The sequence below is a fragment of the Pinus tabuliformis genome, chromosome 8 (genome assembly GCF_031772625.1).
Source record: "Pinus tabuliformis cultivar Carrire ecotype Pingquan chromosome 8, CPIR1, whole genome shotgun sequence".
Classification (NCBI taxonomy): Eukaryota; Viridiplantae; Streptophyta; class Pinopsida; order Pinales; family Pinaceae; genus Pinus; species Pinus tabuliformis.
This window is the reverse complement of record NC_142294.1, coordinates 465,636,617-465,708,705: the sequence shown is the minus strand read 5'-3', so window position 1 is coordinate 465,708,705 and position 72,089 is coordinate 465,636,617.

Genomic DNA, 72,089 nt, shown 5'->3' with positions numbered 1-72,089 from the left:
GCCTAGAATGTAGGGAAGGTGAAACTTGCCTACAAAATCATCTATTGCTTGTTTATTTTTAGGATTCTCCTCCTTTTTGAAAGCTTTGATTCCTTGTTGTCTACTATATCCATTATTTTCAAAAACATCCAAGAGGTGGTTCTTTTCTTGATCAAAATGATCATGATCTGAAATACGTACTACCCTAGTAGCTAGAGTGTTGAGCACCCTGAGTTTCTGAGCAAGATGATGGTGAGAGTTGGCATGCACATAGTGTTTTGTGTGGGTTTTCTTGCGATAGACCTGGTAAGATATTGAGCCATCTTGGTTTCTCTTGATTAGGATGTCAAGAAAGGGAAGACTATCATTCTCTTACAATGGAAGTGGAAGAGAATGAAAGTCTTCCCTTTCTTGTCATCCTAATCAAGAGAAACTGAGATGGCTCAATATCTTACTAGGTCTATCGCAAGAAAACCCACAAAGAACACTACGTGCATGCCAACTCTCACCATCATCTTGCTCAGAAACTTGGGGTGCTTAGCACTCTAGCTACCAAGGTGGTACGTATTTCAGATCATGATCATTTTGATCAAGAAAAGAACCACCTCTTGGATGTTTTTGAAAAGAATGGATATAGTAGACAATAAGGAATCAAAGCTTTCAAAAAAGTGGAGAATCCTAAAAATAAACAACCAATGGATGATTGTGTAGGCAAGGTTCACCTTCCCTACATTCTAGGCACCACGGATAAGATTTCACACATTTTAAAAAATAATAATATAAAAACCTCTTTCAAACCCTTGAATACAATCAACAAATACTTGAAATTGGTAAAAGATTCTATTGATCCTAAACACCACAAAGGGGTTTATTTGGTTCTGTGTTCATGTGGCAAAGCCTAAATTGGTGAAACTGGGGATTCTATATTGACCAGGATTCAAGAAAATGCCACCGAAATCAAGCATAACTGTTCCAAAACCTCAGCTTTGGCCAGGCACCCTAGTAAAACCAATCATCACGTTTGCATAGAAAACTCCTGTGTTGTGGCCAAGATTGACCATTATCACCATAGAAAATTTAGAGAAGTTATAGAAATAGGAAACACCCCAATAACCTCAACTGCGGTGACGGTTGGAAAATAAGTGATAATTGGATTCCTACACTAAATGGGGTTTCTACCGTCTCCTAGGTGCTCCCGTCCCCATTATCTCTTAGTCCTCCTTTGGAGGTTTTAACCCTGTACAGAAATTACCTGCATACAAATTCTAAAACACAGAAAATAAACAATGCAAGAGCATAACACATAAAGCACATATACACAGAGATTTTCCCCTAGATCCCAAAATCAGGACTACCAGCTTGATTTTTCATCATTTTCCTTTCAATGTTACAATACATATTTATACATGCCGAAGCATCTAATACCATGGACTGAAAACCATAGGTAGGTTCACCCAACCTAATATAGGGTCCAAAAAAAAATTCCCAGGGTGCTACCCCAGACCCCGTGGAGGGGGGCTACCCACCCCCTTTAAACCTCCCGGGCAGGGGGGGCTTCCACCCCCCTCTAACCCCCCAGTTCACTACGTAGGTTAGTCGTGGAAAGAATATAACACAACCCAACATTCTCCCACTTGTTGTTTTCTTTCCACAATGGGCCACGGGAGAGCTTAGTCATTTTTCTAGCCCTGAAATGCCCGTTGTTTCTCTATACCAGGAGAACTTCTCAGAGCTCACAGATTTTGTCTATGCATCTGCAATATTCTTCAAAGTGTCCACTTTTACTAGCAACACCTTTTTTTCTTCTATCATATCCCTCACAAATTGATACTGAACATCAATGTGCTTTGTCTTTGAATGATAAGCAGGGTTCTTTGCTAAGAAAATTGCACTTTGGCTATCACAGTCTATCCTTATAGCTCCCTGTACTAACCCCATACTTGAACACAATCTCTGCAACCAAACTTCTTCCTTGCTTGCATGAGTGGCTACCATGTATTTTGCCTCTGTAGTTGATAATGCCACTACAGATTGTTTCTTAATCATCCAACTGACTGCACCTCCAAATAGGTTAAACACATGCCCACTTGTAGATCTTCTCTGATCCAGATCTCTAGCCCAGTCTGCATCAACAAAGCCAAAAATATCCAACACTCTGTCCAATCCTGGTCTTGCTTTGTAGCACAAACCATAATCACTAGTGCCACACAAATACTTTAAAACCTGCTTCGCTGTTGTCCAGTGCTCCTTCCCTGGTTTTGACATAAACTTGCTCAATACTCCCACTGCATGTGCAATGTCTGGTCTAGTACATACCATTGCATACATCAGGCTACCGACTGCACTTGCATATGGAACACGAGACATATCCTCTTCCTCTTCTTGTGTCTTGGGACACTGTTCAACAGATAACTTTACACCTACAAGAATAGGAACCTTCACCAGTTTACTATCCTGCATATTAAACCTCTACAATATTGTTTCGACATACTTCCTCTGGTTTAACCAGAGCTTCCTCTTTGCCCGATCTCTTTTAATTTCCATGCCCAAAATATAGTTTGCAGCGCCAAGATCTTTCATGTCGAATTTGGAGGACAATTGGATATTCAAATCCCAGATAATTTCTTTGTCATTTCCAACCAGCAACATATCATCCACATACAATACCAGATAAATAACACCATCACCAATTAATTTAAAATACACACAGTGATATGCTTTGCTTTTGGTGAAGCCAAGTCCCCGTATAAATGTATCAAATTTCTGATACCACATCCTTGGTGACTATTTTAATCCATATAGAGACTTCTTTAACTTGCATACTAGTTCTTTCTTACCCTTCACCTCAAAGCCTTCATGTTGCTTCATGTAGATCTCCTCTTCCAAATCCCTATGAAGAAATGTTGTCTTCACATCCATTTGTTCTACCTCAAAATCAAAAGCAACAACAACAGATAAAAGTAATCTAATAGAAGTTACCTTGGCAACAAGAGAAAAAATATCACCAAAATCAATTCCCGGCACCTGGGAATAACCTTTTGCTACCAACCGAGCTTTGTATTTCTCCACCTTTCCTTCTGCATTTGTCTTCTTCTTGAACACCCATTTGCTGCCAATGGGTTTCGTTCCAACCGGCAACTCCACCAGATCACAAGCCTCATTTTTGTGCAAAGATGCCATTTCATCAACCATGGCCTCTTTCCATAGTTTTCCATCCTTTGAATCTAGTGCTTCCTTCATAGTTTTGGGATCATCATCAGTAATAGATAAAGAAAAATTTGAACAGAAAGCAGATGGACTATACCTTTATGGCTGCCTTCTTTCTCAAACTGATCTTCTTACACCTGGAGTTTGTGGCTCTTCATCTTCTGATTCCTCATCTGTTGTAGAGTCTGATTCTTCCTCCTTTAGCTCAAACTCTATCTTCTCAGGTTCCCTTGGTTGGACTTCATGTTTAATAACATCTTTCACCTCTCTGAACACCACATCTCGGCTGTACACAACCTTCCTTATTGCTGGGTTCCAAAGCTTATAACCCTTTAAACCATCCTTATACCCAATAAAGATGCACTTTTCAGATTTACTATCCAGCTTGGTTCGTTTCTCCTTTGGAACATGTACATATGCATCACATCCAAATACCCTCAGATGTGAAAGAGAGGGTTTCTTACCAGTCCATACCTCTTGTGGAGTCTTATCCTGCAACGCTGATGAAGGTGATCTATTGACCAAGTAACATGTTGCCTCCACCGCCTCTGCCCAAAATTCCTGTCCTAACCCAACACCACTGAGCATGCTTCTTGCCCTTTCCATCAACGTCTTGTTCATTCTTTGTGCAACTCCATTTTGCTGAGGTGTATATGGAGTAGTATTTTTCCATGCTATACCACACTTCTTACAGAATTCCTCAAATTTCTTACTGCAAAACTCTCCACCATTATTTGTCCTCAACACCTTTATCTTCTTCTCTGTCTGGTTTTCCACCACAGCCTTAAATTCTTTAAAACTGTCAAAGACTTCAGATTTCTTCTTAAGGAAATATATACATGTATTCCTTGAGAAGTCATCTATAAATGATACATAGTACACGAACTTACCCTGTGATGGAACCTTCACAGGTCCAAACACATCACTATGCACAAGCTCTAATATCTGTTTCGCCCTCTTACCACTAGAGGGGAAACTCACCCGATTCTGCTTCCCATATACACAATTTTCACAGAAATCAAAATCCAGAGAGCTATTACTCATATCTTCTACCATACCTTTACCATGAAGTATTCGAAGGCCCTTCTCTCCAATACGTCCAAGCCTTTGATGCCACAACATGGTCTTCTCTCCAGAGACCACTAGATTTTCTGCTCCACTTTCAAGAACCACAGAACTGTTGCACCCATCAACAACAATGCTACCTTGCAGCTTGTACAGAGTTCCAGTCCGAACTCCCCGTATCAATACTAGTGCTCCTCGAACCATCTTGCAGGTATCCTTCTCGAACACTGTTTTTACACCTGCATCATCTAACTTGCTTACAGAAATCAGATTTCTGGCTAATGCAGGAATATGCAGAACACCCAGAAGTGTTCTAACCCTTCCACCTTGCAACTTCAACTTTACTTTTCTGCGACCAACGATTCTAGCCTTCCTATCATCCCCTAAGAAGACATCACCACCATTGTATTTATCATACTCACAAAACCACTCTCTATGGGGAGTGAAGTGAAAGGATGCACTTGAGTTAATCAACCATGCCTCATGATATGCATGTGTACTTGAAGAAGCCAAGTACACATCCCCACCTTCATCTGAGGTGGTTTTCGCCTCTACAGAAGGAGCATCATCAGATCCCTTTCCTTTATCAAGAGGTTTAGATTTATAGTCCCTTTTGTAGTGCCCTTCCTTTCCGCATTTCCAACACACCACCTTTACACGTTTTCCTAGAGACTTAGATCTCCTTCTAGATTTAGATCTCCCACTCGATGACTTATTTTTGTTTCTGTTCTGGGACCGTCCTTGTACAAACAAGGCATCACCATTTTGGCTCTCCATATTTTTTCGTCTCATCTCCTCCGTCAACAAGGCTGAGACTATTTCATCAAAATGCAAAGCAGTTGCATTGCTACCTATTGCAATAACCAGACTATCCCAAGAATCTGGTAGAGAACAAAACAAACTAATGCACTTATCTTCATTTGAAATTTTGATATAAACAGATGATAACTGACTTACCACAGTGTTAAATGCATTCAGATGCTCTGTCACTGAGTCTCCATTTTTCATCCTCAGGTTATACAGCTTTTTTCGTAGGAACAGTTTATTCACCAGAGACTTAGATTGGTACAAAGTCCCTAACTTGTCCCACAAAGCCTTTGTCATAGCTTCCCCTGATACATTTAGCAATACTAAATCTGAGACACAATCGTATTGTGCTCTTTGCCTTCCGATCCAACTTCTTCCATTCTTCATCGGACACTCCTGTTGGTTTAGTACCTGGATCTACCGTGATCCACTGATCTTTATCCACCAACAAATCCTCCATCTTGAGTTTCCACAACTCAAAACTCTGACCATTAAATTTCTCGATCTCTATCTTTCCACTGCTCGCCATCTTCTTTCACCACCAGAATCGATCTCGCAAATCTCCCAGTGAACAAGGTCTACCACAAGCCCGAGTGAAACCCCTTAGCAACAAAGGTGTCCCCTTGAAGCCAAAACAGATTTGATACCAAATGTAGGTTTTAACCTCGTACAAAAATTACCTGCATACGAATTCTAAAACACAGAAAATAAACAATGCGAAAGCATAACACATAAAGCACATATACACAGAGATTTTCCCCTGGATCCCAAAATCAGGACTACCAGCTTGATTTTTCATTATTTTCCTTTCAATGTTACAATACATATTTATATATACTGAAGCATCCAATACCATGAATCGAAAACCATTGCGTCCAATACCATGGACTGAAAACCATAGGTAGGTTCGCCCAACCTAATATAGGGTCCAAAAAAAAAAATTCCCAGGACGCTGCACTGGAACCTGTAGAGGGGGGCTACCCACCCCCCTCAAACCCCTTGTGACCCCCCCACTATGCAATCGGCGCAACGAAAGGGGGGCTCTACCCCCCTCTAACCCCCCGGTTCACTACGTAGGTTAGTCGTGGAAAGAATATAACACAACCCAACATCCTTAAGGTTTACCTATCCCGAGTTTCATTTTTATTAATATTTGAATAAATAACATTAATCAAGAACCCCACCTTACACTCTTACAATCCCTAAAAGAACTTTATTAAGATTAAATTCAAATAATTGTATTTAAAGCTCAGCTAGCATAAAAATCTAGGACAATCCCTAGCAATATATCTCAAAATTATTAATTAATAAATATTCAATTAGTAAAATTTAAAATTTAAAAGACCTAAGTAGTTTTATCATTATATTACATGATTCTAATTATTTAGCAATATTTAAAACATTAATAGTAATACATAGTAAATTTAACAGTAATAATCCTAAAGTCAATTAGATTAATTAATACAAAAACTTTTAACCATACTAGAATAATAACATTAGGTATTAATTAATGTTATAAAAAATAACGAATACTAAAACTTTTATTCAATAACATTATAATATTGCAATGTTACATTAAGACCTAATTAGTCATTATATTACATGTTTTTAATTATTTTGCAATATTTAAAACATTAATAGTAATACATAGTAAATTTAACATTAATAATCCTAAAGTCAACAAAATTAATTAATACAAAAACTTTTATATCATACTAGAATAAATAACATTAGGTATTAATTAATGTTATAAAAAATAATGAATACTAAAACTTTTATTCAACAACATTATAATATTGCAATGTTACATTATAATTTGAATAATTATAATAAAAAATAGAGATTTAATTTAATTAATTAAACTTAATTTATTTCTTAACATTATCAAACCTGTCGACTCCTCACATTACCATCCCAACCTTTCCTCTATTTATTTCCCTATCATTATTTGACTTTTTCACACATCTGATCCTGATGATGAACCACGAAGGTTGGTTCAAAACATCGATACAATAAAACATGAGTGCGATGACTCAAGAAGACATCACTACACTTTGGATTCTTGGAGGTTATGTGGAGGCTCTGTGGACTCTATATTACCATGTGAATGTTAGGATTTGAAACATGCTTGGGGGTGGTTGGCTGCAAGAAAGAACATCAATATAACCAACCTAAGGTTGGGTGGAGATTTGAAGTCCCAATCTTAGTTATCAGTCATCTATTCAAAGATAAGTTGTCTGCTTGTGTCATTGTGTAATCTAATGTAATATAAATTTTTGTTGTTACTATTAAAAGGAATCTGTTGTTGATGAGGAATGTGTGTTCCTATGTTTATTGTTGGAATGATTCTGGTTCATCACTATGATGAGAGGGATATGTGGAATCTTTGTTTAACTAGTTAATTTATTGTAATAAAATGTGGAATGTATGTTCCTTTGTTTATTGATGGAATAATTTTTTCGTCACTATGATGGGAGAGATATGTGGAATCTCTATTTAACTGGTTAATTTCTTGTAATAAAATTTCTTGTATAGAAAGGCCCAGGTTGTTGAGTTATTTAAAGAATCATGCCTCTATGTATATCTGTAATAATCATGAACGTGTTCATTGCCATCTTATTCCTAAGAAATTGTTACACTAATGTGCTAAGGCCCTAGATCAGGAGGCTACAGAGTCATAATCTCTGTGTATGAGAACCTCAATCTTCCCCATTGAAATTGCAGCTAAGAAGGAATAGGCCAATAAGCCTAAGTAAGGGCATCCCCTGTTGATAATATGAGCTCTAAAGAGATGGTTACAAACCCCTTTTAATTTTTGAGATGAGGCATTGACGGAAGAGAAATTCCTTCATATAGCATGGGGGAGCAGATCTTCATTCTCATTTCAGAGGCTAAGTGTGCTTTCCATGATAATGCAATCCTGAGAGATAGGATTCAAGAGATGGGGATTTTCTATTAGGATATGTGGGAGAAATTTGTCATGCCACAATCCTTTGTGGAGTTGACCTCTTGTACATATTGTGGCATGGAGCAAGACGGGGTGGGAGATAGATGGAGTTAATGGAAATCCTTTCCTGCCCTAAGACAAGAATAACTATGTGTTGGTCACGACCTTACTAGAGTATTACATAGCATTGTAGTGAGAAGGGCTAGGGCAAGATTCCCTGGAGACTGGAGGCCAGGAACCATCACTATAAAATTCTAAAAATTAACCAATAATGGGAGATCTCAAATTTCCATAAGATCAAAGGCACATGGGACTGAGACTTTGGGAGCTCGAGATTCGAACTAGTTTAGGGGTTTGGGAGTTCAGGGCAATTTACTTTAAAAATTTGTTGACGATGTTGGACCCGCCAACATTCAGGGATCTCCCTAGTATGAAGTCCTAACTAGTCCTCACATAGTTTGGTGTAGGAGTCCCATCCGATACGATGACCAGGTTGCCATTATCTTACAGATTTTCCTTAGCACTTGTTGTTCAACACATGAGAGTGTTATGCTTGTAACTTCAATAAAGCGAGGTAAGTATGCGCGGTGAGTGCGTAATGTAACCTTGTGTCTAAGTTCTCTTACTGTCAAAGGGGAAAGTGAAGTGAGCCTCTTGATGAGAGGGAATAGTGCCAAGCTAGGATGAAACACATGCAAACAACAACAAGGGTTTGTCCAGCATCCAACGGAATAGTCCACAACGGATGCGGCAGTCGTGAAAACCAAATTTCAAGGGAAAACGCGTACACCATCTAGTGGAGTAGTCAACACAGGGTTGATGGTTGTTAAAACCAAGAAAACACAAGAATGGTTTGTCTAATGTCCAGTGGAGTAGTCCATTCGGATGGGACAACAATCATAAACAATACAACACATCTTCAACAATGCAAGTACTAAAATAACCAAAGTAGTTCAACTATCTTAGTACAGGTTAAGAAAACATGCATTACAAATAGATACAAAACATGTGTGAAAACGTGATGGCCTGAGACAAGTTTCTGAATTAAGAAAATTTTCCAAGATACATTTGTACACCATACGTCACTAGCCTTAGTAGTGGGACATTGGAGCCACTCCTCGCTCCTCAAAGAATAGAATAAAGACTCTCAAGGCTATGTAGGAGGAGCCAAAAAAGTGCTTTGCTCATAAAATGAGGGGATATATATAGCCAAGGGGGATAACTGACCCTTGAGACTCTTCAACTTCCCTCATGACTGTTTGAATTCCTATGACTTTTCAATTGACGTGATTCTTCAAATTCATATGTGTGTCTCTTGGACTTTCACATTACATTACATTTCATTACAACAAGTATGGCCCATAGTAGCGATGTGGCCGAGACAACTCATGACACTTTTGACATGTATTGGATGATTTTGGTGTTTGTGTCGAGTTGTTGTGTTGTTGAGTGATGGGTGTTCTCTCGCTGTAACATGTCTTCACCTACACACGGCAAGGTGCTTGGGGTCTTCGTGGTCTTGGTCTTTTCTTGATGGTGCATGTGTATGTTCCCTTCCACTCACTTCTCGATGTGCTTCATGTGTTCATTCAACTACGAGCAAGTCTTCTAGAATGCACTCCTTCTTCATCTTGTTCATCATCGTGCCATGTTTCATCAATGTACCTATTCCTGCAATTACTCATGGCGAGAAGACATCAAATCCAGAAATATCCTAGTCTAAAATGATGCATTGTTTTTCGTTTCAGTGTAGGTGACCGAGAGAGGGACAAGGCACTGAAACTGCGCAAAGCACAACTAAGGTCGGGATGCAAGGCTCCAGAGTGTTGTCGGAAAAAACTACGCAGATGTCACTGGGAGGAAGATTTGTGAAATCTGGGACAATAGTGACAACGGAGAGGTAGAACACAGTTGGGAGGCAGAGTTGCACAATTTCCAGGAGGAAGACTATGCAGGGTGTCGGGGAACTACTGGGCAATTCTGCACATTTTTGAAGGTGAGGACTGGGCAATTCATCAGGGGGTCCAACTGGGGATCTGCGCAGTTTCTTTGAGGAAGACAGAGAAGACAACAGGAGGCACTAGCAAAAATTTCTACGTAGTTTTCAAGAGCAAGGTTGGATCAGGCTATGGGGAGCTACTGGTCAGGACTACGCATTTCTGAGAGACAGTTTCGGGCAGTGAGTTCTGCGCAATTTCTAGGATGAGTGCATAGTGGGGCAACAGAGAGGTTATCAATAAAAAATGTGCAATTTTTATAGGGAGAGTAGAGCAAGCCAGCCAGTGTCCTACTATTCAGATTTGCACAATTCTCAGGAACAATACAGTGACAATCAGTAGAGCCCTGACTCGCAAGCTCTACGCAATTTCGGCATATAATGTAGTGTAGGTAGCTGGGCAACTTCTCCGCAGTTTTGGGGAGTAGTGTAGCCCCGAGTGATAGTACAGTTCTGGTTTTCTGGATGAACAGAGGGAGGCTTGATGAGTGATGTTGTGGGAAGCGCGGAGTGGATCAGACTTGGGGACAACTTCTACACAGTTCTGGGAGACAGTCCGCAGTTTTGGAACATATCTCTCACGGATGCACACAAATTTAAATCCTATTATTTTGATCATCAAAATAAATTTCATTACTAGTTAAAATATCTCCCCTTGTCAAATCCTTCTATGGATGATCAACTTCTAATCTTTCTAGTGTGTGATATGAAGTCAATTATTTTCCCAGCATAATCTATCCTCTTGAGGGTTAGTGAGTGCTTGAATATTTTGGTATATGTAATTCCTCAAGATAATATCAATGTTGGATATGATTTAACACATGCTTCTAATCTTTTGACAACTTGGTTTCACTATTCTTTGTATCCTAATCAATTTTTGAACCTTGTTGTACCAAAAATCAGTGTTAAGCCTTTCAACTTTATGTTGCTGGTCCAATTTAAATTCAGATACAAAATAATCTCCTGTATATTAAAGAGGGGCCAATAATTTCCAAGCATTATCATATGAGGAGGAAGATTCTATAATTCTAAGTTCTTGTAGAATCTCTCAAATTAACACACCCTTATCTTTCAATGATGGAAAATCTTATGCATTAACTATTAGATTAAATCAATACACCAACCTTAACAAATATCATCCCCTTAATTATTTTCCCATTAACTTATCAGATGATAGTTGTTGGCTTATATTCGATTCACCTTGTTATTGCTCAGATACTAGTCAAGGAATTGGGGCACTTCAGCATTCGCTAATGGTTACGTCAAGTCCCCAGAGCCTTGGTAAAATTTCTAAGCAAGATCGTTTTGTGTTTTCTTCACCTGATATTTCTTATAATATGGATCTCATAGTTGAAGACTTATCTTTGCACAAATTTCAATCTTTTGAAGCTAGTTGTTTTAATGATCCGATTGTTGATTGGTTAGAGGAATCATACCTGATGAGTTCGGTTGTTAATAAAAATTTACAACGCTATATTGAGCTTAACAATTATGGATGTATGTTTGATAAATGCCTTCAAGATATTCATGTTTGTCATCCTTTATATTGTGGTAAGTTTGTAGGTTGGATAGGAAAGCTTTCAAAGCACACCCTTATGCTTGTAGTTGTGACCTTCATCCTCACATTTTGTACATTGTTCTATTTGGATATTAATCATTCATATCTTTTAGATTACTGGTCAAGAAAAACTTCAGTGGTTGATTTGGAAATTTCACTTCACTTAGTCCCAACCTTTATTCAGTTAGGTTGGGTTTAGGCTTAGGTGTATTTTTAGTTTCCCTTTTGGAATTGCATCACCCCTGAATTTTTATTTTCACTTTAGCCTTTACATTTACATGGTTGTCTTGTTTTATGTCTTGCTTGTTATGTCCTGTCCCTTTTCTTTTGTTTTGTTCAATAATATTGTGCATGAAAAATGCTTTGTTTGGCTCAACCAGAACCATGTGGAAAATCTTGGAAAGGAAAATAGTAATGACGAAAAACACTTGGCTATCCCGTGATCCGCTTATTTGCTTGGGTTTGCATATCTTTTAAGTCAATTATGACTTGACGGAAAATACAATTCATTCCAAACGTAAAGCCTTTAGTAGAATTACGAATCTCGTATCTATTTTAGAATCTTCATTCTTGGCTCGGCCTTGTAATTGAATGGTGTTTCAACCTGTCAACTCAATCAAGTAGAGAAGGGAAAGGAGAAAAGAAAAAGTGAGCACATCAATTTCTAAGGTATATAATAGTCTTTGCAAAAGAAATAACCTCTCTTACTTACAAATAAGTTGGGATCCCTCTTCCACCCCGGTGATAAAACACTTATAAAATGCCAATGAGCATATTGAAAATGAAATAAGGAGTGAGAGAAGAGAAAGACTTCTTGCGCATAGAGGTGAATCAAGAAACTTCACCGGGGTATTGAACAGGCTCGCGAGAAGTGAAACAATGCTTGTGTTTCCTAAAAGTGACTCTACCAGGGCACTAAATAGGCCTATTGGTAGTGGAGAAACACCAGAGATGGAACTAAAACTTCAATCATCAAAAATTTTCAAGTATATACTATCCTTCTATTGACGCTACAATCAACACCCTCCAATTTTTTTCCTACAATTGAATTTTGGAGCCTACTGAGGATGTTATGATATATAATCTATGACCACTTCATTATTGATTGATGTTGCACTAAATGTTCAAGTCTTCTTCCTAGTTTCTAACTACCAAAGTCACTTGCCCACACATGCTCAGACCTTGATGAATACATAAGCACACTTATTTTATTCAAGATTGAATAAGCATACACAATCCATCAAGATAGTTCATGTGCAATGATCAACCTATGTCGACAATTAGTGCACATTTTCCATTGTCAGTCTCCCTCACTTTGGTCGCATTTGTACTTCTATTGTGGTGAGTTTTTTGAATTGTCACTTTTGGCACACCTTCACTTTCACAAGTGTTGCTTTCATTTTTATGACTGTGACTTTTTCTTGTTTTCACTTTAATAAGTATAATTTTCATGTTATCTTTTCTCTGGAATGCTTCTCTTTCAATGTCATTCACATTTGCAAGTGTCATTTCCATGTTTTCTTACTGTCGCAGGTATCGATTTTTGTTCTCACTCTTGCATGTTTCGCACCTTTGTGTGTCACTAGAGTTAGAAATGGTGCATCCTTCTACATTACATGGTCCTACATATCATAAGAATATGTTCTAGACACATTCCTACAACTTAGTGTACCTTTTGGTCACATTCGACATTCTTGTCGCAACTTGTGTTTTAAGTGTCATAATGTGGCGTTTCAACTGTCGAACTTAGAAATAAGTGTCCCTTTGTTGTCATTTCAAGGTGTGATTGATGCTCATGAGTCTTGTGTATTCTCCTAGTTTGTATTTATGGAATTCATATGTGTGATCCATGTTTGATTCATGTTCGGATGTATTTCCCTCTCTTACTCTATTGGTCCCGCACTTAGCCATTTTGGAGCTCTTCTTGGTCCTCCTACCCAGTGCAAGTTGAGAAGGAATTCACCCTCTTACCAGGTGATGAGCATAGCCTGTTCATGGGCCTCATTGATGTAACCTTCCCCTATAATGCATGTGTACTATTCACTATCAAGGCCATCCCCAATATCTTCATTTTGAGAGCCTTCCAAGTATGGTCACTCTACGGTTCTTGCTTTTATTGAATCTTTACACTAATTTTTTATCACCTTTTCCTTGCAAGGAACATAGAGCATTTATAACTAACAAAAAGGACCTCTTTCATCCCCTTTCAAAAAGAAATATGCACAAGGTAAATTCCCTCCTCCCTCCATTTTTAGAAACCTTTGATCACTATTGTGGGGGGGGAGGGTGAAACAATAGTGTGTCTTCTTAGAAATTTTACCAATTAATATTTCTCTACTAAATCATGCATATATTAACGAACAACTAATAACAAAATATAACATGTGCACCATATGAGCATAAACCTAAAACCATAAGCAACAACATAAACAATAAACAATGCACAACATCAACCACACATGAGAACACAAGATATATGGTGTCAACCCTTTCAGGAGAAAAACCACCCTTGTTGTTGCTGCACTACTCTAATCTCTATTATGTCAAGAAATATTCCTTTACATAGATTTGTTGAATCCCATCAGTTAGGAGACTCAAACTCATATACAATCAACTGACTCCCATCATCCAAGGGACTTGATTCTATTGATCATATCAAAAGACTTTGTTCTCACACAGATCTATGGACAACCATCCATTGAAAGCCACCACGATCAACGATTTTATCCCAAATCCAATTAGACTATCCAACTCCCATTGGATGGATAAATGTTCCTTTCACCAATGCTATGGAATCACTGCTCCACTCTCATGACATCACAACTCCTCTACACTATGGAGACCTCGTTTCATATTTCAAACTAGATCCAATACATTCTACTCAACTCTGATTCAGATCTACAATACAATCTTCAGCAACAAGACTCTCTGCCAAATATCATAAAAAATCACCACAAACATATGCTTTCCACACTAGAAAAATAGTGGTCACAATGCATGCATCAAATCTGAATAACATAATCACTAACAACAAAAATAAATCTCATGCTTAGCCATAATATCAAACCCTCACTCCAAAATATAAATTTTGCATAACACAATCAACATCATCTAACATAATGGTTATCTGCAAAATGCACCAGCAACACCTGCAAAGCAAATGTGAGATTCACAAACTTGGATCTATACCAAGCTATCCATCTCTACCAAAAAAATCTGCTACAAATATCTACATTTTTGGTCTGCAATTTGAAGTTCTGCATTAATACTCTGCTTCAACGATTCAATTTACTCATTCTATAGTCATTTTCACTCACACATTGAAGAAATACTTCTCAAAACTTTATTTGAAACTCTCCTCTTCTATGCAACCTTCTCTCACTCACTAGGATCACGAGAACCTAACATAGCCATCAATAAGAATTGAAGTGCCTTGACTCCTGACAAGTCCCTAAACTTTCATACGACAGATCATCAAATTTAGATGGCTTAGAAAGATATATCAGTAAACATGTACCACTATCATTAGATGTGTCATTCAAAACAATGCTAATGCCACTGAATTGATCAGATTTAAGATTTAGCATATGGAACTCTTCATGGGTAAAGAATCTAGATGAATCTGTCATAGGTTTTCCTTGAAGATCTATAAAATCTTCCTCCTGACCTATGAAATATTTATAAATGAACAAATCATGAATAGAAGAATCAATATTTTCATCTTCTAATTATGAAACCACACCATCTTGTACCTTATTGAAGTCAAAACCAGCAGGATAAGGATCTAAAGGATCGAGAGAAATTTATAGTGTAGAAAACCCATCGAGTATATCAATATATAGCGGAAAGTGTATTAAATATTAAGGAAGATGAAAAGACCCATATAGAGAGACATCACATGCACCCGAATCAAACTTAGAATTCAAATATTGCATACTCATATCAAATTACACCAACAATGGATCATCATGCATGTTAATCTCTATAAGATTATTTGAACATCCTTTGTCATCCAAGAAAAGGCCTTGATCATGATAGGGAGGAGAATGTAAGGGCATATCATGAAGAGGTTTCATATTAATTGAATGAAGAAGACTTTCATAATATTCAAAGAATGATATACCGATGTGATTTTGGTATTGGCATTGCTCTCCTTGATAATATGATTCTTCTGGTTTAGTATCTGATGATGTATGGATCATAAGAATTTCAAGAGGATCCTAAATAGAAAGATAATCCCAATCCAAAACTGGAGTTTGCAAACTACGAGAAGGATACTCAACAATTAGATCAAAGCCTTATAGATCCAGGTCTTCTTGAGGAGGTAAAATATTATCCAGTGTATTTTGACACCCATGACTTCCTATATCAACAGAGACATGAATGTCAAGGTGATGATTGTCTAAGGTTTCAACTCAAGTAAGGATGTTTAGATCATTTGACTGGTTATTACGATGGCAATATGATTGATCATCAGTTTGACATGGAAGGATCTGAAGGAGGGAATAAATATGAAAAGTGCATTCACTCTTTTTCTCCTCTACCTATGAGATATAGCCTCCTTGTACCTTATCACCATGTGAACCAGTAAATTGAAAGCCAAAAGTATGTAGAGAAATCACTAGTGGATCAGATTGATTAAGTGAATCAAGGTACAAAGGTTCATGAGGTGTAAATGATAGAGGATGACATGTATCCCTTGAAGAAACACTACTTTCAATTGAATCAAATTCAAGATTAATTTTATGCATGTTAATGTTATCTTGAAGAATCAAGGGATTAAATTCAATGGAATCATGGCAACCATATTTTTTTTTTGAATGAAAACTAGTTCATGGGAAGGAGATGAATATGGGAGAAATAGATCAACAATTTGGTTTTCAGATTTCACAACTCCAACCTCGGCATGAGGAAACCCCTTGTTTGGTAATGAGAAAGGAGGGTAGGGGATAAAAAGAGTAATAAATTCCTCCTATGATAATGGAGGTGCCTCATGATCGAGAAAAGTTGGAAGAGAAAAATCATCAGGAGAATCTAATTCAAATTATTTCAAGGAGACTAGAACTAAACGCTGAAATTTTTCACTCATGAAATCCCAATTGACATATTCTTCAAAAAATTCATAGCAAAGGTGAAGAAATTGATCAAGAAAATCCTCTAATGATTCATTGGGTTTCATTCTAAGTTGATTTATCCTTTTATATGCATATTTATAATCATACTAGTCAAAAGATTCACATATTTCATTAACAATTTCTCAAATGAATTAAAGAAGTAGTTGGTCATGTATGTCAACACCAATTCTTAACATGACCTTCAAGTGCGAGGGTAAATAGTTTAGCCTGAGAATCATTACAATGTATTCCATTAGAAAGGAAAAATTGAATGAATAAAAGCATATGCCCAAGCACGATTGTTGGACCCTTTCCATAAAACTTGAGATGTGACAAGTTATGGATGATTTTCGCGGGGATTGTAAGATTCAATCTGTTTGAAAAACGTCCGGGGATTATGATTTTGGAATAATCTATTTGAAGATAAATATTCAAAATAGAATGAATGGGCTCAACTTGTCATCTAGCCCTCCTTCTAGCGTCAATTGTTGACGGTGTTATAATTCTACCAACACAGGGGCTCTCCCTGGTATGAAGTCCCAACTATACTTCACATCGTTTGGAGTAGGATCCCCATTTGGATAATAGGCCCAACCACCATTATTCTTAGAGATTTTCCTTAGCTACAATTATCAACATAAGAGATTATGCAAATAACCTTTGAAACAAGAAAGTATGTTGATACTAAAACGTATACAATTGCAATGTATCTAAGGTTCTTCCACGAACATAGTGGAAGGAGTGAGCCTTTAAGAGAAAAGTAATAGTACTATTCTAGTAATTACACACAGGAGCATAGAAATAATTGTAAGTTACCTGTGGAATAGTTCACGTAGTAACAATGATCATAAAAGAAAGTAACAATGCACTTTCAATGAGATATATACTAAATCCAATGAAATAGTTCATTTTCTCTAGTATGTATGAACACACACATATATCGTGAACGTTAAATGAATAGTCTTACAAAATCCACGATACATGCATGAAATTGTGCTAACTTTGAGTGCTTCAAATATTAAGTTAAAGTCCCAAGATACATAGTTACAATGATGCGACACTAGTCCCAATAGTGGAACATTAATCCACTGCTTCCTCCTCCAAAGAATGATCTGCTCTCCTATGCCAAGCTATAGAATCCAAGGTGAAAAATCCATTTGCTTGAGCTATGAGGGCATATTTATAACAAATGAGGTGACTCTTCACCTCCCTCATGACTCGAGAGCTTCTATGTGACTTTTGAGCTTCTATGTAACCTTTGAGCTCTTTCATGACTCTTAGACATCCAAGTGAATCTTCATGTTCCATGTGTGCCTCTTGGGCTTCCACACATTTTACATTTTCGCATTTTTTTGGAAATACAAAATTACATTCCACAAATTGTGGCAAAATACATGGACAACATATGACTTTTGTAGTGACACTTTAAGAAGCCATGATTTGGCGACTATAACATAAGACTTCATTGTATCAATGCCAATATCTTCTCTTCGTTGCTATGACTTCAACTTGTTCATGATAGGTCTTGCTTGTACTTCATCGTTCTAAGTAAACATGAGTTGACATCTCTTTGTCTTTCTCCGAGATTCCTTTACTCCTTCATGATAGCACTTTTGTGTCTCATATCCACAACTGCCCTTCTCACAAACTCTACTTAATGACCTCCTTGAGTACCATCCTTCCATGATAGAATAATAGCACCTGCAAATAAAGTTCACTCAAGACAAGACAATATCAGTCTTGAAATCACATGTTCTATCATGTTCATGCAAGGCGTTGACTACGATGGAATATTTTGCAAGGACTGAGAGGATGGGGTTGGGAATTGTGCAGATTTCCACTGTAGGGAACTAAAGGATGACCTTCTTGTCTACTGGGATTGTGTAATGTGCAATAAAGGGAAGTTTCATCAAGACATTACGCAGTGGGAAAATGCAGAGGATAATATTGATAGGCTTTCTCACTGAGAGTGCATAGTGCATCATGCTCAGGGAAGGGAAGCCAGATATTCTGCAATTTAGAAATGTATGGACTGAGGGATGACCCCACTATACACTATAAATGTGGAGTGTGTAGTGGAGGCAAGATTAGATCAAGGAATTACGCAGTTGAGCACTATAGGAGATAGGAGTGAAAATCCTATGCATTGTGACTACACAATGCACAATGATTGAGAAGGAGACTCTAGGATTGCATAGTTGAGCATTGTAGAGGCCAAGATATGGACCTACTACTTACAAGAACTGTGCAATGCACAATTAGAGGCATATATGATCAATCATTTCGCAGAAGGCAGAGGTAAGAAACAAGAGTTAAGTCACTGTGCTTTGAGGTTTCTCAATGATCACTTGAAGGAGGTTGTCCTAGAGATGAGTACAATGTGAAAGTATGGAAGGTAAGGGTATGGTCACTAAGGTTTCAAAGTATCCATATTTCATCACTTGGCGGACACTTAGTGTGTTTACAACTTGTGCAAGGCAGGTGGACAAAGAAGAGCTCCAAAATGGTTAAGTGTGGCATCAATAGAACAAGAGAGGGAAAGACATCCAAACAAGGATCACACACATGTATACCATTAAATAAAAATGCACAATACTCAAAATCAACATGCATACCTTGAAACAACAACAAAGTGACACTTGTTTCTAAGTGCGAAGTTAAAATGTAAGATTGTGGCACTTAAAATACAAGTGGAGATGCAAGTGTCGATTGCAATAAAAAGACATGTTATGCGAGGGGAAAGTGTCCAAAACATATTCTAATGATAAATAACATTAAATAGTGCAAGATAATATGTTGGAGCTACCTCTAGAAGGTACACCATAGTGTTCTTAAGATATGTGAGGACAAATGAAAGAAATACATGCAAGGGTGAAATCGACATATGCAAGAATGAAATTAAGAAAAAGCGACACTTAGGAAAGATAAAGAAAGAAAAAATGACACACGTAAGGGCAATAGAAAGCAAAAGCAACAGTTGATAAACTCACCGAGAAGATAGAGCATTCACAACCATGAGTGAGAGAATTCTCCTTATACCCCAACAATGCATAGAGTTAAAAAGCGAAAGATGAATATAAAGATGAGCTATGGACTGGACTCTTTATATAGGGAGAGAAAACACGTAATTAGTGTTAAAACTGGTGAGTGTGTTTAGTGCATGTCAACAAACTAGGAGCCAAGAGTGAATTGACTGACTTGAAGAAATACATTCTTACTGTCAAAAAAGAGTGTGCAATCACTATCTGCAGGAGATTCCCTTACATTGATGATATCTAAAGGATTTCACAGTGTTTGTTCCTGGGAACTATGCAAGCACTGACATCAAGGATTGGGCAAGCATTATCTCTAGAGACTACACATTCACTGTGATTAGGCATTGCCAGTCACTGTGAGCAGGCACTACATAATCACTATCCACAAGGATACATATTGATTGTTGGGCTTGCTTAAAATACGTGTGCTTGTGAAGAAATCATGAGCTGGGCATGTGAAAGCAAGTAGTTTGATACTTATAATTCTTAAAGGAAGACTTGAACACTTGATCAACTTGATTGCACACAACCCTAATGCCTTGAAATGAAAGATGGCATGGCCATAAGGAGGCTCCAAAGTTTGGATGTAGGAAAAATTTTGGAGGGTGTTTGTTGCAATGACAACAAATTGTATGATGTGCTTGTTAGAATGAGAGGGAATAGACACAAAAAAATTTCATAAGCCTATTTTTTTTTATAATGGTAGGCCTGATTGGTAGAGATATTATGTTAAGACGATAACTGACAAAGAACCAAACAAGTATAATTAGAGAAATGCTTAAACTTGGCTCTGATACCATGTTAAGCCAAGAAGATAACTCTAGAAATTGAATTGATATTGTATTAATGAGAATAAATTTATGAACCTTGGATTTCAAGATTGGTCTTGTGCTAATTGTATATATTTACAAGTTATTCACCCAACCCATGAAGATGAAGTGTCTAACATTTTTTCTTCTTTAAAATTTTATTACACCTATATGTGGGTATATCAAACTAGGGTGTAGAGTATTTCAGCCAGAGGCAACAAAGAGCCACCTATTATTTCAGCCATTATACAGTCATCCCAACACATAGGATGTGGTCAAGCCTAGCAAGTGGAGATAGTCCATGCTGAGAGACAAAGCATGATGAGTCCATGTAGAGGGAGTTCATCATCCATTATATAGAGCAAATTCAACTTCTATTACATTCACCTTTCTTGAATTAGATAGTTGTGTTAATAATAATAATAATAATCTGATTTTATAGTCATAGTAAATTGACGTATAAAATTTTCTTATTTATGAAATAAAAGACTCATATCTTTATGATCATTTGACTGTTAAAATTTAAAAAAATATACATACTCTACTCTTTGAATTAAAACTTATAACTTCTCTATATATATTATTAATTATTAAACCTACCCATTAATATACAAAATATTTCATTCAAATAAAAAAACATTAATAACATGAAAAATGATTTGAAATGAGAATGAAGAATTAGAATTAATAACTGTGAGAAGTAAAGGAAATTGACCTAAATTAACCAACACGCATTAATTGATCTCGAATGTGAATGTAAGTGAAGTTGACATCGATTGACCAGCACCTATCGATTGTTATGAAATGTGAACGAAGCATTAATTACTATGACACACAATTGAAATCGACAGTGTATTTGATACTTTGATTACTTTATATCTATGAAAAGCAAGTGAAATTGATACTCTGTTTGATAATTTGATAGTGTATATTTTGACTACTTTATAAATTTAGTGGGCGATGTAACTATTTTGTAATTTGAACGGATAAAGTTTTTGAAAAGTTCACTATTTTAAAATTTTTAGCGATAATTTTGTATTTTAATTTTTTTAAAAATAAATTATAAAAATTATAAACATATTTTTTATTTTATATTAAATATATATTAATTTTGAATTTTTGTATATGTATACTAATTATATGTATTTGTTTTATGTGTCCAAGAAGAAAAAAAAATATTTTTATATATTGAAAAATATATCATTAATTAAAGAAGTTTTTATGTTTAGAGTTATTTTTATTTTGGACTGGGGTTTTGGTATTTTAATTTAATTATCAATAATTTCTAGATGAATGGTAAAGATCGAAAGTTGAGATTTATGTTATAAGTAGTTTTACTTTTCTGTTATTTTTAATTAAATTGTTTAATTAAAAAAAAAACTCATGTGAATGAGTGTCATATAAAATGAGTTATGGTTTTTTGGACATGTGGTATTGATAAGTCCTATTCACATATGCTATTATAACAAAGTCTATTTACAAGTTAAGAATCTTTATTGTAAAGTGGGATAAATATCCATGGTTAAGAATCTATTACATGTTTTTTTTAAATGTATATATGTTTAACTTATATATTAATTATAAATATAATTAATAATAATAATTTAAAATAAATTTATAATTTAGTTGTCCTAGGGGAAACTCAATTGGTTAATTTGAAGTTCGTGAAATCGTTGATACAAGGCAAACCCAGGTTCAAATCCTCCTTGGAGTGAGACTGGTTTATGTGGAGGACAACTCGTAAACCCCTCGAGGTTTACTAGTAGTTATGTGTCAGGTGGGTTGTTGGGTTCTTTTGGGTTACACAAACAAACAAGGTTATAATTTAATAATTTTTTGTGATTTTTTTAAATCCTGGTAATGTGAGATGTATAATGAAGTTACTATTTTGATGTTTATCATGAATTGATGCCTATCACATCTACCCACCATGATTTATATAAATATCCTAGTTTACTTTCAATAGTTTTTTATATAAAGAAAATTAATATTGGTATATATTATTTCAATTGTACATTAAATTTTATATTTAAATATTATATGTAAACTTTATGTTAAATATTAAAAGAATTTCATATCTCCCTCATGTTGCATAATATTTTTTTTTTTTTAATCACATTTTATTTAATTAATTAAATTAATACACACACACACACACACACACATATTGTAGAGCAAACATATCACAGAGATTACACACATAATAATATTTGTATATTATATTTCAAAACTAAAATACATCCTACATATATAGTGCTTATGAGATCCAATAGATTCCAAACTAAGAGATTATTGTTGAGAGAATATATCAACAATCCAATCCAACCAACAAACTCAATCTACCAATATACTATTGTAAGTGTTAATTCTACGTATCACCCTTAAAGCTACCAATATACTATTATAAGTGTTATTTCTAAGTCCCTTCCTTAATGATTACATTACATATTACAAAGATCATACAATAATCACAGATTACAACACACATTTGTTTGATAGTCTCGTATGGTCTTCATCAACACTTACACTCACTCTAGAATGTTGTAGACACCACTCTTTCTTCACCACCACAACTTTGAGCTAGCACTTGACTCCATTTAAACTATAACTAACTTTAACCATCATTAACGTACTTGTATGATCAACATTATTGACATACTTGGCTCGTCAGGGCTTACGCAAGAAACATTGTCAAGTAACTAAACCGCTTTATGGACCTACGACCATCTATCAAATATTTCACTTTCTGCTCTCTGTTAGTTTCTAGGAAGGTAGTTTGGATACTGAGTGTATTCAGAATTTGATTATAACACAAGGATCTCTTACTATAACCAATAGCCATTGTTCCGGGGTTTCCGAGCACCAAGAATAACAAATCGTAAAAATATGTAAACATAATCAACTAATGATGTGTTCGAGGGTTTTCAAGTGCCAATAACCACTGATTTGAATTATGCCACATTGTTCAATAATGGTTCCACACTTTTTACAAATAGAATTAAAAGAAAATGGATACCTGCAAAGAAACTGACAAATATCACAACAACAAAACCAATAATCATGAAACTCTTCATTGTCATCCAAGCTGAAACAAGCCTCCCCGTCCCTCCCTAGCGCAAGTGAATGGTTTTCCATATATAGGTGTCTCACTGTTTCATCGTGGTTCAATATTTATCTTGGAGTTTCTCTTCTTCAGAAAGAAATTGGTAGAGTGGTCAATTCTAACAAACTCACACTCACATATTGAGTTGACCAGACTCAATATGTCTAAAATACGAACTCCAAATAATTCACAAAATCGAAAGCATAACTCATCAAATACCAATATAACTAAAAAAAATTTCCCCCTCGTTTCAGTTCCTCAGTTGGTGAAAAATTTGCGATTACACCACAATAATTTCTCCCATTTATTGCCATTTTCCTACGTTCTTTTCGATGATAGGCTTAAGAAAGAAATTCTATGGTGAGATCTTTCCACCAGTTTTCCTTTGTTATGGACACGTAGGATGGAAATGGATCCTCCCACATGCACACATATGCATTGACCTTCTTGTAAGATGAAACAAAGGGTGCATTGGACTAGTCTGTCTTATCCAACCCTCCCCTTGTCGCTCAATTGTCTACATTCTAGATGTTGGAAAATACATCCATTGGTCGGTTCTTGGGATACACATCATTTGTTACATTAGTGTGCTTGTACACTCTCATAGGAACCAAATCCACAAAAAAATCTAAGTTGATGGTCATTCTAGAGAAAGGAGTATGTGAAAGTCTTATGTGGGATCAAACTAGAGCTCATTCTATTTTGTCTCCCTCCAATTCCATTCATGTATTGCAAATGATGGATTTGGGCACACAGAGCATAAACAATCTGATAAAAAATCATATAAGAATTTAACTATAGACATACGCTTGATTCATTCGAGCAACTCTGCAGCTACCAAGGACCAACGCTGCATTCAATGGGGAGTGTGCCATTAAAACATTGGGTGTCGAGGCAGCCTAAACATAGTCTAATTTCTAGGCCTCTGTAAACATCTGGGTCACTTGCTGATCTCGGGCATAGTCACTCATTTTCTGAGCATCAATATTGAAGCCTTGACATCTCTGTGAGAGAGTTGATAGCAAGCTTCTAGATCCAAATGGGCACGTGAGACTTGAAACTACAATGTAGATCATGTTGGTTCCACGCTTGATCCTCACATAATGGCCAATCTTGCCACACTTTGGCTGCTCCTTCCAATCATGCCCAATGAGAACAATATCAAATTCTAACACTACAACAATAAAACAAAAAACACTCTCACACACTAACTAATCTATATACAAAATAGGGATTTAATCCTCAAATTTCTTCCATCTTCATGAACACTTCCTTGAGGGAGTTAGGCCCATATCGGTTCCAATACTAAATTAGAAATTTGAGAGACAAACATAACACAAAAATTACACACACAATAATATTTATATATTACATTTCAAAAACAAAATACATCCACATATATAATACTTAACATATTCCAAACTAAAAAATTATTGTTAACAAAATATCTCAACAATCCAATCCAAGAAACAAACTCAATCTACTATTGTAAACATTAATTCTAAATTATATATATATAATATTTTAAATCATTTTTTTTTTAATTTTAATATTTTTTTCCTTTTAAAACAATACCAACTATAATAATAAAAAATTATCAATTAAAAAAACCATAATTTTTAACATTTGAAAAAATTTCAAATTGATTTTTAAGTTATTCTAAGTACATATTTCCACCGCCTTTCTAAATTCAACCTATCTCCCATATAACCAAATCAATTATTTTGACAATAGAAACATGACACCCCTTGACTATCATGGCAAATCACATTGGTAAATCAACTTGTCAACCAGATAACTACAATATCAAAAGGCTGAAACACGAATCTGCCAGAGAGAAAGATGTGGCAACCTTAGTAGCAAGTCAACGTGATCACACAATGTCAAAGGGTTGAAAGGAAAGCCCTTTATTAACTACTTAAATAATCTCTCGAAAGGAATAAGAGGTTGAAGTTGTTGTCACCAACCATATTTAGGTGGCATGGAATAAGTTCAATTATTTTAACTATTTGGTAGATCAATCAATTATTTTATCAACTCTTGGCGATAGTACAGGTCATGAACTCAAACCATAAACACATAATGTAACCTGCATGAAGGTAATCCTACTCGCGGTGGATTTTGACCCGTTGTCATAATATGAGCTCTTGGTTCAAATGGGGTATTCATTGCACACAAATTGGCTTAGAATTCATAGGGTTTAATTCATTTGGGAATGTTGAATGTATGATTGTTTCCTTTGCAACTGTGGTTGCTTTGTTAACCTTCGTTGTTTTTGTTATCCATGAGTGTACAATGTTAACCCTTCTATCTCCATAGTGCATAGTAATAGGTTTTGTAAGTTCTAATACTTATCTTATTCATAAGCCCTTGGCACATTGTTCAATCTAGGTGCTTGAATTTTTCGTAGGGGTTAGGGATGATGGTTCCATAACATACATGAGTGCACAAGGCTAGTAGCAGTCATAGGGAGACAAGTGGTGCTTAGGCTCAAACTAGGGCAACTACGTTTGCATACCTTTTCTAAGAGTTATATTCATTTGATGTTTAGGAGGGAATTAGAGAATATGAAGTCAATATAGCAATAGAAAGAGATTGTCTCATGGATTTTGAAGTTTTCATGGATATCATCGAATGGGTGCATGATCTTGGTCATATGAGAGGCATGAAAAATCAATATTCACTGACAGTTCATCTCTATTGGAGGATGAAGATGTTGTTGGGAAGAGTTATCATGGAGAGGAATGATGCTAGAGAAGAGATCATGTTGATGTTAGACAAGGTGGTGCAATATCAACAAGATATGGGCGCTTGTATCAAGCACATAGAAGCTCAATGGGCTCTAATTCTAGGTCATGGAGACTATAGTCAAAGGTGACACCAATCCAATTGAGATGGATGTCCTCACATCTCTTTAATTTTTGATAAATCTAGTCATAAAGATTCTCTTGTTAGATGGTCCTGCTAAGCTAAGTTTAGCTAGTAATTTTAGTTTGGTTTACATACACAATAAAGCTTTGTTTTGACACTTTTCATGATGCTCGATGAAACATTTAGAACTCTATTAAATCTTGGTTTGTTAAATTTACCTTAATATTTATTTTTAGACTAAAAACTTATTAATAATTTGATTTCCTTTGTGACAAACAACTTACAAACAAATCTAAATAATTCAATAATAATTAACATACTATTTATCTATAAAATTTTAACTTAAAAAAAAATAACTGCTTTTAAATATTAATAAATAAAATACTACCCTATCATAATTAATTTACCATTTCATATATATCAAATAAATATATACTTTTATAATTAGTATTAAATAATTTACCTTATTACTTTATTTTATAAAAACAAGTAAAATCTTACAGAATTTTTAAAAGATTTATATTATAATTCATCTTTTATGTGTAAAAATTAATATTAAGTATATATGCAAAATCTTTCATATTTATTTAATCATATATTTTTTACGAAAAAATAATAGAAATAAAAACTTAATATATTATTTTATATGTATTGAAATTTAAAAATAAACAAAACCAATAATGGGGTTTCCATATCAAAATCTTTATTATTTCATTAATAAAAATTATGCTCATCTTTTATTTTAATTATAACATTTTTCTCTTGTGGTTAATCTATACTTTTAATATATATAAACATATCTAAGGTTTACTAAGACTTTGTCTTGGCTAAGTAATTTAGTTTCGTCTTTTTCACTTTCTATAATTTAAACTATAATAAGTTAAAGGTGTTTTTTTAATTTTTTTCAGATTATTATTTGGATTATGAGTTGGTTTTTTAGTTAATAATATATTTAGTTAAACGACAGAAGAGGTGGTAGAGATGTGTTAATATTAGATTTTGGTAAGGGACAACTTTGGTATCAGCTATTTATATTAATTACAATGATATTTTAATGGTTTTGTTAGCATTTATTTTCATCATCTAATTTTCAATATTTTTATAATATGATGTTTTTGTTACTTAGAAAGAATTGGGTTTTGTTAATATTCATTATTTATTATCTTTATTCGAGCATAAGTAGTATTTATTAATGAGTTCAAATTAGTAGGAACTATTACAAAAATAATGCAGAGAAAAGTGTTGAGCTAATATTGAATACAACCAAGTTTGATTAGAGAGCGGAAGAGAATAGTTTTGAGGAAGTCTTCATTTCGAGAATGGTTTCTTATCAATTTATGTGGTCCGTTACTTTCTTCTTCCTTTCTTTCGTCCATATATATTGTAACCTTAATGAGATTTTAGAAAAAATATTATTTCATGTTTGATAAAATGTAAAAAATAATCATAATATAAGCTAAAACTAGTAATGAGTTTTTATACATCAAAATCATTTGATTATTTCTTTCATAATAATTCATGTTTATCCTTTTTACGCAATAAAATAACTTGAGTCTCATACTACCATGAGGGCATATATCCTTTTCCTTTGGAAATTAATCTATAGGTAGGAGAGCTTGTTTTTTTGTGGTCCCTCTAGTTTGGTATCGGGAAAGGTAATCTTGATTTTGTTATTTTTCAATGAATTAAATTTTCCAACCACTGATTGATCATGCGGGCAATCATGGCAGTGTTGATTTGACAAAGATGTGGGGTGGTGGGGGTGCATTGATGTTTGGATCTAGTTGGTATTAGGCTTCGAATTTGTGACTTGCATTGATTGTAGTCACATCTTAATGTTGGAAACTTTAGTTTCCCTAACCTTCATCTTGATTCTTTAAGCTTTATTATCCCCATTTTGGCATTAGCATTGGTTGTGAAGAACTAAGTTGTGTCGGCCTCCTTAATATATTATTCTAGCCTGAGTTTTGACAATTCCTTGGAAAAGCTCAATTTGGATTCAATGAATATAGGATGGTGTCTAATATTGTTGTGTTACCTGAATAGGTTTAATTTTATCTTTTAGGTTTCTACAATCTTCATAATTGTGTAGATCATCTTCCGGATTCATTGCATTAGGTTACTTGTTTGGATCGACGTTTCAAACCAACAACAGTGGTTCATCTTCACGATGTGAAAGATAAGGTTTAATTTTCCAAGGGTTATGAAAGGAGGGTGGTGGACAATACTTTTTCGGAAATGTTTTCATATACAAGGTTTCTTGCTAGCCTATGTAGTTGTTCCTTGTTCTCTACCTCATTTTTTTCACTCAGGGAATTGAAGAGCTATCCTTCATGTTGCATGTTTTGTTCATATGAGAATGCTCATTGCATTGGTTAATCTATCATTGAACCTCCTTGGTCATTTAGATGTTGTTGTTATTGACCTAGGGTTCACATTAGCATTCATAGTATGAATATGATTTGCTAAATTTGGAATCATGGTGGTGTTTTATTGAAGTGTGTTTTCCCACTGTGAGCTACATTGACTATAATCACATTCCAAGATTGGAAAGAATGGTTGCTCTATTTGATGTCCATTATCCCAATTTTGGCATTGGTGGTGTATGCTTGTCTCTGAAAACTTTGTGGGGAGAGAGAACCATGGATGCTTTTGGATATATGTGACTTCTTACTAGATTGAGTTTACATTCTACAAAGGTTTCCTAAGTGGGCTTGTTGTTAACATGCAAGCTTGTGTCTAGCTCTTTACAACTATGGAATTGAAGTTATTCATGTAATGAATGCTATTTTCTGGGCTTCATGTCAAATTTTTATGTTGTTACAAGAACATATAGCTTTCTCCCTTAGTGATTAATTATCCATACAAGACCTTGATTTTTATAAATTCCTATAATTTAAGCTAGCTTTCTACTAGATGTCTTTGAAAACTTCATGGATACAAAGTAAGTGGGTTTCCCAAAAATTAAACACTGTATTGTTTATTATATGGGAATGTAGGCATGGTGGTTTTTCTTACGTGGATTTGGGCTCAATTTCTCTGAAAACCATATGAGAATAAGGTAAGTGGATTCCTAATAAATTAAATATGTTTCGTTCCTTTTGGGATGATTTTATAGGTCTATAGCTAATTTTTAACATACACTTACAGTTTGTAGGTGTAATTCCCTAGTTTTTATCCCTAGTTCAATGATGTGTATGCATGTTGTGAATGGATATAATCTAGAAAATGTAATTGTTAATTTAACATTGAGTGATTATAAAAGAAATACATCATCAATTACATAAGAGAAGAAAAAAGGAAGGGGGGCTATGACTCTACAATAGGGCAAATACCAAGGAGCTTGATATGTAAGAAGGGACCTTAGCATGGGAGTTAGCCAAAAGTATTTTAAAAAGCGATTATGTCCCTTGATTATTAGCTAATTATGATTCAATAAATACATGGGGGTTTAGTGCATGAAGGCGATACATCACCTCTTCGTTCCATGCAATTACATTTTTACTTTTACCATGCAAGTGAACGATTGTTACTGGGATTCTACAATTTTGTAGATTTGAGAGGGGAATTCAAAGGTAGATTGATTCAAGTATCAAAGAGATGAACTTATTAAAAAAATTGGGGATTATCCCTATGAACTTCCCTTTGCTTAGGAAATTAGGGAAATTTACATAGAGTGAATTGTTGTTTGCTTTGAATTTGAACCATGAAAGCTACACCATTGAATTAATAAACAATTTCAATTGTATATAACGATATTGGTTGTAAGTAATGAAATTTCACTACAAATGAATACTAGTAGTGAGATTCCATGGCTAGATTGTGTTAGATCTTTGGAGAGAAATGGGATAGCATAAAGGATTTTTGAGTGGAGAACATGATCCCATTCCTAGGGTTACATAGCATGATGGGGAAGAGTGTTATGGATCTAGAATTAGTGTCGATATATTTAAATAACCATAAACCTAGAAATTGGGTTGTGAGAAGAGAAATTAGAGCTATCCACATGAACAATATTCCCCTTATGGATTCATAGGCTTGGCTCATAGGTGGCAATAATTGTAGAGAGAGTTGTTTTAATTAGGAGCCTATGTTTGGGTGGAACACCCTTCTTCTATAGCTAGTTGGTGGACAATTTCTAGATATTTCGCTTTGGTTCATTTGTTAATGAGATCAAAGACATTCAGTTGCATCCTTCTGATATTTTACTTATATTTGATGTCGTTTCTCTTTTCATGATGATTCCCATTAGTGATGCCTATGATATCATTAGTCACATTACAGACTCCAACATGGCTAAGTTATGCTCGAATTCCACCTTCTTTAGTTTTAAAAGGTGAATTCTATGAGAAGACCTGTGGTGTTTCCATTGGCTTCACTCTTTCCCCTGTCATGGAAACCCTTTTCACGAAATACTTTGAGACTAAGGCCTTTGCCTCTGAATCGTTCTATATGAAGCTATGAAAATGGTTTGTTGATGATACTTTTATTATCTAGCCCCATTAGCGTGATAAGTTATAATTATTCAAGTGTCATCTAAATAATCAATATGACTATGGAGGTCAAGGATAAAGGGATTTTTCCTTTTCTATATTTTCTCATCTCAAAGAATGTTGATGGTTCCATTTCTCACTATTTTTTCTATAAAAAGCCTCACCCAAAGTGATATCTTCACATTGAGTCCCATCATCATCTGGCCCAAAAATTTGGTGTATTAAACTAATCTAGGAGGCTCTAGAAAACCTCAAAAATAAAAATTCTCAAAATTTGATGGAAATAACATCAAGTCATAGAGCTCAGTGAGTCGATCCTAATAGTATAAATGAAACCTCAATCCAAGTCTGTATAAGAAACGTATTCTCATTTGAAGTTTGTGGCGAACAATAAAAATTATTAAATCATGTGGACCTATAGGGTGCCATGTGGCATTCCCATAGGCTACCACGTGGCAGCCCAATCAACATATATAATCAACTGATGGAAATCCATTGTTGATGTGGCACCCACCTGACATGCCACATGACATGAAGTGGTGGCATTTGTGGCAATGATTCGGAGGTGACATGGCATGACATTGATCAATGACAGCATGCCACTTGGCCTAATCACATGGTGCCACATGGCACCTCAAATTACGCCATGTTCCTTGGAAGTGCATGCAACCTCCTCCCTGTTCTATGCACATGGGTCATTTAATTTTATGGGGAATGCATGTTGATGGGTTTACCATATATTACATATGGTTTTAACCAATACCATATATATATATATATATATATATATATATATAGATATGTGCAGTGGATTTTCATTTATAAACCAAAAGGAGAGAGTCTGCAAGGTTTGATCCTAGGACCTCGCCCAACAATCAATGTCTTAATTTGAACATGTCATTCAATATGCCAACAATTTTGTCTTGGTAAATCCACCCACGATTTAATATAAAAACTTACATTAATTCATATGATGAGGACAAACACACGATGGAACAGAGAGTGCAATATTCTACGTGGGTAGAACAAGGAAGTGAAATTGTGCCTAGGCATAATTCCCGAGGAAGAATATTTTGTAAAATATTCTATGCTATATTATAGAGAATATTCCATGGGAATATTCTAGCATATTTTGATGTTGTGGAATCTTAAAGATTCTTTGGGAATCCAAAGGTGAAAGTTATAGAACCTGATCAAGTTTATACTCATTTTTCTTAGAATTTCACAAGGAATCCAATGGTGTAGTTAGAATGGTGATCTGGGTAGTAGACTCTAAGGTTTTATGGAAAAATACCACATGTGCCATTGAATACTTGACACAAATTTCAATGAAGCCGTGCACATTTCATAAGGTGGCCATGCTTATAATCTAAAGTTGTAAAATTATGAAGCATATTTCTTTGTATGGAGTATGTTGCAATTTGAGTGGCACAATTGTGTGTCACCCCCAAATATGAGGTATAGTCATGTATTTTTCCATGTACTTGCCTTTCATTTTTCTGAGATAATATAAAGGCATCTCCACTTTGAAGTTTGGCCTAGAGACGTAGCTCACACACTATGAGTGAACTTTGTTAACAAATCTTTTTGCATTGTCTATCTTGTCTTCATTTTGTGTTGATTCTTCATGGATGTTGCATTTATGGTATTTTCATGCTCTTTAAGTAATTATGTTTAAAAGAAAAGATCATGGATCATGGTGATATCAGAGCATTATTCTTTGATGTGAATTGTGAGTGTGGATGATTTTTAGGAACAAACTCAAAGAGGGTGAAGGAAAAATCTGGTCGTTTAACCTTGATATTGGAAATGCAAATTGAAGAAAGAAAATAGATGACAATCACACATGCTTAGAGAATGAGAAGAATTTCCACAATACCTTCTACTAGATGGCAGACCAGGTAGAGAAATTGTTTGCAAATTATGAATGAAGAATGGAAAAAGAGGGCAAGAAAGAGGGAGCTTCAATAGAAGATAATGCATCAGAACACTGAGGAGGTGGAGGAGAACCTCCTGAATCCCCATATTCAAGTTCAAGCTCTTTCTCTTCCCCTCATTATGTTAGGGTCCCACCATAACCCCCTTATTTATGTCATGGGATCACGTCATAGTCAAGAGTCAATAAAGCCTATATTAATATTTGTAAGTGGTTAACCCGCAATTAATGACGGGACCACAGTTAGTTGCAAATGGGCCGTAGTATTAGATAGATGGTATTAATAAAACCCACGGTATTGGCCCGTGGTATTGCATGTATGAGTCATATATAAAGGATAGATACTCCCTGCGAGGAGTATCGTGTCTTATTTTGTAATTGAGCTCTGCTCTATTGGAGGTTGCCCCCTCGAAGAGGCAAGTGAACATTACTCTCTGAATAATAAAATCATTGCTATTTTGTGTTCTGGGTATATTTTCTTCGCATATTCTGTATTTGGGTATCATTTTACAGGTTAAGAGCATAACAAGTGGTATCAGAGCACTTTCCAGGGCCGGTGGGATCTCCAATTCTTAGCAATTTTTTTTTTTGGCTAGAGACGTGTTCCGGCGTCTTTAAACCACGAGATCTGTCATTGAGCGCATAAACCTACGGATTTGGGGAGGCATGCACGCAGGAAATACAAGAGGTGGTCACGTCTGTTGGACTCCCTTGTAACCCCTGTGGGTACCCCTTCGAGTAGTAGCGCATTAGACAGAACCGCGCACGGACTGTCTTCCACGTACCCTCTGGGTATATCGGAAGCCCCTAGGCTCCCTTGAAACCTCGCCATAGATCAACCATCGGCCGTCTTGTGGCTACAGTACACCGAGAACAGCACTCGAAGAGATTACTCGCCCGTACGATAGGGTAGTCAGGTTGTACAGCTAAGGGTACGGTCGATCCTCCTTAGTTAAAGCCCTGAAACATTGGGCTGAGTACTACTGCCAGACCCTTATGTATATTGCGATCTGTAGCACCTGACACTCCTCAAGACCATAGTTCCCTTTTCTATTGGGGGATCGCACATCATCTATTCCAGATCCGTTGGTGCAACGGGGTGCAGCAGCAGCCGACATCAGTCCCGCAGTCTCGAGTTCGCAGATCAGTCATTCTGATCTATTAGATCCAGCCGATCCGCAGCAGCAGTCTGTTCCGCCACCCAGAGCTATCCGATCCGCCATTCAGATCTCTCAGATCCACCAGATCGGAGTTGTTGTGAAGGGTTCCTATACCGAGGTATAATTTTCGCAGGACTTTTGGCCGCATTGACATTTTGAGGATTTGGCGACTACAGTATTGATCAGGAAGGAGTAAAACTACGCTAGGAATTTTCAAAAAAAAAAAAAAAAACGAGTCTGAGATCTTCCAGGGCGCTTATTGGTGATCTAGCCCATCAGAATCAGGACGACGAGCTGAGCACGGTGGTACCATTCAATTATTAGTGAAAATTTTTAGGCGGTCCCAATTTTTCATCAGGTTGGTGTATGGTAGAAACTAGAGCTCAAGCAATGGCCAATGAAAGAATGGACAAACTTGAAGAATCCCTCCAATCCCTCAATAATCAGCTTACCGGACTATCTCTCCAGGTCCAGCAATTAATCCTGAAGGGCAAGGAGCAAGCCCACGAGGAGGCGTATAATGGCAATGAATACAATGAGGGTGAGTCTAGCCACTCTCCTCACATCTGGCACACCCACCCACCACCCAGTCAGCGACCCCCCAAGTTGGATATGCATAAATTTGACGGTTCTCACCCGTCCGCATGGATAGCCCAAATGGAGCACTATTTCAAACTGAATCGTATCTTAGATGATGCGACTAAGCTTATGTTGGGGAGCATGTACTTGGACAATGAACGGTGGCAATGGTGGGAATGGCATCAACGTTGCAATGGACCTTTTAAGACTTGGACCCAATTTACCAAAGCTCTTCGAGACCGCTTTGAACAGGAGGACTCTTTTTTGGGTCGTCTTACTAAGCTCTGACAGATAGGTACAGTGGATGAATATATTACAGCTTTTGAAGCCTTAGCCTTCCGCACCCACCTTAGCCTTCCGCACTTGGGGTCTCTCAGATGTGTTCTACACGGAATGTTTTATCAGTGGTCTTAAAGAAGCCATCAAAGCTCAAGTCTTACTGCACCACCCTCCCACTTGGACAGAGGCTTGCAAGGTAGCCCGTAACGTGGAACGTGCATTAGCAGCCCAATACAGTCGCCCAAATTTCCTCGCTAAAGGTCATCCCCCACAGGCTCACAACACGACTCAAACACTTAAGGTCCAAAAGGTGTCACCTGCAGAAATGGCCGAAAGAAGGAAGCAAGGACTATGTTACTACTGTGATGAAAAATACTCCCCAGGTCATAAATGCAAGGAGCCCAAATTTTTTCAAATAGATGCCACTGACTACAGCTCAACAGAGGAAGATCCACCACTTGAGGAACATGAGGCGCTAGAAGAAGACAACCAAAAGGAGAATGTCTCTGACGAACCAGTTATTTTGCTGCATGCGTTGGCAGGGATTTCTTCCCCTCAAACTCTCAAAATCAGGGGTTTTCTTAAACATCGCCCAGTAGTAGTCTTGATTGGTAGTGGAAGTACCCATAATTCATCCATCAAAAAATCGCAGAAGCAGTGCATTGTTTTGTATGAGCAGTTTCTAACTTCCAAGTCCAAATTGCGGATGGGGGCACAATGAAATGTGAAGGCGGCTGTGAAAATGTCAAACTTCAAATGGGGGATTATCAGTTGAAAACCCACATGTTTGCCATACACATGGGGGGTTACGACATTGTCCTCGGCGCTGAATGGCTACGCACTCTTGGGCCAATCACAATGGATTTTCAGGAGTTATATATGAGTTTTAAGTAGAACAACTACACACATACCCTCCGTGGACTCCAGGCGGGTGCCCCCTCTATCATCAGCTCGCATCGGATGGAAAAATTGTTAAAAAAGGGCAATCATGGAGTGGTAGCTCAATTTAATGCCATCCAGGTCGTTGAAACCAAGTCTTTGCCAATTCATCCTGAGATGCAACAGAGTTTAAATAACCATCTGCCGGTCTTTGACAAGCCTCATGAGCTTCCACCCTCGCGAGGGGAACATGATCGTAGCATCACCTTGGTTCCAGGGGCCCAACCCCCAAATGTGCGGCCATACAGATATCCGTTCACCCAAAAGAATGAAATAGAAAAAATACTCAAGGAACTTTTGGAAGCAGGTGTCATTCGTCCCAGCATTAGTCCTTATTCATCCCCAGTGGTCATGGTGCTCAAGAAAGATGGGGAGTGGTGGATGTGTCCCGACTTCAGGGCCCTCAATAAGTTGACAGTCAAAGATAAATTTCCCATTCCGGTGGTTGACGATTTGCTGGACGAACTCAATGGGGCTCAATTCTTCACTAAGCTAGATCTTCACTCAGGCTACCACCAAATTCGCATGAAGGAAGTCGACATTCCCGAGACTGCTTCCAAACTCATGAAGGCCATTATGAGTTCCTGGTCATGCCATTTGGTCTTTGTAATGCCCCCTCTACTTTTCAGAGCCTTATGAATCACATTCTCAAACCATATCTCAGGAAATTTGTCCTTGTCTTCTTCGATGACATCCTCATCTATAGTGGCACTTGGGCTGCACATCTTCAGCATGTAGATATACTCTTACACCTGCTCCGCAAGCATAAATTATTTGTCAAGATGTCCAAGTGTTCGTCTGGCATGGAAGAAGTTGAGTATTTGGGCCACATTGTGGGGCGTGAAGGCGTCAAGGTGGACCCCAAAAAGATCCAGGCAATGCAAGAATGGCCTCAACCTAAGACCTTGAAGAGCTTGAGAGGATTTTTGGGTCTCACAGGCTATTATCGTAAATTTTTCCGCAACTATGGCCGCATAGCGAAGCCCCTCACTCAACTCCTCAAGAAAAATTCCTTCTTCTGGAATGAGGAAGCACAACAGGCATTTACCGCTCTCAAAAATGCCATGTGTTCCACTCCAGTCTTAGCACTACCTGACTTTACCAAATCCTTTGTCATTGAATGTGATGCTTCGGGGACCGGTATTGGGGCGGTCTTAATGTAGGAAGGGCGACCTTTGGCCTTCACAAGCCAACAACTAAGTGGGAGGAATCTGGGCCAATCTACCTACGAAAAAGAAATGATGGCCATCTTACATGCCGTCGAGACCTGGCGACCTTACTTATTGGGGCGACGTTTCCAAATCCGCACAGATCATCACAGTCTTAAATATTTTTTGGAGCAACACCTATCCTCCCCACAACAAAATAAATGGCTTGCCAAAATGTTGGGATATGATTATGAGATCATTTACAAGAAAGGGAAAGACAATAGTGTAGCAGATGCATTATCTCGCCAATTTGAGGAAGAAAGTACTCTACTAGCAATTTCCCTCCCCATTCCAGAATGGATTGAAGAGGCTCGCTAGGAATGGTTTTCACACCCGGGCTATCCCAATTCATTTCTCAATTGCAGGTAGATCCAAATTCCACCAAGGGCTACTCGTGGCAGGATGATATTCTTCGCTACAGGGACAGAGTCGTCATATCCCCAACATCCACCCTCAAAAGTCGCATTTTGGCAGAATTGCACTCATTGTCCATTGCAGGACATTCGGGCTTTCAGAAGACGTATGCTCGCACCAGAAGATCATTTTTTTGGACAGGCATGAAAAAGGACATCCTTACTTTTGTAGCAGAATGCGATGTCTGTCAATGCCACAAAGGGGAAACCGTCAACACACCAGGCACATTACAACCATTGCCCATTCCGACATCAATTTGGACGGAAGTTTCTATGGATTTCATTACAGGTCTTCCAAAGTCCGGGAACAAGTCAGTCATCATGGTGGTTGTGGACCGACTATCGAAGTATGCTCATTTCTGCGCCCTACCCCACCCATTTACACCAACTTTGGTCGCTCAATATTTCATGGATCAGATTTTCAAATTGCATGGCATGCCCACTTCTATTGTGTCCGATCGCGACCCGATCTTCACCAGTAATTTTTGGCAGGAACTCTTCAGGATACAAGGCACTCAACTAAAACTCAGTACTTCCTATCATCCGCAAACAGATGGTCAAACTGAAGCCGTCAACAAATGTCTGGAAACCTACCTTAGGTGTTTCACTTCAGAAAAGCAACACCTTTGGGTACAGTGGTTACCTCTGGCTGAATGGTGCTATAACACCAACTATCATGCCACCACCAAAATGAATCCCTATGAAGCAGTATATGGTCAACTTCCGCCTTCCCCTACTTCTTCTCTCAAGGGGTGCTCCAAAGTACAAGCAGTGGATCAACTCCTACAACACCGCGCAACCATGCTCGCCCATCTTAGAGAGAATCTTCATCAAGCTCAGAACCGCATGAAGCAATAGGTAGACCAGCATCGCTCAGAGCGCCAATTTCAAGAAGGGGATTAGGTCTTTTTGAGGCTACAACCATATAAGCAAACATCACTCAAAGACAAGGGTTGTCAGAAGCTATCTCCAAAATTCTACGGACCATACCAAGTACTTCAGCGCATTGGAGAAGTGGCTTACAAGTTGGCTTTGCCACCTACTGCAAAAATCCATCCAGTTTTCCATGTATCGTGCCTCAAGAAAGTGATCGGGAACAATTGCCGAGTTCAAACCAGTCTACCTGAATTGGACGAAGAAGGGTCAATCTAGCTTCAACCCGAACAGGTTCTAGACACAAGAGACAAACACCTGCGCGGCCGCATGATTAAGGAAGTCCTTGTCAAATGGAAAGACACCTCTCCGGAAGATGCAACTTGGGAACCAGCCACTATTCTTCAGCAGTTTCCGCAGCTTCAGCCTTGAGGACAAGGCTAGTCTTAAGGGGGAGGGCATGTTAGGGTCCCACCCTAACCCCCTTATTTATGTCATGGGATCACGTCATAGTCAATAAAGCCCATATTAATATTTGTAAGTGGTTAACCCGCAATTAATGACGGGACCATAGTTAGTTGCAAATGGGCCGTAGTATTAGATAGATGGTATTAATAAAACCCACGGTATTGGCCCGTGGTATTGCATGTATGAGTCATATATAAAGGATCGATACTCCCTGCGAGGAGTATCGTGTCTTATTTTGTATCGAGCTCTGCTCTATTGGAGGTTGCCCCCTCGAAGAGGCAAGTGAACATTACTCTCTGAATAATAAAATCATTGCTATTTTGTGTTCTGGGTATCTTTTCTTCGCATATTCTGTATTTGGGTATCATTTTGCAGGTTAAGAGCATAACACATTATCATCATTCAAATAGTCATCGAAGAATTTTTTCAAAAAATCCATTGTTAAATTTAGATGTGAAATTTGATTTTCCCATGTTTAACAGAGAATCTAATGCAAAGAAGCTAAACAATTGGATTAGGTAGATCAATGTGTATTTTCATATACAATAGATCAAAGAGGATGAAACAAAGATTCAGTTGGCATCTCTTCACCTAGGAGGCATGATGAGCACCAGTATTGCAGCAAGGATGCTGCAACTCTTAGGCTACCAGCTTCACTTATCAACCTGGGGTTTGTACAAACTTGGAGTTTGTAGGTTTTAACCTCGGACAGAAATTATCTGCATACAAATTCTAAAACACATAAAACAAACAATGTGAGAGCATAACACATAAAACACATATACACACAGATTTTCCCTTGGATCCCAAAATCGGGACTACTAGCTTGATTTTTCATTATGTTCCTTTCAATGTTATAATACATATTTATACATGCTGAAGCATCCAATACCATGGACCGAAAACCATTGCGTCCAAAACCATGGACCGAGAACCATCGCGTCCAAAACCATGGACCGAGAACCATGCACAAAACCATAGGTGGGTCCGCCCAACCTAACATAGGTTCCAAAACCAAAATTTTCTGGGGCGCTGCCCTAGACCCCATAGAGTGGAGTTACTTGCATCCCTCAAACCCCCTGTGACCCCACTGCTATGCAATCGGCACAACGAAGGGGGGCCTTCGCCCCCCCTAACCCCCAGTTAACTATGTGGGCTACTTGTGGAAAGAATATAACACAACCCAACATTCTCCCACTTGTTGTTTTCTTTCCATGGGGGGCCACAAGAGAGATTAGTCATTTATCCAACCCTGCAACACCCATTGTTTCTCTACACCAAGAGAACTTCTCAGAGCTCACAAATTTTGTCAATGCATATGTTATATTCTTCAAAGTGCCCACCTTTACCAGCAACACCTTTTTGTCTTCTATCATATCCCTCATAAAGTGATACTGAACATCAATGTGCTTTGTCTTTGAATGATATGCAGGGTTCTTTGCCAAGAAAATTGCACTTTGGCTGTCACAGTATATCCTTATAGCTCCCTGTACTAACCCCATACTTGAACACAATCTTTGCAACCAAACTACTTCCTTGCTTGCATGAGTGGCTGCCATGTATTCTACCTCCGTAGTTGATAGAGCCACTACAGATTATTTCTTACTCATCCAATTGACTGCACCTCCAAATAGGTTAAACACATACCCACTTGTAGATATTCTCTGATCCAGATCTCCAGCCCAGTCTGCATCAACAAAGCCACGAATATCCAACACTCTATCCAATCTTGGTCTTCCTTGGTAGCACAAACCATAATCACTAGTGTCACGCAAATACCTGAAAACTCGCTTCACTGTTGTCCAATGCTCCTTTCCTGGTTTTGACATAAACCTGCTCAATACTCCCACTTCATGTGCAATGTCTGGTCTAGTACAGACCATTGCATACATTAGGCTATCGACTGCACTTGCATATGGAACATGGGACATGTCCTCTTCCTCTTCTTGTGTTTTGGGACACTGTTCAACAATTAAATTTACACCTACAAGAATAGGAGCTGTTATCACAAAACCCAACCCTGATAGGCTGCTGATCAGGTAGACCTTGAGTAACTGTTTCAAACCAACTTTTGGTTGAGGCTTAGCCTCCTCAACCCGAGAGGGCTCTCTCACAAGATTAAATATTTTGATAATGAATAAGATGGCTAACTCTATGAAACAAATGAAAAAGTGTAAATGGTGGGAACACAATTAGAAAATATCCATTGGGCTTTATGGAGTCAAAATTGTTTCAATATGACAATAGTGTTAGCTTTGCATGGAAGTTAGGGCATCTAGAATTCAACGCATTTAGAACACACCAGAAACATATAGGACAACACAACTTATAAATGTATGAAGGAAATTAGAGCACAATTAGTGATTTCTAAGTAATCACACATTCATACCACTTCACATACTGAAAAGAGGACAATATAAGACATTCTGAACATTGAATTCCTTCTGATTCCTGAGAAGCAAAGCCAAATACTGTATTACTAAAACAGAGTCTTACACAAAGCACAATATCCAAGTTTCTCTGAAATTTTCCAACCCTTTGTACATCAGATTTTCTGCTATATATAGAGCTCTTTACATAATTGAGATTCCTCCTCTAGCATGAGGGGAACTCGAATTCTTCCTATTATGACACCTATGGACACTTTAAACTAACTATTAAATGCAATTGATTGCTGACTGGAAGTTCTAGAGACCTAAAACAATTAGGAGTATAAATCCACATCATGTTGGTAGTAACATTTATTACAATCCAAAGTCGTTATCTGACAAATGGCCTTCTTCAGTTTAGCTTTGGTGGAGGTTTGGAATTCCTTGTTGGCCTTTGATGTCTCATCCCTTCACTGCTCCTGGAAACTAGGAAACTTCCCCTGTTTTTCTGCTTTTGGTCTCCACAAGGATCTTCGAAATCAATTATCCCTGTTGTTCTTCTTTAATTACACAAAAATGTATTTGACTGCCATGTTTTTCACGCACTGTAGACCTTGCCCATATACATGTGTGAAGACAAAACCTCTTTAATGCTGCCTGAAATATCATGAACAATACTAGCTGTGATCATTTTTATAACAAATAGCTTAGAGTTCATATATATCTTTCCTCTGCTTGTTTTGCCCTTGCTGGATGCTTGCACTTTGTAAATGATCCTTTTCAGAAATTCCCTTTCAAAAAATTTCCCCTTTGTCACTCAAAATTGGTCAACCAAATTATAATATGCAACTACAACAGTTTTGTAGCGCGCTACGAAACTGCTGTGCATTAGGCATCATCTATAGCAGTTTCGTAGCGCGCTATGAAACTACTGTGTAATTACAAAAACACAGTTTAAGGCCAAAACTTGACTTTCTTGAGCTTTCCTTTTCTTGAAATTACTTTTTCAACTGTCATGAAGCTGTTCAAAATTGAATAGGTAGGCACCATTCTTTAATGTAAACTTTAAAAGGTAATCTATCAAAATTTGGGACTTAGCCTTACTTGCTATAGGATTTCCTTTAGCTAAGGATGTCCTTCACGCTGGCTTAGTTGTTTTTTCAGATCTTCAATTTGCCTCTTCATAATTCTGATCTCAACTCTTAGTTTCATATTAACTTTCCTGATGTATTTTGCTTCCTTTATTGTAGGGACTGACCAGGTGTAGTATTGAGCATGACAGTTGACCACTTCGGGTATTGAAATCGTTTTGTCTTCCCACAGAGCCTCCATTTTATTAAAATAAGCTTCCTTGATTGCATGTTTCCTTGAGGTTTTTCTTAATTTGGCAATTTCAAGATTTTCTAACTTCAATTTCTTTTTTAACTCTTAAACACTACATTCCTCTTGAGAGATAACCGCCTTACCTCTATCGTTTTTATGTAGTTGAGATGATGTTTCTGATGAAGTCATAGGTCCTTCATGAGATTTTTCCACCTCCTCTGTTTCACTTGCTTCTGGCAGTGCCTCTTGTACCTCTTTTGAACACCTCATCATAGGTCTTCTTGGCTTAAAAACAAATTTAGAAACCTGATCATCAAATTTGAGCTTTTTAGAGGCTTTGGCCCTTTGGGTTTTGTCTTTACCTGATTCTATCAAGTCTGCTCGAACCAGAGGAGATTCTTCAATATCAATAGCTTGAAGCAAGTCATTCAGACTTCCCTTTGAAACTGGGCTTTCCTCAGTAACCACTGTCTTGCCTTTTTCTTTAGCTAACTGGCTCCTGGTTATTCTTCTCTGGACTGCTTCACCTGTAGATTGCTCATGTACACCCTCTTTGATCTGAGCTTTCTCTTTCTGTGACTGTTGGGGTGTGTCTTGGATTACTAGTGGTCTTGTGGGCTCCTTTACCTGTTTCCTAGCCTTCAATTTCACAAATCTCCTCGATCTTGTTTCTGCACGATGACTAACTGCTGGTGGAGAACTCTTCGTAGCCTGAGGACTGAGACCAGTTTCATTCTTGAAGCCAGACATAAACATGAACATGGACCATTCCCTATCTATTTTCTAGAGCTCATGCAAAACAATCAATTTGACTAAGCCGTGATGAAACAACGAGGTTTCATAGGCTTCCTTCTTCAACTAAACCTTGTCACACATTTTTCCTAGGCTACGAAACAAATAGAAAGGAAAATCAAGAGATATCTTTCCAGTGAAATGAAGCAGAAGCTTGAAGTGATAGGAATACACCTTATGATACCTCCCTTCGCAGGTGAAGTACCTCTGTATGCAGGTAAGTAAATTAGCATATGAATCTTTGACAAAACTCCTGGGCACTGACTTGTTTAAGTCTGAATCAATGAACTTCGGTTTCAGAAATTCCTTGCAGGGGGTCATATCAAACTTGAAATTTTTAAACCATCTTTCCTGTCCTCTTGGAATCTCAGTGACTGTAGATATAACCTCTGGAGAGATTGGCAATTCAAGCACCCCAACTTTCAAATTCAGTCTTGTGAAATTTAAAGCAAATTCCCTGGTGACTTGCATATGGCCTCCTTGAAGTTTTTCGCAAAACCTCCAACAACCAACCTGTTTGAAGGCTTGTTCAGCTTCATTATTCGTTAGGATGTTATGTAAACCCTCAGGTTCATTCCTCAGACATCTGGCTGACCTATGATATTTTCTTTCTGCAGACCCCTCCATGAAATCCCAACAAAATGAAAATTTGAAAAAACTGGCATTGTCTCAATCTCGATCACTGCCTCGCTTGATCTTCAAGGAATTCTAATTGAACGCTTGCCAATTTGCTCCTCATGCATGAACCCAAACATAATTATGACTGTGATTACTTGGCTTCTTTTTGAAACTTGCAACCTTAGTGTACTAAGACATTTAACGACCCTAATGATGAGGATAAGCGGTTGAATGTGATAGGCAAAGTGTATGGACTGAAAACTGATGATGTAAAGATAACATATTTTGATAGATTTGACAGCTGGATGAGATTTTCTATGGATATGCATGAATCCCTGATTTCGTAGCATAGCCAGTGCAAATTCTGGGTTTTACGCTACGAAAACACCTAGACTGGGTTTTGCGCTACAAAAACACCTAGACTGGGTTTTGCGCTACGAAAACTCCTAGATAGTTTCGTAGCGCATAAGAACTTTGAAACAAGTTTTGACATATGGAGTTTATGCGTGATATGAGATCAACGATAGACAAGTACAGAGAATTGACCCCTTTTGACCATACCAACATGACTCTATTCAAAATCTTAGACTCTAAAACAACATGGAAAAACCAGACCAAGACTGACACCAATCTTTTGAAAAAACTGATGCTCAGAATTTGAAATTTTTCTTAAGTGATAATAGGAACCTTCACCGGTTTACTATCCTGCATATTAAATCTCTGCAATATTGTCTCGACATACTTCCTCTGGTTTAACCAAAGCTTCTTCTTTGCTCGATCTATTTTAATTTCCATGCCCAAAATATAGTTTGCGGCACCAAGATATTTCATGTCGAATTTGGAGGACAATTGGGTCTTCAAATCCTGGATAGTTTCTTTTTCATTTCCAACCAGCAACATATCATCCACATACAAGACCAAATAAATAACATGGTCACCAATTAATTTAAAATACACACAGTGATATGCTTTGCTTATGGTGAAGCCAAGTCCTTGTATAAATGTATCAAATTTCTGATACCACATCCTTGGTGACTGTTTTAACCCATACAGAGACTTCTTTAACTTGCATACCAATTCTTTCTTACCCTTCACCACAAAGCCTTCAAGTTGCTTCATGTAGATTTCCTCTTCTAGATCCTCGTGAAGAAATGTTGTCTTCACATCCATCTGTTCTACCTGAAAATAAAAACTAGTAGCAACAGATAAAAGTAATCTAATAGAAGTTGCCTTGGCAACAGGAGATAAAATATCACCAAAATCAATTCCCGGCACCTAGGAATAACCTTTTGCTACCAACTGAGCTTTATATTTCTCCACCTTTCCTTCTGCATTTGTCTTCTTCTTGAACACCCATTTTCTTCTAATGGGTTTCCTTCCAGCCGACAACTCCACCAGATCCCAAGTCTCATTTTTGTGCAAAGATGCCATTTCATCAACCATGGCCTCTTTCCAGAGTTTTCCATCCTCTGAATCTACTGCTTCCTTCACAGTTTTGGGATCATCATCAGTAATAAATAAAGCAAAATTTGAACAGAAAGAATATGGACTATACCTTTCTGGATGCCTTCTTTCTGGAACTGATCTTCTCACACATGGAGTTTGTGGTTCTTTATCTTCTGATTCCTCCTTTGCTGTAGAGTTTGATTCTTACTCCTTCAGCTCAAACTCTATCTTCTAAGGTTCCTTTGGTTGGACTTCATGTTTAATAACATCTTTCACCTCTCTGAACACCACATCTCGGCTGTACACAACCTTCCTTGTTACTGGATTCCAAAACTTATAACTCTTTAAACCATTCTTATACCCAATAAAGATGCACTTTTTAGATTTACTATCCAACTTGGTTCATTTCTTCTTTGGATCATGTACATATGCATCACATCCAAATACCCTTAGATGTGAAAGAGAGGGTTTCTTACCAGTCCATACCTCTTATGGAGTTTTATCCTCCAACGCTGATGAAGGTGATCAATTGACCAGGTAACATGCTAGCTCCACCGCCTCTACCTATAATTCCTATCCTAACCCAGCACCACTGAGTATGCTTCTTGCCCTTTCCATCAATGTCTTGTTCATTCTTTCTACAACTCCATTTTGCTGAGGTGTATATGGAGTAGTCTTCTGCCATGCTATACCACAATTCTTATAGAATTCTTCAAATTTCTTACTGCAAAACTCTCCATCGTTATATGTCCTCAACACCTTTATCTTCTTCTCTGTCTGGTTTTCCACCAGAGCCTTGAATTCTTTAAACCTGTCAAAGACTTCAAATTTCCTCTTAAGGAAATATATCCATGTATTCCTTGAGAAGTCATCTATAAATGATACATAGTACACAGACTTACCCAGTGATGGAATCTTCACAGGTCCAAACACATCACTATGCACAAGCTCTAACATATGTTTCGCCCTATTACCACCAGAGGGGAAACTCACCCGATTTTGCTTCCCATATACACAATTTTCACAGAAATCAAAATCCAGAGAGCTATTACTCATACCTTCTACCATACCTTTACCATGAAGTATTCAAAGGCCCTTCTCTCCAATATGTCCAAGCCTTTGATGCCACAACATGGTCTTCTCTCCAGAGACCACTAGATTTCCTGCTCCACTTTCAGGAACCACAGAACTATTGCACCCATCAACAATCATGCTACCTTGCAGCTTGTACAGAGTTCCAATCCGAACTCCCCGCATCAATACCAGTGCTCCCCGAACCATCTTGCAAGTATCCTTCTCAAACACTGTTTTTACACCTGCATCATCCAACTTGCTTACATAAATCAGATTTTTGGCCAGTGCAGGAATATACAGAACACCCAGAAGTGTTCTAACCCTCCCACCTTGCAACTTCAACTTTACTTTTCTACGACCAATGATTCTAGCCTTCCTATCATCCCCTAAGAAGACATCACCACCATCGTATTTCTCATACTCGTAGAACCACTCTCTATGGGGAGTGAAGTGAAAGGATGCACCTGAGTCAATCAACCATGCCTCACGATCTACATGTGTACTTGAAGAAGCCAAGTACACATCACCACCTTCATCTGAGGTGGTTTTCACCTCTGCAGAAGGTGTTAGAGTCGGTCTTGTCTCCCTCCATCAATGATCAAAGCTCTTTGCATTTGCATATGTAGGTGTCTCATCAGTGTTAATTTTTGCATCCCATTAGGCATGCCATAACCCTGATGGAGGAGCTGGTGTCTTTGTCCCCCTCCTGGCATTGCTGGATCAGGTCATTTCAGTCATTAAGCTCTCTCAAAGCTTGTCTTGTTTTGTCATAAGGTCAAATTCCTAGGTCTAGGGTTTTGGTCAAGATGGTTTACAAGGTCATGTCTCTGAAGGTCAAATGGTGCCCAGCAAGCCAGAGGGATGATTTTAAAAGGTGTTTCTTCACAAATTTCAATATTGTACAGTTAATTTTCACCTTGGATTTAAAAACTCTGTTTTTAAAGCCAAGGTCATTTTAAATTTTTGTAAAAAGTGATGAAATTTCAAAAGTGTTCAGCGGACAAAATGCAACCCTGGTCCCCTTGCCTAGATCCCTCAGATGATCTACCTGCAAAAAGAATCAAGTCAAAGCACTAAATGAGTCAATTTCAGGACAAAGGAAGCCCAAAAATCAGTTTTGTAAAGTGTCAATGAGAAACTTTAGAAAGTGGGTTTGAGCATGAAATTTTTTCAAACGGAGTTTATAAAAACCCAATCTCCCTCCTTTTACTCTCATTATGCATCCAAGGCATTGGCAAGTGCGAGTGAGCAAGTATCCAAGAGCTTTGGGCAAAATCTGGTCAAATTTGGGCTCAAGACAGGCGCGCGACCCGTCAGCGAGCATCCAACAGTGTTGTTTTGTAACGGGCGCGACCCGTCAAGCGCGCGCTACCCGTTGGGTAAGGCGCGCGACCCGTCAACGTTTCCCCTGCAAACTCAACTCAAAATCGCTCAAACTCCCTCCAAGTCTTCAAGTTGTTTGAGGTAGGCCCTCTACACTTCAATTTGGTTGTTGGTTATGATTGAAGGCCCTCATGCTTGTGTTTAAGAATCAAATTGTGCAAGTGGAAGAGGCTTCATATGACTGCAATATTAATGGTTAAAATGTGCTAGGGTTTGTGTTGTTTCAAGGTTTTTTCCTTTTGTAATTGTTTCCCTCCTTCCCCTTTCCATTCATATTTGTATTTTCCCATACTATTTTATAAATAAAATGCAAACCCTCCCTTCTCCCTAATCACTAAAAATGCAAACCCTACCCCTCTCCCAAAGCATCGAAAAACTCAAACCCTAATCTTGTTGCACCATATGCATGTGTAAACACAAGAATTTGTTGGTGAATATGTAAAGAGTTTTGTAAATATGTTTCCCTATCTTCCCCTGTTAATGCATGTATTCATATTCCCATATGTTCACTCTCTATATATGTATTCCCATATGCAGTGATTTTTGTAAATGATTTCCCAATATTCCTGATTATAAACATGTATTCCTATATGCAATAATTGTTTGCAATATTTTCCTTAAATTCCCTGTTATATTCATATATTCCCAATTCCTTGTAAAAAGGTACCTCCCCTAACATTTCCCTCATGTCCTTGTCCCCTTGAAACAGCATAGAAATCAGCATTTTATAAAGCAGAAGCAGCAGTACATTTTGTCCACTTTGCTCTTTTAAACATGTCAGAAACCGAAACCTATGAGCAAAGTGATGACCAGTGATCAGCTTCAGAGATTGAGGTACAGAGGAGGCCTCATAAGGGTGGTAAGGGTGGACATCATAAGAGAGAGGAGCCCACTTCTTTAGCAGAGTTACAGGCTTGTCCTATGGCAGTCACATGTTTTCAGTATATGTCTTGCTATGAGTTTTGTGAGAGGATCTCACGGATTCAGCACCATAGAGAGTTGGCTCGCCTATTTGTCTTACACTTGCATGATGGACATGTCAACCTTGCAGGGGTAGACTTTACATTGACACCCGAGGTGATCTCACATGCCACAGGGATACCTAATGTCGGGGAGGTGTGGAACAAGCGCAAGGTGCTGGATAATGTTCACTTTGAGCCTTTTGTCCGGCCACCATTCATGAGACATTTGGCAGGTGTGTTTCCATTCAGGTTTCTCAGGAGCGAGTATGCTCCCATGATGAGGCTTATCATGCACTATTTTACCTGTGAGGGCAGATTTTCACAGGTATATTCATATCATATTCGCCTCTTGATGCATTTCACCCGAGTGAGGATGATGAACATCCCTGTTTTCTTTTATCAAAACATTCAGAGGATGGTGCCCATGTTACAGAGGAAGAGCCCGGCACAGCAGTACAGGAGCCTTTACCATTATGGTTTGATTCAGCTAGTGGTATTACATCAGTTGGCTCAGCAGGGCATCTCATGGGAGGAGTTCATCTCTCGTGAGTTTTTCACAGCACCACCCTCGCCACATCCTGAGATTATTCATGAGGAGGGAGGACCATCACAGCAGCATGACATCCTTGTCACTAGACATGTCAGCTCCTCACCTCTGGTCACCTATCAGAAAGGCCCGAGGGCCTTATTTGCAGCAGCTAGGCGAGTACTATCTCCACAACAGGTGGAAGGGGTCTCGCCTTCATCATCAGCTCAGCGAGTGTTATCTCCACATCAGGTGGAAGGGGCCTCACTCTCTTCAGCAGCACAGGCAGCATAGAGGGGCAAGTAGCCCAAGATTGATGAGGGACCATCAGGAGTTCCAGATATTGAGCTTGTTGATCATGAGGCCATTTCTCCGAGCCAAGAGGCAAAGGAGGTCATTCAGCATCTCAAAGCTGAAAATGATGCCTTACAGAGGAGATTAGAGGGTGCACAATGGACCATTACATACCTGGAGCAGCGCAACAAATAGTTGGAGGAGGAGAAGGCACTTGATGAGCTGTGGAGGATTCGTAGTGACCGAATCTTGAACCGAAGAAGACCCGGTGACCCATTTCCCGCTGACCGAGAGTCCATGCTCATCCAGGCAAATACACACTTGGAGAGGCTGTTGGCTAAGGCCAACCAAGAGAAGAAATTGCTGAGGAACATGAAGAACCATTACTGGGCAAGAATGCATGTGTGCAAGGCAAAGATGAAGATGTTTCAAAGGCGGTTGACCGAGGCACTAAAACAGAGAAAGAGGCCAAATCCCCTCCGTATCTTAGCTGAGGCTTCACTCAAAGATCAAGGCACTAAATAGCCTAGCCATAGCACAAATCTCAAGAAATTTTGAGAATTTTGGGTGAATTTTGGCATTTTTTGGCAATTTGCAGGTTTTTCTCATTAACGGGTCTCACCCCCCGCGCGACCCTACATCAGGGCAACTCCTTTTGACCAAAACTCAGCATTTCCAGATTTTTCATGCAAAGTTACATATGCTCATGGATGGACTTGAGATTTGGTGAAGCTTTAGGCCTCCAGAAAGTCAAAATACATGCAAAAATTGACTTTCTGCCACTTTTTTGAATTGCAGAAAGCCGTCTTGGGAGATTTGAGTTTTGACAGGGCAAATGAACTCCAAATTCAGAAATTCCAGTTGGGTTGGAAAGCAGACTCACAGACCTTTCCAACAAGCCCACTTTTGCTCAATTTTGCCACCTGCAAGTGCCCCAAACATGGCTCCAAAGGCGCGCGACCCGTCAGGCAGGGGCGCGACCTGTCAAGCAGTTTTGTCCAGAAATGCACTGTACAGCCCAGAAAACGCAGATTTGACTCAGCTTGACTTTTTGAGATGAAATGTGATCCTCTTTGATGTAATTATTATACTTTTTAGACACTTTTACTCTTATGTAACACTTCTAGAACATTCATTCATGAAAAGGGTAAATATTAAATGAATGAATTGGTTTCCTAGCTTATAGAGGCAAGTTGTTTTGACTGCCTAGTTTGTAGTGCTTAGTTTAGAAGTGGTTGAAACAGCTCCTAGGATAGTGAGCTTGACCCATGGAGGTAGGAAAAGAGGTTAGATGATCTATATTATGTACTTTCTTGCTCATTTTCATGGTTGGACTCTTGAGGGAGAAGCTATCATTGTATTGTTCACTGTATCTCTGCAATTTTTGGCTAAGGAAGACCAGGGTTTTGCAGTCCTCTTTGGGATTCTTGTGGACTCATGTGTTGATGGTGTGTTTCTCAATGTACTTGTAAGCTTGTTATGTGATTCATTTCCTTTCTTTTACTTCTGCACATTAAACAAATGAAGTGATAAAGTAAGAATTCATGCCTGCCATGCTCTGCTTTTAAGTTTGTTTAATTTCAATGTTTTCTTCTGTCTGAAGAGAATTCAAAGTTATTGTTTGCTCTCTTCAGCTCTTCATCTTTCATTCCTGACCATCCACCTCAGTTAAAGGCATCAACACTGTCTCCTACCTCGCCCCAAGGAACCCCCTGCAGAAACTGTGTCCAATCCCCGCACCCGAAATTGCCCTCTCCTCAATTTGCCACCAAAAACCCAAAAAACCCCAAATCAAACTCTTTGATCAGTTTACTAGCATAATATTAGTGTTACCTTGTTGGTCATCTCATCCATTGAAGATTTCACCGAGATAGACCGGAGAGAGCCTTCTCCTGCCCCGTAGGGCTAGCTACGAGGCTAAATGGTTTGATGTTGCCTTGAGGTTTACCTTTCTCAGCCTGAGGTGAAATTTCAAGTGCTAACAGAAGGAACATCATTAGATCCCTTTCCTTTATTAGGAGCTTTATATTTACAGTCCCTTTTGTAGTGCCCTTCCTTTCCGCAGTTCCAGCACACCACCTTTACAGGTTTTCCTGGAGATTTAGATCTCCCTCTAGATTTAGATCTCCCACTTGATGACTTATTTTTTATTCTGTTCTGGGACCGTCATCATATAGACAAGGCATCGCCATTTGGGCTCTCCATATTTTCGCGTCTCATCTCCTCCGTTAGGAAGGATGAGAATATTTCATCAAAGTGCAAGGCAATTGCATTGCTACCTATTGTAATAACCAGACTATCCCATGAATCTGGTACATAACACAACAAACTGATGCACTTCTTTTCATCTGAAATTTTAATATCAATAGATGCTAACTCACTTACCACAGATTCTAACTCACTTACCACAGTATTAAATGCGTTCAGATGCTCTGTCAATGAGTCTCCATCTTTCATCCTTAGGTTATACAACTTTTTCCGTAGGAACAATTTATTCACCAAAGACTTAGATTTGTACAAAGTCCCTAACATGTCCCACAAAGCCTTTGTCGTAGCTTCACCTGATACATTCAACAATACTGAATCTGAGACACATAATCGTATTGTTCTCTTTGCCTTCTGATCCAACTTCTTCCATTCTTCATCAGACACTCCCATTGGTTTAGTACCCAGATCTACCATGATCCACTGATCTTTATCCACCAACAGATCCTCCATCTTGAGTTTCCACAACTCAAAACTCTAACCGTTAAATTTCTCGATCTCTATCTTTCCGCTGCTCACCATCTTCTTTCACCACTAGAATCAACCTCACAAATCTCCCACTGAACAGGGTCTACCACAAGCTCGAGCGAAACCCCTCAGCAATAAAGGCGTCCCCTTGAAGCTAAAACAACTCTGATACCAAATGTAGGTTTTAACCCCATACAGAAATTACCTACATACGAATTATAAAACACATAAAATAAACAATGCGAGAGAATAGCACATAAAACACATATACACAGAGATTTTCCCCTAGATCCCAAAACCGAGACTACCAGCTTGATTTTTCATTATGTTCATTTCAATGTTATAATACATATTTATACATGCCAAAGCATCCAATACCATGGACCAAAAACCATCGTGTCCAAAACCATGGACCGAAAACCACCGTGTCCAAAAACATGTGCGAAAATCATGCACAAAACCATAGGTGGGTCTGCTGAACCTAACATAGGTCCCCAGATCCCATAGAGTGGGGTTACCTACATCCTTCAAACCCCCTGTGACCCCACTGCTATGCAATCGGCACAATGAAGGGGGGGCTTCGCCCCCCTCTAAACCCCCAGTTAACTGCGTGGGCTAGTCGTGGAAAGAATATAACACAACCCAATAGAGGTGATAGTGCTATATGCACAAGTAAAAGTGAAGGTCTTGCTTGTTGTCACTGTTCATCTGGCGAGAGACCCCAGGAGTTCCAAGCTAGACTTCTATAGAGTCAGAAGAAGCTTTATTCTTTGATGGAAGAAGAAAAAATCTATTCTAAGAGAGCTACACTACTGTAATAATGAAGAAAACAACATGTAATGCTAAATCACACCATATCCTAATTAACCATTTAAATAGCTATGCTAAGTAGAATTTCTAAATCATCACTAACCTAATGCTGCTATATAAGCTACAAAAGTAAATAGCATCAAGACGTACTAATGTGTAAGCAAGAAAACTAAACTAAATCTATTTTCACTTTTTTTGGTTTTTTAGGCAAAATCAAGTATGCAAATTAATTGTTCTTGTGGATGTGACAAGTGGATGGAACATGATTGAGGATGGCTAAAAGGCTTATGGAGTGATTGGATGGTGTGGAAGGGTCCTAGGAGGCTTTTTGTGACTTCCTACAGGTTCCCCACCAATTCGGCCTCAAAACAGGCCGTTTCAGGAAAACCTACAGGAATTACAGGAAACCTACAGGATGATCCTGTAGGAATTACAGGAAACGTACAGGATACGGCCAAGAGCTAATTGTGAGGTGTTGGGAAGCTTGGAAAAGGTGTGCGATGAGTGGTATGGGGTGTTAGAATGTCTAGGAACACTCACGAGTCAATATCCAAGATCAGAGATAGCTAGATTTGCTGAATGTATCTAGGGGAATTTTAATGAAAAATGACAAAAAAACTACTGAGGGTGATGGTAGAACAAGAGATGGATAGGGTGGATGAAGTGGAAGGTGGATGCTGGTGATGAAGTCTGGGTTTCCTCCTGAAGTACCTTCTTTTCTTAAAACATGTGTGTTTTCCAAGAACTATGCAACACGATACATTTTCATAAACTAAAAAAGCATGAATCAATTGCCTATATTATGCATGAAGAAAGTGTTGAAGGGAGCGAAAGCATGAGTGAGATCTTATTGTAGAAATGGAGTAATGGAAAAAGATGACAATGAAATGAACCAAATGCTGAATAGAGACAACAAACTCCAAAGCTCATGCAAGAACTAGAAATTTGTGTTTTTGGGGCTGAAGAAGGGTTTCTTCCTCAAGTCATGGTCCCAGAGGGAGGAAGTGAGGCTGAGACACCTGCTGACAACCTTATGGTGATCCTTTTTATCCTTTCTAACCTGCTAATTGAAATAAGGCACAAATGGAAGCAAACTAACATACAACCAATCTAATCTACACTGTTGTAATGGGAATGCAGCTACTAAGCAAATGAATAATTAAACTATGAATCTATGCTAGCATACATGTACAATAAAGAGGAGCCTTGGCTACTAGGTTGGACCCTAACCCAAGAGCTTCATCCCTGTGAGTTAACTCAGTGTTGTCTCAAAACAAAACTCATTCTTATTATCAAAACAATGGATTACATAAAAAACTGTCACTAGTCTTGCAGCTCGAAAATAGAAATAGAATTTGACAATAAAAAATCTGAATCCTACTAAGGTCCTAGGCCTCTCTACTTATACATCTGAAGTCTCCAATGAATTCCTTAAAATTAGGGAGGCTCAGCTCCCAAACTTGAGATAAACTGGTTCTTTGTCTTTCACTTGCTGGACTGCCTTCTAGTCCTCATGATTTGGCTGTTTTCACTCTGAGCTGATGGAGGAATATTCGAATGGAGGTGTAGTAAATGAGGAAGATTTCCCTCCAATAATTCCTCTCGCTTGTCCCATTCGAGTTTTGACCAAGGTCTTTGCCAAAATTCCTTGCTTTTATCCTTTAATCCTGCATTAAATGCACATTAGACCACAAAGCAAAATATCCAACTCTAATTCATATCATAAACAAAATATAATCAAAAGTATGCAATAAGTTATGAGAATAGTTGTTTTGACTAAGCTAGGAGGTTAATTAAGGCCCATATAATTACCCAATGATGAGTCTCATCATCACCCCCCTACTGAAAGTGCTCATCCTTTGAGAAACTTAGTCAATATCCATTTCCTTCATGGTTTTGGTATCCTCTCTGACATCCCATGCCTCTGTTGTGGTCTCTTCTTCTTGTTCATAGAAGCCTGCTTTCTTTTCTACTTCTTCCCACTGCCTCTTTTCCTCTTCTTCTTTTCTCCCTTCTATCATCCCTAGGAGTAGTGGTGGACTGAGTTTTAGGCCTATCCAATTGACCTTGAACCTTTGCATTGATTGCTTATACATAGGTGTCCTATTGAGTGCCTCTCTCAACCTTTGAGGGGAGTGATATTCTCTTATCTTCAAGCTGTGTGGCAGTGTGTTCCATCTCCTTAGGCAGACATGTATACTATCATCTCCTAGCAGCTTAAACATATCCTCAAAATGTGAAATTGCTTTCTCTTAGGTAGCAAGATATCTAGGTGCCAGCTAAGGATCATTTGTAATCAAATTATGGGTGTTGATTAGGGCCATGGGATTTGATTGTTCAGCCCTGATGAAAAGAGGTTCATTTTTCTCTTTGGCCAATATTCTTTTCATCTCTACAGATCTTGACTCCTCATGGTTCATCCATGATTCCAAAGCCATTAATTGTAGATCTCCTAGCTTGGCATTAGGGTCCCAAACATTCATGTCTGTGAGGGCCATGTTGTGCAAATAAAACTCATCCATTTTGGCCCTATCCTCTAGTGTACTTTGATCACAAAGATCAATAAACTGCCTGTAGTCCTGGAATGGCATGGTTCCCCTTCGTGTTGGTGTCTTAAACTGAAACTACAACCATTGTTCTTTGAGGAAAAGAGCATAGGATTTAGCTGGCATTTTTCACTGGATGGCCTCCAAGGAGAGGTTGGCCATACATGCTAGTTGGTTCTCTCTTTCCTACAACTGTCCCCTCAGCCATGAATTTTCTCTCTCAAGTTGACTTCTCATGATTGCTTCTCTGTCCCTTAAGCCACTTAGTTCTTTGCCCATTTCTTTGAGTTTCTCTTCCATGTGCCCAATGTCTTCCACCCCTTTTGACTTGGCGATTTGCATCCATCGGTGGGTTTTGGCCCTCTCCTTCTCAAGTTTGAAAAACAATGGGATGGCAATTTTTTGAGGTATTACCCTGCCTCCTTCAATAAACTGGTAATAGGAGTCCAAGTTAGGTTGGGGGCTTGGTTCCTTTGTCTCTGGGTCTTCTTATTTTGTTTCTTGCTGCTCCCCTACCTTGGTTTCCAATTTCTGTGCCTCCTATAGTTTCAGTAGAGTATCTTGTAGGACTATTTTTTCATCTTGCAGGTTTTTTGTGGATCCTGTAGGATTGCCTTACCCTTTGAGGAAGTTGATTTAGTATTAGGACTCCTTACATATGTGACTGGTGACTTAAGGGAAGGAATTTTGTCTCTTTGAGTAGGGGAATATTCAATCTCAATAGATATTTTTGTTGATATTTGTGGCTTCCCTTGTTTGATTCTTGTGCTCTTTCTTGTTCTGAAATATAGTGGGGTTTGCCTCCTTCTTTTTCCTTTTTTCTTGACTGGGGTGCTAAGAGCAGTGAGGGCAGTTGCTGCCTCTCTCTTAGTGGCCTCTGGGGACACCCTAGGTGACTCCTCCTTGTGTTCTTTCCCCTCTATTTCCATGCCTTCTTCCTCTCTATTTTTTCTATCTTCTTCCTCTTGTGGATCTTCATCACCTCTATGGGTTTTGTGTTTTTTGTTTTGTAGGGAAAAAGAGCCTTCTCAAAGCAAGCACGCAACCTCCCTCTCTCTCTCTCTCTCTCTCTCACAAATTTTTTGTATAGATCAATTGGTTCAAAGCTATTCTAAGAGAGTAGAGGTCTTGGGTTCAAGTCTCCATTTTTTGGGGGCAGAATTTTTCATTTCCGCACATTCCTGCACTTCTTTGGCAACTCTTTTTTTAAAAAAGCCATAACTTCTTCATCCGGAAGCCGTTTTTTTTAAACCAGCCTAATTTTTCGAGATCTATCCATTGGAACACTTATTTTCAGCATCTTTAGCTTCAGTTTCCATTGAAATGGAAAGTCAATACCAAGTTACCCTTGACAGCACCAACTACTTCCAATGGTTGGCTTACATTGAGGATTTACTTAGAAGTAAAGGTCTCTACAGAATAGCCTCAGGCCAAGAAAAGAAACCGAAGGATGAAGATAAGGCTGCTAAATGGAAAAATAGGCAAGATCAAGCATGTGGATTGATAGGGATGTCTATTTCTCCAGATCTTAGATTCCATATTGTAGAAATTGATACTCCTGATGAAGCAATGAAACAAATCAATAAAGTTTTTGGGATTAAAAATGAAATTAGAGCCCATCAACTTGAAAATGAGTTGCTTACATTGGAGCCTAATAATTTTTCTTGCATTGAAGATTTCTTGTCCAAGTTCAAGACCCTTAGATATCTTTTGGAAGGTGTTAAAGTTAAGAAAGAAGATAGTAACCTTATCTATTCCATTCTTACAAAGTTGGGACCAGCCTACTCTGTGTTTGTTTCCACCTTCCATTCCACAAGAGAAGCCTTCATTTCTCAAGGAACAGACTACAAGCCCCCTTCCTTTGACTCTTTTTGTGATTCTTTAATAAGAGAACAAGAAAAACTCTTACACCTTGGTCTTCTTAATCTTGGAAACTCTTCCAAGAAAGCGTTAGCCGCCTAGCAGCAACCAAATTCAAAGAATCCTAAGAAGTCATATCCTAAAAATAATGGTCCTAAACCAAACAAGGGTCCTAAGCAATTTCAGCCCCAAAATGAAAAATCATTTCAACAAAATGATAAGACAAATAAAAACAAAGGGAAGAAGACTGATAGACATTGCAATTTTTGTAATCGAGATGGGCACTTAGAATCAAAATGCTTTAAGAAGATGGAAGCCTTGGAAGCAACAATGAAGAAGCATAACATCCATTTGGGGCAATCTTCAACTTCAACTTCATCTTCAGGAATGGCACTTTCTGCATGTGGTTGTCAAGCATCTTGGTCTGGCTATGCATTAAATGTATCTTCTTCTTCTCATTCTCATGAGTGGCTCATTGATTCTGGAGCTTCTTATCACATGGCCAAAAACAAAGCCATGTTTTCTTCTTTAAATGATTGTAACACCAAAAATATATATGTTGGTGATGATAGATCTCTTAATGTTGTAGGGACTGGAACTATTCATCTAGATAATGGTTAGTTTAATGATGTATTATGTGTTCCAACCTTATCCTGCAACCTTCTATCTGTATATCAGATAACTCATTCAGATGAAGGTAAAATTGTTGAATTTTCACCTCATGATGTTGTAATCAAGGACTTAAGAGATCCCAAACAGATTTTGGCTACTGGCATTGCTGATGATTCTACAAGATTGTATAAGTTTCACAACTTTGGGTCATCAAATCTTCCCTCAGTATTTGTTGCTCATAACGATGAAGTGAGCAAACTTTGGCATGAGCGATTTGGTCACTTAAACTATCGCTCCCTTCAGCATCTATGTAAAGAAAATATGGTGACAGGTCTTCCTATGGTATCTTGCAGAGATGGTGTTTGTTCCGGATGTGTACTCGGAAAACATCATCGGGACAGTTTTGAAAAACGTGCCTCTTGGCACGCCTCAGCCCCTTTACAGCTTGTGCATAGTGATTTATGTGGTCCACTTCCTGATGTTTCATTCTCTGGCTGCAAGTATTTCTTAACTTTCATTGATGATTTCTCCAGACACACTTGGGTATACTTCTTAAAACTCAAGAGTGAAGTATTTAACACATTCTTGGCCTTCAAAGCCTTTGTTGAAAAACAATCTGGACATCAAATTCTTAAGTTAAGATCTGATAATGGCGGAGAATATGTTAAAAACACATTCATCAACTATTGCACTGAGAATGGAATTCAAATGCAACATACTGTTCCATATACTCCACAACAAAATGGTGTAGCTGAAAGGAAGAATCGCACCTTAAAGGAAATGGCTAATTGTATGCTACAATCTAAAGGACTTGGTCTTAGTTTTTGGGCAGAAGCAATTAACTGTGCAAATTACATAATAAATCGCACTCCTACTAAGACTTTAAAGAATATCACTCCAGAAGAAGCATGGAGCTCAATCAAACTAGATGTAAGTCACTTTCGTGTTTTTGGAAGTGAAGGGTGGGCCCATATTCCAGATGAAAAGCATAAAGATTTAGAACCTAAGAGTGAAAAATGTACTTTTGTTGGATATTCTGAAGATGTCAAAGGCTATAGACTTATTCCATTTAAGTCCAAAAATGTTATCATTAGAAGAGATGTAAAATTTGATGAAAATATATCGGCCTGCGAGCCTAGTCCAGCGGATGTGCCACCTCTCTCTATCTCTTCTACCTTTGAAAACATTTCTTCTTCAGATGATGAAAGTGAGGATGACAATCCTCCCCCACCATCTTAGGATCCTCCTTCAGCTCCTGAGCTTCCAAAATGGGTTCATGCTACTCGAGATGCAGCAGGTGATCTTGCCGGTGATCCTACAGATCAACGACGCACACGTTCTCAGTTCGAGAGAGCCTCTTCTTTACTGGCTCAAGCTCTAGTAAATTATGATCCAGACACCTTTGCAGAAGCTTCAGGCCATCCAGATTGGGAAGCATCTATGAATGAAGAATATCATTCATTGTTAGCAAATGATACATGGGATCTTGTTCCTCTACCAAAGGGACGAAAACTTGTTAGATGCAAATGGGTTTACAGAACCAAGTATGGACCAGATGGGAAAGTTGATAAACATAAAGCTCGTCTTGTTGCTAAGGGTTTTTCACAGGTTGAAGGCATTGACTACACTGAAACCTTCTCCCCTGTTGCCAAAATGAACTCTATCCGCCTTGTTCTTTCCCTTGCTGCCTCTTTCAAATGGGAAGTCCATCAGATGGATGTTAAATCTGCCTTCTTGCATGGGGACTTGCATGAAGAAATCTATATGGAACAACCCATTGGCTTCATACAAACAGACTCCAGCCTTGTATGTCAACTTAAGAAATCCCTTTATGGTCTCAAGCAAGCTCCTCGGGCTTGGTATGCCAAAATGGATAGCTTTCTTTTAGAATCTGGCTTTTCTAGGTGTCATTCTGAAAATAATGTCTACACCAAGAAAGTGGGCAAATCTCTTATCATCCTTGTTCTTTATGTTGATGATCTTATCCTTACTGGTAGTGATCCCAACCTTATAAACCATGTGAAGTCTAGCCTTAAAAGGAAATTTGAAATGACAGACTTAGGACACTTACACTATTTTCTCGGTCTTCAAGTCTTGCAATCCAAGGAGGGTATTTCCCTTTCCCAGTCCAAGTATGCTTGTGATATTATATGTCATTTTCACATGGAAGACTGTAAGCCAGCCCCTTCTCCCTTTCAGTCTGGAGTCAAACTTTCAGTCACTTGTAATTCTCCTGAAGTTGATGCTACCTTATACCGTCAACTTGTAGGAAAACTTTTGTATCTAACCCATACTCGTCCTGACCTTTCCTTTGCTGTTGGCCTTGTTGCTCGGTTCATGCAAAACCCCCGTGAAAGTCATTGGAAAGCAGCTAAAAGAATACTTCGTTATGTTCGAGGTACAATTTAGTTTGGGATTCATTACAGTGTCGAAGCAGCTCCTCTATTGGTTGGTTTCACTGATTCCGATTGGGCTGGTGACCCTGATGATCGGAAGTCTACTTCCGGTTATGTGTTCACTCTTGGTTCAAGACCTATTACATGGGCTTGTAAGAAACAAGCTGCCATTTCTCTTTCATCAGCAGAAGCAGAGTATCATGGTGCCGTAGAAGCTAGTAAGGAAGCCTTGTGGCTTCGTCAGATCCTGTCAGAGTTTGGCTTTGAGCAGCAGCATCCGACTGCACTTTGGTGTGATAATCAAAGTGCCATTCAGTTATGCAAAGATCCAGTCCAACATCAGCGCAGCAAACACATTGAACTACACATGCACTTCATTAGAAAGCTCATTCACGACCATGTTCTTGAAGTGCAATATTGTTCAACAGATGATCAAGTTGCAGACATCTTCACAAAGGCTCTCACAGAGGTGAAGTTCACTAAACTTCGATTTATGGTTGGAGTTCAGGAAGTTGTCACTAAGGGGGGATAGGCTCTAGTGCCTCCTTCCTTCTCCTATTGTGTCATATTTGTAAATCCTTCAATCCTATCCCAAGTTGTTCTTAAGGGGGATGTTAGGATATTCCGACACATAGGAAATAGTTAAGTACAACTTGGTCTAGTATAGAGTTAGGTAAAGTGTGTTTCTTTACCGTTGTACATTTTGTAACTTACAATCCGACGGTCACGATATGTAGTGATCCGACGGTTCATTCTCTCCTCGGTATTACCGACACTTGATCCGTGGCTTGACACCCGATTGGTCCATGAATTCTATTTAAAGCGCATGGAGGGTCATTTGTAGGGTAATCCTTGCATGAGAGAAACATATGTAAATTTTCATTCTTTTATTAATAAATTGCCTGAAGTGGCCGTGTTGGCTCAGGCCGTGGACTGTTTCCCTCTCTGAGGGTTTTAACCACGTCAAAATACTGGTGTATTGATCTGCGATCTGGTTGTGAGCAGTGTCCTTTTGGTGTTCTGTCTGAGGAACTTTCCCTGTAAATTCCTACATGTGTTAGCTTCTTCTTCATCCATCTCATCCTTATCTAGCTCTGTATCTTCCTCATCATGTTTTGCCTCCTCCTTCACAAAGGCTCTCACAGAGGTGAAGTTCACTAAACTTCGATTTATGGTTGGAGTTCAGGAAGTTGTCACTAAGGGGGGATAGGCTCTAGTGCCTCCTTCCTTCTCCTATTGTGTCATATTTGTAAATCCTTCAATCCTATCCCAAGTTGTTCTTAAGGGGGGATGTTAGGATATTCCGACACATAGGAAATAGTTAAGTACAACTTGGTCTAGTATAGAGTTAGGTAAAGTGTGTTTCTTTACCGTTGTACATTTTGTAACTTACAATCCGACGGTCACGATATGTAGTGATCCGACGGTTCATTCTCTCCTCGGTATTACCGACACTTGATCCGTGGCTTGACACCCGATTGGTCCATGAATTCTATTTAAAGCGCATGGAGGGTCATTTGTAGGGTAATCCTTGCATGAGAGAAACATATGTAAATTTTCATTCTTTTATTAATAAATTGCCTGAAGTGGCCGTGTTGGCTCAGGCCGTGGACTGTTTCCCTCTCTGAGGGTTTTAACCACGTCAAAACACTGGTGTATTGATCTGCGATCTGGTTGTGAGCAGTGTCCTTTTGGTGTTCTGTCTGAGGAACTTTCCCTGTAAATTCCTACATGTGTTAGCTTCTTCTTCATCCATCTCATCCTTATCTAGCTCTGTATCTTCCTCATCATGTTTTGCCTCCTCCTCACTGACAAAAGGACTAACATCATAAGTGAGGGTTTTGATGTCATCCTTTGCTGGAAAGTCTCTGAAGACTGACCATGTTATACGGATTTTGAGGTTTTGGAGGGCATCTTCAATGAGGATCATAATCAACCCATGGTGAGCCAATTGTTGGGAATTCCCTTCCTTCACTTTGTTGTTGGAGTCTATGAGTGATTGCATTAAGAAATAGGGTATGCCGAGTCTTTGGTGAACGGGAGTTTCTACCCCAAATATTAATTCTTCAAGGATCCTAAAATGATAACCATAAACAACACTACATGTACCCTCACATGAGATATATTTGATGAGTTGGTAGCCTACCTCACTCCATGGGTATGGCAGACTATCCCTCCTTACTCCATTTTTGTCCTCAGTGGGTTCTTCACCTTCTAAAAGGAATTTCCTTTTTGCCACCTAACTGTCTCCTTTGTCTTCTTTTCTCCATGGAATTCCTAGGGGAAGTGTGGAGACCCTACTGATGAGCTCTGGGGTGAGATATATAACAGGGCCTCTAACTAGAATAGTGGCATGGATTCTGTTGTGTGGAGTGAGGGAATGAGCAAATTCTTGAGCCACCTCATCATCACACCCTGTGAACTTTTCAAAAAACCCCATCCAATTGTGTCTTGTAGAGATTTCAAGCACCTGGGGGTGTTGTTGTATCCTCACAGTGTTTATGGGCTCTCTCCTATTAAACCCTCCTGTCATCTTGCTGGTGAAGCTTGAGGAGAAAATGAGAGGGTTGACACAATTTTTTTTTTTTTTAATGCAAGAGAAAAACAGAGTTGACTGTGTATGTAATTCACCTCTCACAATTGCTAAATTCACTAGATTTTAGACTATTTATAGTTCATTTGTTTGTAAATGGGGGTGGAATTTTAGAGCCTACCTCTTTAGAATGGTGGTAGTGGACAATTCCCGTGATATCCCCTCTTGAACTCTTCTCTTCCTATCCTGTAGACTTCCTATGTGTATCCTATAGACTGATCCTGTAGACTGTATCTTGTAGGAATTCCTGTGCAGAACGATGGATCCTTGCTTCTAGTGGGTGGCTAGATTTATGAGAGTGACTTGAGTGAGGGAGTTTCGAGGCGGTGGAATGCATGAATGCATGCGAATGATATTTTATTCCCTTTATGGTGTTTCGGGGTGAGGTGGTGTGCTGGCAGCAGAGGTACGTTTCCATTTTTGGACCATTGGTCCCCACTACCACCTCATCATTTCCCACTCCTCGTAATCAACTCCCACCTTGTAGATCCGTAGTTTAACCACTTCTTATCCTACTCCTCCTCTGTCTTTGAGTTGACTACAACCACGTGTGAGAGGACACTCGATTTTGCATGTGTTGACTGAGCAAAGGTGGCCAAGTTAACTGGCCACCTTTTCACTTATAAACCAACTATCTCATAACCCTTACAACTTTTGATTAAATGATGCATATGAGTGAGCGAGTGGGATACTTACTTGTGGTTTCGATGTCATGCTACAGTTGTCGAAGATTAGAGGTGTTGCATTGTTTATTTGTTGCATGCCATTCTTCTTCCTCCTCTTGTTGTCTGCTAATGGTTTCTTGGCTTTTGTAGGTATCTGTGACTGAAGATCTGATGCTGTTGCTATTGTGGAGCTCCTAGATCATCCTAGTGAAGACCTGTAGCTGGTGATTGGCATTCTGTGGGATAGGCTGCTATAGGATTTCCTACAGGATGTCCTGTAGTTGCTTCTCCCTTAGAATTCTTTAATCATGTTGCTAGCTAGGGCTGTGAGGATGGTGCAATGAATGGACATAGGGAGTAGGAGTGTGTGTAGAGCAAAGGACACTTAGGTAATGCTCTTACTCCTCTCTGTTTTTATTTTTATTTTTTCCTTTTTTCTATGAGTAGTAGAAACTGTTGAAATTGATCTTTCTTTTGTTTTGAATGGTGAGTGCAGGGATGATGATGGTGGCCAAGGTGAGGTGTTAGATCATGCTTAGGATGAATTTTAGGGACCCAACAAACCTACCATGTGCCCTCAGATTGCTTCCTGTAGGTTTTCTGAGCCACTGTATTTCCTACAGGATCATCCTGTAGGTTTTCAGGGGATCATGTAGGAATACCAAGGATCCTGTAGAAAACAATTTCGTCGCATAAATCAAAGCAATGGAGTGGAAAAATGATAGAAATGATGGAGGGATGAATGGTGAGGAGTGGGGGATATGAATATGTGTGAGGCAGGGTTCCCTTTGGATCCTCTTTTTTCTCCTTGACTGTCTTTCTTGCCCACCTGCAAATAACAATTATATATTTTTCTCTCCTTTTTTTTTGAAAAACAACTAGGCTGCCTCAGAGAGGTTTTCACCCTAGCTGTTTGCCCTGGGAACCTCAAGGGAGGTTTTCACCCAGGGATCTTCTTTTTCTATTTTTTTCATCATTGGGTGGCCTCACGAGGTTTTCAACCCAAAGATGGGACTCAGGCGCCTCACAGAGGTTTTCACCTGAGTCCTTATTCTTTTTTCTTTTTCAACGACTTGATGAGGGAGGAGCTGGAACTTGCTCCACCATCATCACTGTTTTATTGATACTGTCAATGAATTCTTGTTTTGATAAGGGTCTCTCGTACATTTTCAATCGGTGCCCATTAACAAGCAATGGAATGTGTCACATGGAATAAGTCGATCTTGCGGACAAGATAGACCTTCCTAGAATCTAAAGAAGACCTAATGACAAGAAAACCAACCAGACACTATCTTTCTCTAAATATGCTTTAATAAACAATAGCAAACAAGTGTTTTTAGGGCCTACCTTTGGTCCAACGCAAGCTTGTGGATTCCCTCGCTCCTTTGATCCAAATGAGCTCCTTTTCGCGAATTTGCAAACACAAACAAGGCAAACAAATTAAATAGCACCTGAAAAACCAATTGCATAAAACATATTTAACATGAAAGTCAAGGAGTCCATGAAACAAATAACATAAGATACTTGTTGAGAAAAATGAGTTTGATTGTATTAATTCAAAAGAAGAAGAACTTTACAACCTTCGCCTTGACGCTGTACAAGCTCCTCCCAGGATCCAACAAGAAGTCTCCTCTACTTTGACAAGTTTCACTCACTCCCCAATGAAGCCAAAAAGGTATGTGATCTCTCCTCTTAAGCTCAACTAGGAAGTCTTAATTTCACCAGCATTCACCCTCAAAATGTTCGGCTTCTAACCTCCCTAGTCCTCACCCCAATGCCTGTATTTATAGTGCAATGGAGGGAAGTTACTAGGTCCTCCTTCAAAGGGATAGCTCCTTTAGTCAAGGGATTAGCTCCTTCTCTTTTGGGATGCATGAACCACCTCAGAGTGAACAATCCACGTCAAAATTCCTTCTAGAAAACTCTAGAATTAACCCAAAGTGAGTTTTTTAAGATAAAACTTGCGTCTTTTGACTTTCACAGGGGTCCGCACCTACACCGTTAGGGACAGAGCGGGTAGGTACGCAGCTTTTGTACACATAAGGTGCGGTACCGCAGGTGACCATGAGAGAAAGTGCGGAACCAGAGTTACATTGATTTTTAATGTCTTTCTCCCATTTCCAAAGCTTGATTTGAAGAGCTGAGGTCCTAGACTTGCTCAGGAGGACAGTACAAGTGATGATAGACCCATACTGACTGCAAATAATCATGGTGACGATATTTTTGTGTAACAGATTGCCCCCTAAAGTGCGAAGTCTGTAGTAGATGAGGATTTCATTTATCATATAGGAAGAGTGAAGTACTTTATCATTTCGAGGATCATCTTGTGGAGAACCCGGTCGGAACCTGTAAAAACATTCAATGCAAGATATATATATGAGATCATATCATCGCTGAGGTAGGCATTCCCATACTCAGATCAAAACTAACTAGAAAACTATCTACTGCTCTGATATAGGAATGATTTTGTAAAACATCACAAGTATATACTCATGTGAACACAGTATGGACACAGCCATCTGTTTATGAATAGTCCACAATATAATGAATACAAAATTCCTCGCAGCCTGGATGGTGGAAACTAGATCCAGGGTCTTCATTTCTACTTCCCGAAATAGTACAATTCTATCCATGTGAATAAATGTGTTGATGTCGAACATGGTAGAAACCACTTGATTACCAGTCAATGATGTAAACTGTTAACAAGTGTGAGAGAAACCACCAGTGATGTCAATGGCTCTCAAAGTACCCAGTACAATCCATGAGATGTGAATAAATGTGTTGATGTCGAACATATCACGGAATCCTTCGATCGAAAGTCAATGATGTAAACTGTCGTCAAAGGCGAGAAGCCTGCCATAGGCATGCAGATCTCAAGGTACTGACGATTCCTAGATCATCTTTCTAGATAATGAGCTGATGTCGATAGAAAGCGATCCGTCGTAGGCAAGCCCACAACACGAAATCATAGATCAAGTTGAAGAAATTTAGTTGCAAGGGCTGACTCAGGGATGGTCAAGATGGATGACAGATATTTTGCAGATGAATGGCTTATTGGCAGTGACCTCTTGAACACATAACGACACGACAGATGGCTTGGTGAAAATTGACCCAAATTTAATACCCAGAAACCGGCTGAAGACTTTCAATGTGGTTTGATCAACTGTTAGGCAAAGGATTTCCTAACCCAGGTGAATAAAAGTGTTGTGTTCAAGAGTGGTTACAAAGTATGACAAACAGACTCATTTTTCTCTCTTTTCCCCCACCATTTCTGGCAAGTACCTCTTTATTTTTTGACAAGCTTGAGGAGGATAACATTTGCTTGATTATAAGCTCATCCTTCGGATGAGTCCAACTTAGTTTAAATTCGAACCCTAAGAAGGAGCGGTTCGTTCCTATTTGTAATTGAACAGGTCCTTTACTGTGAAATTTTAACGAGTCCAGTATAGGAAAAACTCGACGTTTTTCAATTTTAGAGAGTCTGAAAAAACTTAAGAAGACTCCAGGGTTGACTTTTTTCGTAAATTTGTGTCTCCCAAGCCCGAAAAAGTACAAAATAATACTTGAGAGAACCGCTTGATATTTTACGACCAAGGAGTACTTTTCGTCATTAGTGCCCTTGACCCGAAAAAGTAAAAAAGCGGTTAATGACACGTCGTTTTATAACCAATATCGAATTCGAAACGACAAAAATCCGGCAATCTTTTCATGTTTTTACGGTTGGAAAAGAGCTGTAAGTGGACCGTATTTTAATTCCGTTTTAACGAGTTTAAAAGAAACACTCGGAAATCTTTTCATGTTTTAGGAGTCAGAAAAGAGCTTAAAGATGACTCTACATGTTTTTCTGTCGAAAATGATAGATTTCGCCTGAATAATCCTTTATTCTGCACAAAAACACAAACATTACTCATACATGTTTGAAATAGATAAAAGCGTCGCAAAATACCTTTTCAAAGTGAAACATAAACAAATTTGCGATTTATTTACTCAAAAAACTTATAAAAAGGGGCTTTGTCGATTCATTTTTACCGTTTGAGTTTGGGTGAGAAAATAGTGCTTTTGCTTAGAAAAATTCCCGTGAAGATTGTGGAAAATCCAACCGTCGGAATCGAGCGTCGTCTTCTCCAGGTAATCCACATCATCCTATTCTTCATTTTCAACCGTTTAGTTTTTTGTTTTAGTCCTTCATTTCATTTTTTGGGAGGGTTTTTAGGCGCAAAACCCGCGCACGGGGGTCCGCAGGTTTACCATTGCGGACCCGCGGACCCCGACTTTTTCTCCATTGGGAAAAATCTCGGGGTCCGCACCTTCCGTGTAGACAAAGTGCGGACCCATGCACTATGTCTAACTCGGAGGGTGCGTACCCCGCCACAAGGGTTTTGAACCCAAAAATTCTCAAAAATGGACCAATCAAAATATTTTCTAGCAATTTAATTAATCCTTATACTTGATGCAGAGAGTACATCATGCTAGATTGGCGTGAGCGAGAGCATGAGGACGTGGATGCTGCCGCATGGAATCATCAGCCTTCACTTGATGCTTTGAGGGCATGCGGACTGTACAAATTCTGGGCCATTCCTGGCATGAGGGCTCAGGTGGATTTCTTACAGTGGCTGGTTGACAGATGGAGCATACAAGACCAGTGCTTCTTCATTGGCGGCCACCAGCTCGACATTGAGCCGGCGGACATTTATTTCTTGACTGGCTTGCCTAAGAGAGGCGAAGACTTGACTCTACACGGGACTAGGCCAGGTGGCCAGTCTGTCGATAGCCTCCGGCTAGAGTACTGCAACAGCCAGGCTAGAGACAAAGGGATAGACATAAAGACCATATCCCGTCCTGAACTCATGGTGATTGCGTTTAATGTCACCAGACTTTGCGGAGCTGCCGCATTACATATTGCCACCGGATCCTAGATGCGTATGGCAGTTGATTGCTTTCGAGGCACCATCTTCAACTGGTGCAATGCTGTGCTGGCCAATGTGAAAGGCCAACTGACCAGGGCCAAGAGCGGACGACTAAAGACCTTTGGTTATGGGGCTTTGGTCGTGAGTTTTGGCCTGGAGAGGGTTCCTATGCTGATCCCACAGCACCTTACTGTTGGAGCTGGGCTTCCTCGAGAGCCCAAACTAATGCGATGGGTCGCAGTCATGGCCCGTCACCCGAACGAGAGGACAGAGGTTGCTCGGTTCAAACCTGAGTATTTCCAATGGTTGGAAAACCAGGTCTTTTCCATTAAGGATTTCCCTTACGCTGGGATAGATTTTCGTGGTGACCCAGACATGGCTCTTCCACCAGGAGAGCAGTGGGACGAGTCAAGTAAAATCCTTTTCAACTTTTTCCTATTTTTTTTTTTTTTTTTTATGTTTCCATCGTCTCAAAATTGATAGTAAAAATTTCAAATGCAGATGTGGGTCCACAGCGACCAGCCACTCTCTGGCCTTTCGATAGGAAGCAACCGGTTGCACCCATGCTAGCCCCGCAGGACGAATCAGCAGAGGTTTTGGCCAAGTTGGAGGGTCATCTCGAGTGCTTGACAAGAGATATTCCTGAGACCACTATAGACGACATTCCTCGTCGACTTCAGCGCTATGTGATTGGAGTCCCGGGACCTTTTAGGAGGTTCCTTTGCAAGGTGGCCCGTGCAGTGGTTTCTTATAGAGATCATCACCAGTGATAGGATGATCACCTATTGTGGGCACATGTGACATTTTATTTTTGTACTTATCATTTTTACCGATCATAAGGTGTTTTTCAACCTATGATCGAGGACGATGTATTTTTTGACACACTCTTATATATATATATATCACCATTACCGGCTTATCTTGTAAATCATGTTATGGAATGATTTTAAATTCACATGTATGATTATTGCAAATGTCTATTTAACATTCGAGAAGCAATTGCATCTGCTAATGTATTTAAAGACCTTGGAATATGTTGATATTTAATGTAATCAAATTCACGTTCCAAGAGACGCACTCTCAAAAATAATCTCAATAACACTGGATTTCTAATGGCATACACTCTATTAAGCTGTAATACAACAAGTTCAGAATCTAACCTCACTATCAAACTCCGAATCCCAAATGAAATAGATTCAGATAATAACTCAATCACTGCACTATACTCTGCAATGTTGTTTGTTATTTGACTGAGGCTTACCCCATGCATAGAAACTAACTCGTCATAGGGCGAATAGATAACCCAAGCTGCGGAAGAGATGTTCCGTGTATTACGACAAGCACCATCAGCAAATCCAATGTATGTTTGGAGAGGCATCGACATCTACAATATCAAGAGTAAAACCAAGATAAGCAGAAATAATGACGGAAAAAAACTCTCTAAGCTAAGCACACTTTTTAAACTAAAACACACTAGCTAGAAAGAAAAACTAACCTAACTAAAAAATCTCCATACCCATTCTTTTAAGCATAATACCTCTTCAGGTAAAGACCATTTCTGGGTTTACCTAAAGAGTCCCCGTCAAAGTCTACCAATTCATAGGCCCCTTTTGCTAGCTTTCGCTTGACAATATAGGGACCATGCCACATAGGAACGAATTTTCCAGCGCCTAATTTATCATTGGCTTGATCATATAATAACACTAGGTCTCCCTCCAAAAAATTTCGAGGGGTCACATCTCGATCATACTGAGCTTTCATACGTTTTGCATGAGTCTCGATCGCCAATGCAGCATCACGTCGATTCTCATCTAATTGAGCTAAGTATAACAAACGCTTTTCCTCTTTGGAAGTGGCTGGAAGTAACTCGATGGCCATTTGCAGTGACGGGATTTTGCATTCAATGGGTAACACAGCTTCCAAACCATAGACTAGTTGGAAAGGAGTGAACCCTGTTGATGTTTTTACTGAACGTAAACCAAGATGGCCTGTAAGTTCGGTCATCATAACGTTTCGAAAATGACGCCCATGATCAGTAATTATCACTTGTGGGACACCGAACCTAGCAATTATATGATTGAACACGAAAATTGCAGCTGTTTTGCCGTCCGCCTCGAATGTAGGTATCGCCTCGGCCCACTTAGTAAAATAATCTACCACAAGGATGATATACGCATGCCCCTCGGCCGAGTGTGGGTTACATGTAATAAAATCGATACCCTATTTGGCAAAAGGACCAACGGCAATTATAGGGTGGAGAGGAGCAGGTGGAGCGCGCATCTTACGATAAAAAATCTGGTAGTTGTGGCATTTTCGGACTGCCGTAATACAATCTTTAAACAAGGACGGCCAGAAATAGCCAGTGTGCAATATCTTTTGGGCTGTGGCATACCCAGACATATGACCGCCACACGCTCCAGAGTGACAGTCATTTAGAACCCTTTCAGCCTCTTCGTGAGTTAAGCAACGTCGAAAAATAGAGTCTGCCCCACGGCGATAGAGAGTATCTCCAATAATTTTGAATTGTTGGGACTGGAATCGAATTTTTCGACGTTCCGACCTTGAAATTTCTGGCCGAAAGGTTTGGGTCTGGAGATAGACGATGATATCCCCATACCACAGATCTAAAGTGCTGATTAGAAACAAAGATTCGTCCGCAATGGGCTCCTCTGCCATAGTTTCCATGTCAGCACGCGGGAAGTCACACATTAACTCCGCAAAAACTAAAGATTTCTTAGACTTAGATTTCTCAAACTCCAAGTCGAACTCCTGTAGGATAACGATCCATTTAGAGTACTTGCCCCCCTAGCAATTGTTTGGTCAAAATATATATCATAGGGTTGCAATCCGAAATTACTGTAGTTTTACGTAGTAAAATGTAGTGATGAAAACGTTGGACAGATTGAACGGCTGCCAATGCCAATTTCTCCACATGTGAGTATTTTAGCTCAGTTGGATTTAACGTTCGACTAAGGTAATATATCACATGTTCCGTTCCGAATTCATCTTCCTGAACTAAGACCATTCCAATGGTGGAATGGTAGGTGGCGAGATACAAGAAGTAATCCCGGTTGTAGTTGGGAGGATGCAACAACGGTGCATGGGTCAACACGTGTTTGAGTGCATCAAAAGATTTCTGAGCTATCTCATCCCAATAGAATTGAGTGTTTTGCTTCAACAACCAGGTAAAACCCTTTGTAACCTCGGCGTAGTTAGGAATGAATTGTCGTAAAAAGTTTTCTTTCCCCTGCAAACTTTGGAGTTGGCGAAGACTCGAAGGAGGAGGCAATTTGATGATAGCTTCGACCTTTGAGGGATCAACGCGAATGCCGACTTTCGAA